The 72,089-nt window shown below is 43.9% G+C and overlaps 1 long non-coding RNA gene and 1 pseudogene across 1 annotated transcript; one reads left to right on the forward strand and one right to left on the reverse strand.

Moving 5' to 3' along the window:
- Positions 1–2,228: 2,228 nt before the first annotated feature.
- Positions 2,229–9,402, reverse strand: LOC100594297 (annotated as a pseudogene).
- Positions 9,403–10,761: 1,359 nt separating this feature from the next.
- Positions 10,762–11,967, forward strand: LOC105737780. Its single transcript, XR_001113461.2, has 2 exons — positions 10,762–11,106; positions 11,621–11,967. It is a non-coding gene; the product is annotated as an uncharacterized LOC105737780 (long non-coding RNA).
- Positions 11,968–72,089: the final 60,122 nt, after the last annotated feature.

Here is a 72,089-nt window from a genome sequence, read left to right on the forward strand (position 1 = left end):
GGTGTCTAGAAAGGATCCAGCACTGCCTAGTGTGAGGTGCCCATGGGGGAAACAAGGTGAAGGCACAGACCCCTCCCAAGAGACCCCTCCTGGCTTGATGCCCAGCCCCAAACCTAGACCCTCTCCTGAAGCTCTCCTGTTTGTCCTGTGGGAGCTTTCCTAAGACGCACTGTCCCATGCTGGGCTATGGATGATGATGTGGTTGTGAAGCACTTTGAGACCTCCATGGCTGAGTTCAGAAAGAAGCACTGTGACCACTGACCCCAAGGTGGTCTCCAGCACCAGGGCCCCTCCTGAGTCACCATCTAAGACAGTAAATAGTGTGGAGTGCCCAGGACCCTCCATCCCTGCTCCCCAGGCCTTCCTTCTCCTTCTCTTCCTTCTCTAAAAAGCTTCTAAAAACAGGCCAACTGGGCCCCAGGGCAGGTGCTGGACTCACCTCAGTAACAAGGCAAGGGATGAGGGCAAGACCCCTCCAAGCCCCCCACCACACCCTTCCCCTCCTGCCCTACAAGAACCCTGGAGGCCCCTGGAAGGCTTGGTCCTGTCTGTGCCAGCCCACACCCATAGCTGCAAGTACCAACAGGGCCAGAGTGCAGCAGGGGTCCCCACTCACGAATTCCCATACCCCAGGCAGCAAACACCCCTCACTGTGGGATCAGCAGGGACCCTCACTCACGAGCGCCCATACCCCAGGCAGCAAACACCCCTCACTTTGGGATCAGGAGCCTGTAGGTGTTTCCTCAGTGTCAGACCAGGTGGGTTACTAGAGACCTCAAAACTCCAAGGACCCAGATACCTGGGGCCTAGCCGTACAAGGGTCAGATGGGCTTGAGGGTGAAGTGGACCAAGTTTGCTTTCCATTCAGCTAAACATACAAAGATCCCTAGGAAGGCCCTGGTCCTGGAGAGAGGGTCTCTGGCACCCAGGCCTCTGTGGGCATCCCTCAGCATGGAGGCCCTCCCCAAGGGGGACAGAAGGCCCTCCCTGGCCCACCAGCCCAGCTCCAGAAGCCCAGAAGCTGACCTGAGGCCAAGGCCCAGCAGCATGAGAAGAATTCCACAGAGCCCAGGGCAACAGGCCACTCTCTGGGGGCCCAGCGGCTCAAGATGCGGCAAGCCTGTTCCTATCTCAGGATAGACCATGGGATTTTTGGCGATTTCTGTGTTGGAATTCTCTCCCAAACTCCCCATGGGCCTGGACATCTGGGGCTCATGGTGTCCACAGTGCAGCTTTGAGCAGGGATTCCAAACCCCTGTTCTTTCTACATCTTCCCTGGACACCCCCAGGACCATAGGACAGGCCCTGGCCCTGAACCCCATCAGGGCCCCAACAACCAGGTGTTGCCCAGCCCACTGAAAACCCAGCAGTAGGGCCATAGACACTCCCCTTCCATGGTGGCACCTGGATCTCACCTTTCTCATGGGCCACTGACCAGCACAGCCTTAAAGGAGCCAAGACAGCACCCAGACAACCCTAGGCAGCTCCTGAGCTGGGTGAAATCAGTGTCAATGCGGAAGCTGGACTCAGAGGCTGCTGGAGGGGAGGGGGATTGTGGCATCTGCAGAGCCCCAGCCAGCCAGCAGCCTGTCACATGTCCCCATGCCTGCCCACTTGTGTGACAGAGCCTCCCTCACAGGGCAAACATCCCAGACCTACAGATGCCCAGCCCAGCCTAAGCCCTGGGAGAATAGGGACCCAGGCGAGCCGTGGGTGCCACAGAAATAGCCAAGATAACAAAAGAGGGGACTGAGCTTCCTGGGGCACTGGCCAAAACTAGAATTTGGCCCAGGGAAGGGCAAGCCCCTTAAAGCAGTGTGTGGGTACACAGGGCCCCCACAAGGCAGGGCATGCCTGGCAGGGCCAAGCCAGTGATGTTACCAGGCTCAAAGAGCAACTATCCACATCACCGAGGGTAGGATAGGAGCAAGTGGACCAGCCTCCAACCTCTTCAACTCAAGGAAGCAGCGATGGCTGGACCCCCGCACCCTGAGTGGCCACCATCTGACCATCAGTGGGGCACAGGCCAGAGACCATTGATATATTGGGTTGTCCTGGGGCCCTGCTTCCATCGCACAAGAACGACTTCAAATTGCACGATCAAGAAGAAGCTGCTCAAGAATGGGCCCAGGAGCTCCGATCCCTGGGTCTGCCGTCCTCAGCAGGTGCCAAAGGACAGAAATAGTCAGAAAAGGTATCTACGGTCAGAAAAAGTCAGAAAGGTAGTCTCACTCCTTGGAAGGAGGCTCCAAGGTGGGGACCAGAGCTGCAGCAGGAGGAGGAGCTCCTGGCAGCCCTGAAGTAGGCTCTGGCAGAATCCCAGAGTCTGCCGTTCTGTCCTTCTCTTTCTCCTTTTCCTTGAGGGCTTGGAATCTTCCCCCATTTGACGGTGAGTCTGCAGCCATGGACAATCAATTTACAAAAGGACTTCTCAGTGGCCATTTCCGCAGCCTGCCCTGTGGAAGGCTGATGAGAGCACACTGCTGTCTCTGCATTACAGTGACCATCCGGATCTCACCAACAGGTAGAGATCATTTCTTAAATCTGTCTCAGAAATGGTATCCCCCAGACCATCAACATAGATGGCAGACAGACTTCTCTGCCAGTGGGTCTAGATGAAGCATGGTTGAAGCCTGCTCTAGAAGCTTATCTGCTACGGGGTCATTGTTTCCGCATATCGGTCTTTAATATTCTGATCAGCAAGGGGGTCATCTGGATCTGCAGTCTTCTCATGTCTGTGCGGACACTCCTCTCCTCTCTCACCCTCTCCCTTTACCCATAAAGAGCAAATGTGGGGCTTATTCCTTAGGTAGTAGAGTGTGGTCTGGGCCAGTTTAGGCAGCATGTCACTGGTGCATGCGGCTTTCCCCAGCAGGACAGCTGGTCATGTTCTATTAGGGTTAGAAATCCCTCTCTCCATACCTGCAGTGGTCTTTTAAAGACAATTCTGCATCATGAACCTGGATGGGCAGTCATACTCCACGTGTGAGACACAGGTCTGACGGACATTTTCTGCAGGCTCAGCACCCTTCAGTCTTGGAATGCATGTGTACCACACAGCCCCAGCCAGACACTGAATGACCTGGCACAGATTTTGCATTTTTTCTCATCGTTTTCTTTGGTCATTCAGATACACAGGTTTTCTCTAGGACATGTGTGACACAGAAGAGAGAACCATCCTCCCAGTTTTGTCTGTTTTAGGTGCTGGAGCCCAGAGAGGTCTCCTCTTGAGAGGGTCGGCAGGCAGTAGTAGCTTTTTAGGTGGGAGAGAGGACCCCCACAATCCCAGCAGCCCCAGCTCTTCTTTCTGGCTCGGGGCTGCTGTTCTTGAGACCCTGGACAACTGCCTTTGACCACATGTGATTCATCTTTCTTTACTCAAGGCACACCTTGCTCCCAAGGAATCTCCATTCTTGGAGGAAACTCTTGGCTTCCTGGTCTCTCCAAGACCTGGCCTGGAAGAGACAGAGAAATGTGAATGCACCTTGAAATACAGTGTATACTTGGTGCTTTTCAGAGACCCTCCCTCTACATTCACAGGGCTTAAAGAGACCTTGCGTCTGCTGCTGGGAGATGACAAAACCCTAAGTGAGAAGGTCAAGAACCAGGATCACTAGAAAAAGAAATGTCCAATCTCTAAATGCATAGACATGTTGGGAAACATCTGTGTGTCTGGATATTTATTGTGTCCAGTGATGGATAAAGACTCAAAAACTCGCCGGGCATGGTGGCTAATGCCCTTAATCCCAGCACTTTCGGAGGCCAAGGCAGGCGGATCACCTGAGGTCGGGAGTTCAAGACCAGCCTGGCCAACATGGCAAAACCCCATCTCTATTAAAAATACAAAAATTATCGGGGCATGGTGGTGTGAACCTGTAAACCCAGCTACTTGAGAGGCTGAGGCAAGAGAGTCATTTGAACCATGGAGGCAGAGATTGCAGTGAGCCAAGATCACCCCACTGCACTCCAGCTTAGGCAACAGAGTGAGACCCTGTCTCAGAAAACAACAACAGCAACAACAACAACAACAAAATCAACGAAAAGAAACCTCAAAAGCAAAAAGATTTTGGCTAAGTACTCCTGGCCTGGAAGGGCTCTTCCTTTGTTTTAGGCACAGGTGATCTGTCCTGAAAAGAGGCCTGTGGCCCCCTCCTGGTCACAAAGTCTTCCTCGGTAAGAGCCCCAAGTACACAGAGCCACAGGCCCATCATCCATGGAGCTGCCTCTGCTGACCAGGATGGAAACACAGGGTAAAAGTGACTGAGGCTAGAACAAAAAGATTAGAGAAAAATAAAGAAAACTAATTTGAAAAAAAATTAAAGAAAAATATAGTAACATGAAGTAATTTTTATTAAAGCCTTGTCTGTGAATAAGTTAAATATGGCTAATCACAATACTGTACATAATCATCTAAAATTTTAACTATTGGCCAAGCACAGTGGCTCATGCCTGTAATCCCAGTGCTTTGGGAGGCCAAGGTGGGAGAACTGCATGAACCTAGGAATTGGAAACTAGCCTGGGCCACAGAGTGAGACCATGCCTCTGCCAAACAAAAAAACATTAGCTGCGCATGGTGGCATGGCCTGTGAAACAATAAATACACATGAAATTCTAACTACCACAAACTAAGCTACAATATTTATGTCATCACAAAGTAATAGTCAATTTATTTCAGTCCAAAAGAGATAACCAAGAATTTATTTCAAAATCAATTCAGAGTTTTGCCCTCTCTGTATGGTGGAAGAGCAAGAAACAGACTCCCTATGTCACCAAACACATAGGAAGCCAGACCAACCACATGAACCAGATGTTTCCAAACACTAGAAGCATCTGCAAGGAGCATAGGACTGAGGTCTGGAGGCCGAAACCAAGAGAGGGGACCGTGTTGCTGCCCCAGCTTAGAGCCTGCAGAGCCTCCTGGCAGTGCATGGTGGGAGGATATAGGAAAAGCATGGAAGTCCACACGTTAAGGAGACAGGGTTGAGAATGTGAGGAGAGAAAAACATGGCTGAGTACCAGAAAGTAGGGAGGAGGGGCTGAGGTAGGGGTAAGATTGGCGAGTAGAAGACAGGGGCTCATTGAACCATTGGCATGTATATGGGTAAATACCAATCAAGATAAATAATATTACCCAGTACAAAAGGAAAACAGCACCCTACTTTTTTTTTTTTTTTTTTTTTTTGAGACGGAGTCTTTCTATGTCACCCAGGCTATAGTGCAGTGGCGCAATCTCGGCTCACTGCAACCTCTGCCTCCTGGGTTCAAGTGATTCTCCTGCCTCAGCCTCCTGAGTAGCTGGGATTACAGGCACGCACCACCATCCCCAGCTAATTTTTGTATTTTTGGTAGAGACAGAGTTTCACTATGTCGGTCAGGCTGGTCACGAACTCCTGACCTCGTGATCTGCCTGCCTCGGCCTCCCAAAGTGCTGGAATTACAGGTGTGAGCCACCGTGACTGGCCATCTTACATTTTTTTCGGAGCATTTTCACAAGAAAACTTGTCATTATGAGTTTAATATTGTCCAAAAGTAGAAGAGGGAACATTTCCCAATATATTTCACAAAGCTAGTATTACTCTCCAATAGAATCAGAGAAAGGCAGTACCAAAAAAAAAAAAAAAAACAAAAACCCTGTAAAACAGTATGCCTCATGAAACTCGGTGTGGAAATCCCAACAAAACATTATTCAACAGAGCCACATGCTTCACCCATGGGTGAATTTCTTCCAGGAATCATAAAGATTTGGGGAAATCAAAGGAAATCTTTTATTAAGAATTAAAGTTGTAGACTCCTATCTTGAGTTGATTACTTTGAATTTTTGGTGCCAAAATACATACAGGACCAGGTCTAATTCTATGATCTTTATCACATGCAGCCAGATGCTGAAGAGAAATAGGTACAACAGCAATATGGGAGTTATCCTCTCTAAAGCCCAACTGAAAAAAGCAGGAGTCAGAAGTTTTACAAACAGAAAAACAACGTACTTACTCTGAACCAGGGGAGGAGAGGTAATTCAAACATTTAAATTTAAATTGCTATGAGAATTCTGACTTGTTAGAAACTGAAGGGGTGAGCAATGCTTCTAAACTCCACGCTTTTCCATCAGAATATAGAGAGAGACAACCTTGAATTTATCCAGTCATAACATTAATTTCCCTATGAAACAAATCATAAAATAAATATTAAACTCATGACATATTCTCTGACTAAAAGAGGGCAAGATAAACTGAACAGTTAGTTATCAGTGTAATAAATTATGTACAAGAATCTTATTGCTGCATTTTTTAACAATGATGAAACTAGAAACAATCTAAATTTCTATCAAAAAATAAACAGTGAAACAAATATTGTATACCCATTCCTTGGAATACATTTAAGACATTAAAAATAGAGAGTTAGAATCTCATGCACTTATTTGGAATAATGTAAGTGATATACTGCTTGTGAAATAACAAAATAAAAACAATATAGTATGATATAATTTGTGTTCAAAAACTGTATATGTATATATCTCTCTTTTTTTTTTCTGGAGGCAGGGTCTCACTCTGTCACCCAGACGGGAGTGCAGTGGCGTGATCACAGCTCACTGCAGCCTCAAACTCCTGAGCTCAAGGGATCCCTCCCACTCAGCCTCCCAAAGTGTTGGGATTACAGGCCTGAGCCACCACACCTGGCCAACTTTATATGTATTTATAAATTTATGGAAAACATCCAGAAGAATAAACACCAAGCTATAATAATTCCTTCTAAGACGGGAGTGAGTTTGGAAGGAAGAGGAAGACATGGGAGACTTTCACTACATAAATATCTCTATGATCTGACATTCTTAAAACAGCATGCATTTATTTTATAATTAGAAAAAGAGGAAAAATATAAGCATTGTTACCATCTGGTAGGAGAGCAATAGTTTTGTTTTCATCAGTATTTGCATTGCATGTTAGTACACAGCACAAACCTGGAAGAGAAGGCCCAGAGGAATAATTAGAACAAAAAAAAAACACACCTCAAAAAGAGAGTGGGTGTTATCTTTACATATCAACAAGCATTCCAGGTGAGTGCTGGTCGGGATCTACCGCTGCTCCAGCTCCCTCAAATCACCTCAAATCAAATCTACGCCCTGACAAGGGGAAGGCGGAAGACAGGGAAGGCCAAGTGCCAGCAAGTGCTCTCCCCAGCCAAAGGCCTGTTTCTGCAAGTTTCCTGTCATTAAGAAGAAAATGGAGTCCTAATGAGATGTGGACCCCTTCAGGATGCTGGCAGAAAACCACAAACTGGAATATGCCATAATCACACCTTAGAGGAAGACTTCTAGGTTGAGACTTGAAATTCATGAAAAGCTTGTGTGAAGTAAATAAAGCTACTCTACCTCTCTGAGTGTCAGTTTCCTCACTTATGAAATGGGGATCGCATGCCAACATCATGAAGTTGTTGCCAGAGTTAAATTCACAAAGATATCTAAAAGTGACTGTTAATGCAAGAATCCACTTTATTTAAAAACAAACAGGCCGGGTGCGGTGGCTCACGCCTGTAATCCCAGCACTTTGGGAGGCTGAGATGGACGGATCATGAGGTCAGGAGATCGAGACCATACTGGCTAACACGGTGAAACCCCGTCTCTACTAAAAAGACAAAAAATTAGCTGGGTGTGGTGGTGGGTGCCTGTAGTCCCAGCTACTCAGGAGGCTGAGGCAGGAGGATGGCATGAACCCGGGAGGCAGAGCTTGCAGTGAGCCGAGATTGCACCACTGCACTCCAGCCTGGGCAACAGAGGGAGACTCTGTCTCAAACAAACAAACAAACAAACAAGAAACAAAAAAAAACCAGCATCAGATTTCAAAATACACAAAAGAAATAATGTTCATGTGTCCAAAGAGGAGATGATCAGCTTTCTAAGCAGCCTGAGCACGTGAGAATGAGATCTATCCCTAAATAGAACTCTTCACAGCTCCACTGAAGAGGACATTATACGGGGCCCCAAGAAGCTAAGTGCATGGCCAGTGTAGAGTGACTGGTGTAGTGAGGGTGGAATCCCCAAAGATCCTCTGAAATGCAGTTACACAACAGGCTCCCAGGAAACACTGGAACAAACCAGACAACTGAGCAGATACTACCAGGAATGGAGTGAGCAGAGGAGGGTCGGAGACACAAATCTCAGCAGAACACACCAAACTGCAAGGAGCTCCTGGCTCTGTGAACAGCAGCTGTGGCTGCATCAGGACCAATCTTGTGAGGCAGCTGCTGGGGACAGCTGAGATCACCTGTTGTTGCAGTCACAGGAACAACAGCAGTGCCTCTTGAACACAAATCACAAAATCCTCTCCCTTCACCTTTAAGGTGATGGATGATGGATGCCCTCACGTTGCAACATCCCCACCAACACTTGCAGACAAGTGTATTTAGAAACTCCCACCTAACGAGGGAATACTCAGGAGTAGAATGAGAATATTGAGGAATGGGGGAGGAATACAGGTACTTGACCCCACAGACTCTACTGAAAACAAGGGAAGAGCTGATGTGCTGTGGTCTCCCTATACTTCATCTTGCCACGTCCATAGATGCCGCATGGTTCTTGTTCCTTTATTTACAAAGGTGCTGATGAGCCCATCTGTAACTGATCCTGAAGGAGTAAATTATTCACAAAGTACAATAACAGTGTCAATATCCATGACCGGGTTTTTAGGGGTTTTTATTTATAGTAACCCTCACTCAGGAATCACAAATGAAGCATGTTGGAATGTGCGATATGAACAAGGTCTTATTTTCATGTAGATTAACACCTTGGTTTTTACGGATTAGACATAAAAACATAAAAGCTGGCGCCATTCCAGAATCAAAGCAACTGTCCCTGAGGACATATGGAATTTAGCGACATCAATTATTAGGAAGCTACACGAAACTAGAAGTGCTTCCAGAAGTTTCCATTGTCTAGACAGAAAAATTCAACAGATCAGCCTGAGAGAGTAAAGGTACCAGCGTGAGTGCCGGGGGTGATCAGCTTTCTATTCAAAGCAAAGATGTGAAGACTAAGGAGTTTCAAAGACTCCCCAAGTGGTCCACACCTTGAAAGTCGCTCCCACAAAGCTGGAGCACTACCTGTTCTTGAGGATCAGGTTGCCATCTGTGTCTTTGAGACAGTGCCCAGTCAGGCCTCAGTTGAGATGAGGCCAATGATGTGCCAATGAAAATGCCTAAACCATCTTTATCTTTAGGTAGCTATTTGGGGGACTTTCCACCAAATGGGTTGGTGAAAAATGGCGCACCAGAGACACACGCCTGGGAAGTGAAATTTTCTCCTCGGATTTTAGCATCTCCTGTGTAAACCAGTAATGACCCTCTCTGCCGCCTCAACATCTGTGAAAAAGGTGCTGGTGAGGGTGACGTTTTCACGAAGCCACAGGCCATGTCACCCCCTGCAAAGTTTTGAACTTGTGCACTGGCAGGTCAGGCGGCGGATTTCTCCCCATAGTGGCTGCACTGCGCTCTGGCTGGAGAGAAAAGAGGGCAGCGGCACAATGGACAGCGCCTGGACCTCAGGCCAGTTCCCACAGCAGCTTAGGAAAGCAGGCGGCTCCCTGGGCTGGAGGAGGCGCGATGCCCAGGAAAGACCCCGGGTGCAGGTGGGAGAGGGAATTCAGCCGAGCAGCGGGAAGTGGGGTGAGGACCACACCCGTCCGAGTTGGACAAGGGCGAGGTGCACTTTGGGGCGTCATGCCCTCCTCACTGCCCAGCCTGGACCTGCGCCTTCTGTCCCCCTCCGGACTCACTTCCCATGGCAAGGAGGTGCCTGAGATCAGTAGCCAGCATCGCTGTGGAAGCGGCGAGGTCCACACTGCCCTGCCCAACCCTCCTGGGCTGCCCGCCTCCTCCATGTCGCCAGCTGGGATTCCAGTCCAGCCGCCTTGCCACCAACGGGCGGGGAACCGTTAAGAGCTACCCTTTCCAGCGTGCCTGGCCAGACGCGCGCCGCTTCGCTCCTCCCGCCGAGAACTTCGCCCAGCTCCCGAGCCTGGGGCATGCTAGGATTGTAGTCCCGAAGCTCTTGAAAGGACGGGAGCGGTGAAGAGACTACATACAGCTCCCAGCATGCACAGCAAGGCCGGCACAGCCGGACTTCGCCTTCAGGACTGCGCGCCGCCTCCTGTTCATGCTGGCTGGGATTGTAATCCAGTCGCCCTGTGATGAAAAAACTGGAAGCTATACCTAATGCTAAATGATGAGTTAATGGGTGCAGCAAAACAACATGGCACATGGATACATATTTAACAAACCTGCACATTGTGCACATGTACCCTAAAACCTAAAGTATAATAATAAAAAAAGAAAAAAAAAAAGAAAAAACTGGAAGCTAATCAAAGGCGACAACTCCCAGTATGCCAGGCGTAGCTCCCGCCCACCAATCCACACCTCCCTGTGTCCAGAGCAGTTCTGCCATGCCAAGGGGAGCCTGGTTGTTCCCAAACCTCTCCTGTCTGCCAGGCGACAGCGGGACCAGGGCGGCTGATCGTATCTTGTAATTATGTCACTACCTACCCCTAAGATGCTGGCTTCATGCTTCGTCAGTGCCAGAAGTTTGATTCCTCACGGAGCAGCAGGGGACGGGGAGCTGCTCACAAACCTGTCAAGGTTCCCATAGTAACGCTCCTCCTCCTGGAGCTGGACTCGCCCCGCCTCTTCCCTCGGTTCCGCCCCTTCTCCTCGCCCCGCCCCTTCCCTCGGCACCGTCTCTCCATGGGAACGGCACCTCCTCCTCGCCCCACCCCTGACACGCCCCTTCGGACATGCGCAGTGTAGCCCCTGCGTAGGACTGTGGCTAACGGCCAGATGTCTGACAGTTCTCCGACTTCTTGGCATTCCACGTGGGACGCTTTCTCATGAGTGTCTGAAACCGTCAGTTCACTGCCAGAAATGGAGATACATGGTTCCTGATAACCTGGCACTTGCCTTTTCAAAGCCACCATTTCCTCTATCCTCTGGGCTATCACAAATCCTCCTCTGCACCCCAGGAATGCCCCTTGGAGCCGCATTCACCACTTCTCTGCCCCTGACCCAGGCTGGTTCCCAAGCCTCGGGGTCCTAGTGTGGACCTCCTGGAGGTAATTAATGCAGGTGCAGGACCAGAGAGCCCCTTAGTCCCTCCCAACACATGACGGAAGTTTGTGTAGTGAGGTCACGAACAGTGTCTGTGTTTCTGCTGTAAATAGGACTTTCTTGGAAACAATTTCCCTTTTTAAATATTCCTTTGGAACCACGTTTAGTAATTTCCTGTTGGAACTTAACAGTGATAATTCTTTGAATCCATTTTTCTTTTTCGTTTTTTGAGATGGAGTCTCCCTCTGTAGCCCAGGTTGTAGTGTGGTGACTGAATCCAGGGTCACTGCAACCTCCGCCTCCCGTGTTCAAGCGATTCTCCTGCCTCAGCCTTCCCAGTAGCTGAAATTACAGGCACCTGCCACCACACCCGGCTAATTTTTGTATTTTTAGTACAGATGGGGTTTTGCCATTTTTGCCAGTCTGGTCTCGAACTCCTGACCTCAAGTGATCTGCCCACCTCGGGCTCCTAAAGTGCTGGGATTACAGGCGTGAGCTACCGCACCTGGCCTGAATCCATTTTAACATTTAGTTTTCTAGATTAACTCGAAGTAACCCACGACTAAACGCTAATGAAACTAGAGGAGGCACAGCCTCAGCTCTGTGCAGGATGGATGCACAAGAGCAGAATCTCCCTGGGACGCCTTTCTGGAGCATCAATATTACTGCAGGATTTGGAAGAAACAAATTCAAATAATTTCCAGAGTAAGACACTGGAAATTTAAGAGAAAGCTGGAAAGTCATCTGCCTTTAATACTTTTTTTCTCCAAGAAAAAAAGAAACTCTAAGGAGAACCTATTTTTCATTCTTCTAAGTAGTTAAAATTAGAAATCACAGCAAGTCAACAGAAAGCTCTGCCTTGCCAGTCTCCTAAATCACCATATGGCCTTGGTATGGTTTTATTTATATATTTTGGAGGGGTTTGTTGACATGTTGGGTATAAAAACTGGGGGGTTTGACCAATTTCTGGAAGTTTTTAGCTATTAGTTGGTGATTTACTTTGTACCTCATTTAATTTTTCTGTCCCCTCTCCAAATTGGACTCAATCACTCTACAGATCTCTAAGACTCTTCATTTTCTTTAAGCTTTTTCTCTCTTTTATTCAGAATGGGCAATTTCTATTCCTCTGTCTTCTGTTTCTAATCTTTGAATAAGCTCAAAAGTATTTTTTAAATTTCCTTATCTTCCTATTGTTTCATAATTTCCATTTCTTTGCTGAGGTTCTCTTAAAATATTTTCCTTTACCCCCATGAACAGATTTATAATAGCTGCCTTTAAACATCCTGAATTATAACACCTTGAATATCTTAGGATCACATCTACTGCCTGCTTTTTAAATTGTGTATGGATTATATTTTTGTGTTTCCTCACATGTCTAAATGAATTTTAAAGTTGTGAACAAAACTGTAAAGAATCATTATAGAGACTCTCAATTCTGTTGTGTAGCTTTGAAAAGCGAACTTACTGTTTACAAACGGTTTTAATTGGGCTGAATTTAAACTTCAATACCTATCTCCCCCACAGTGGGCACAGCTGAAATCCTCATTTAGTTCTTACACATAGGTCATATTTGTATTATACAGATGTGTTTCTATAACAATGTACAATATAGGCTGGGTGCAGTGGCTCACGCCTGTAATCCCAGCACTTTGGGAGGCCGAGGTGGGCGGATCATGAGGTCAGGAGTTCAAGACCAGACTGGCCTACATGGTGAAACCCCATCTCTACTAAAAATACAAAAATTAGCCGGGCATGGTGGCATGCGCCCGTAGTCCCAGCTACTTGGGAGGCTGAGGCAGGAGAATCGCTTGAACCCAGGAGGCGGAGGTTGCAGTGAGCTGAGATCACACCACTGCACTCCTGTCTTTGTGACAGTGAGACTCCATTAAAAAATATATATATAATATATTATTAAGGTGTCTTCATTATAATCTGCGTTAATTCAACAAGCTACTCCAGTATTACTGAAAACCAGGACCTCATTTTTTTCTGCTTACTGGATTTTGTATAAATAAAATTATATAGTATGTATACTGTTACATCTACTTACTTTTATACATTATATTTGTGATATTCATTCATGTCATGGCAGATAGCTATAGTTTGGTTTTTTTGTTGTTGCTGGGATTTTTGTTTCTTTTTTTGAGACAGAGTCTTGCTCTGTTTCTCAGGCTGGAGTGCAGTGGTGCAATGTTGGTTCACTGCAACCTTCACCTCCTGGGTTCAAGCAATTCTTCTGCCTTAGCCTCCCGAGTAGCTGGGATTAGAGGCATGCACCACCACACCTGGCTAATTTTTGTATCCTTACTAGAGACGGGGCTTCACCATGTTGGCCAAGCTGGTCTTGAACTCCTGACCTCAGGTGATCCACCCACCTCTGCCTCCCTAAGTGCTGGGATTACAGGCATGAGCCACTGCACCTGGTCAACAATTTTTTTTTTCATTTTAACAATTTTTGAGAGTGCAGGTCAAAGGAATTAAGCACATTCACACGGTTTTACGAGCATCCTCCACATTTATAGGGGGTGTTTTTCATCTTGCAAAACTAAAACTCTGTACCCGTTAAACATCTCACCTACCTTCCTGTAGCCCCAGGAACCACTCTTCTACTTTGTGTTTCTGTAAACTTAACTATTCTAAGTACCTTGTATGAGTGGAGTCATACACTATAGTGAAGAAATCATGAGGAAGTACAATACACACTATTTAACATATGTTTATTCATTTGAACACAATCACTAACAGAGATCAGTAGTACATGGTGATTATAGAGGAAGAGAGATAAAAAGTGAAAAGGATTGGACAGACACATTAAATTTATGACAATAATGGTCAAGTACCACAGGAGTGAGTGCCCTGCCCCAGTCACAGGGCTGGTCACGGTGGAGCTGGGAACCCTGTGCAGCTGTCTGGCTCCCAGAGCACACGCTCAGCCCAAACTTCACTGAACCCTGAGGCACTCTGCCCCTGCCACCAGGCACTCAGTGGGCCTGAGATTCTTCATGGCCTGGTCTTCTTGGCCTTGAGGTCATGGCTGCCCTACGGGGATGGGGCTCAGCAGCAGGACAGGTTGTAGCTCTAGGACAGGGCAGCAGCTGTGAGGCTCCAGGAGCCACACCTCAGGCCTCCCTCCCAGTGCCTGCCCAGGGCTCCCATTCGGCAGGGCCTGCTGCTGACCAGGGACCCGTGGCCACAGGCTGTCTGAAGGTGACCACAAGACAGAGTCTCCGCCCACCCTCTGTCAATCCGCTAGATCAATCTGCTAGGCTCTCACCTCTTAAAAGAACTGTGGAGCTCCATGGACTTGAAACAAACCCCATATTTATCTTGAGTCTGAAGATCGTAATTCCCTCTTGTCAGGGAAGTGTGATGGGAACCACACCTTCCTCACAGGGCCTCCTGAGGACTCGGTTTCATGTGGCTCTCAGCATTGCTGTCACCATCACCCTTCATGGGAAGAGCCAGGCACAAGCACCCTCAAATTCCCGTCCTCCCCGAACCCCATCATGACCCTGTGGGGGCTGCACAACCGGCTCATCATTTGTACATTTGCCAGATGAGGAAACAGAGGCCCAAAGAGGGCAGAGACTTGCCCACGGCCTCACAGGAGAGGCTGGCTCCTCCCACACCTGGAGGCCCTGTCCCAGCTGCCTTTACCCCACACCCCAGGACCACCACTGACCAGGGTCTGACCAGGGTCCCATCCTCTGGAATCTATGGGGTGTCCACATTCCCATCCAGGCTCAGCTATGGTGGGAGGGGGACACGGTGTATTTGGAGGCCTGGTTGAGCAGCACCTGCTTGTCCCAGCCCCACTGGAATCTGTGCTCCACACACCAGGCTTTATGTCAGACCAAAGCCATCACTTACCCATGATCCACCAAGGAAACTCCCTGCACAGGACCCTCTCTTCCTCCACTCAGGGAGTGGTCACCCAAGATGCCATCTCTGACTGACAGGGCAGGGTCTTCCTAAGGTATTGGGTGGTGACAGGCCACTTCCTCATTTCCAGGGAAGATTCTAAGATCTGGTCAGGAAGGATCCACAGGCAATGCAAGAGTCTCCAGATACTTATAAACCATCTGGAGCTATTGGTAGTGCTCACTGGGCACTGGTGAGAATCCTGTGACTGACTGATTAGCAGTGTCTGCCAATGACAGAGTGGGGAGCCACAGCAAACACATATATGTTCACCCCCCGTTTACCCATTGAGACCCACCTGGCCTGTGAGATTCCTCTGCTGTCCCCATCCTTGGTGCAGACAGGATGACTCTCCCTGTAGAGGTGCAGAAAGAAGCGGTAGCAGAGGCCTGGCTTCCTGGGGAATTGCTGGGCTAGTTTGGGGAAGGAAGGAAGCCCCACCTACCACACCCACCCCACAGCCTGGAGGTGGCTCCATGCCAGCAGGATGGACGAGCATGGGAACCAGAGCCCTGCTCCTTCTGCAGCTCATCCCGCCTGCCAAACAGCCCAGCTGCCACCACTACGTCCCATTCCGGGGTCTCCTGCCCCCAAGCCCCTCACCTGCCCATGGGCAAACACACATCTTTCCGTTAATACAGGCTAGACAGGGCTGGAGTTTTTCAAGTAAACCTTCAGTGAGAATGTTACACACACCACACACACACACACAAACACACACACACACACGCAGGTCTGAACACCCCTACACCTGGCCCAGTACACCTTCCAGCCTAATCTTTTTCTCTACCCCCCAAAACACTTGACTCCCATCTCCCGTCTCTACTTTTCCTTGTGCAAATCCTGCTCAGTGTACTGTCTTTTCTGAAAAGATTTTTAAATTTTCTGGAACTTTTTCTGTGGAGAGGGAAAAGAAGGAAAGATTTGAGAAATAATAAGGTGAAAGAGGAAATTATTTGAGAATAATAAGCAGATGTGTACATTCAATTCCCTTTTGAGAACCAAAAGGAAGAAACTGCCTGGATGAGAATTTCTACGCTGGTCCTCTAAACCCTAAGGGCTCCATGGGTCTGGGGAAGGAGCTCTGTGGAGGCTAAAGCAGCTCCATCTTGGATGTGAATCCACCATGTTGACTTTGAATTAACCCCAGTTCTGGGAATGCCTTTAAGATTTCTACTTGATCTACTGTTTCTTGCGTAAGAGTACATACTTACTGAAAATCTTCTTAGGTCAAAGCAACCTATATGTCATCACACAAACTACAGGCTACGATGAGCACCTCATTCTCTTTCTGGAAGGCTGACCTTAAATGTCCTGCCCTTTCCTACGGTGCATATTTACCATTTTCCTATACTAAGTAAGCCCTAAATCTTGGCAGTAACAGCCTGGGGAACTACCTGTCTTGCTACCACTCAAGACCATGCTTCTGACCACAAACTGCCCCCAATAAATTACCCTTTACTGACAAACCGGATTTGTCTGTCTCATTCTTTGGTTTCCTGACTCCTTCTGTGTTGGGGATCCCTTTGCAGATACAGCCCTTTCATAAAACAAGGTATATTAGTCTATGCTCACACTGCTGGCCTTAGGGAGCTTAAAATCATGGTGGAAGGGGAAAAGGAAGCAGGCAGGCACATCTTACATGACTGGAACAGGAACAAGAGAGAGAGGGGAGAGGTGCTACATACTTTTTTTTGAAACAGAGTCTCACTCTGTCGCCCAGGCTGGAGTGCAGTGGTGCGATCTCGGCTCACTGCAACCTTCACCTCCTGGGTTCAAGTGATTCTCCTGACTCTCACCAGTGCCTAGTCTCCCAAGTAGTTGGGACTACAGGCATGTGCCACGACGCCCGGCTAATTTTTGTATTTTTAGTAGAGATGAGGTTTCACCATGTTAGCCAAGATTGTCTCGATCTCCTGACCTCATTATCTGCCTGCCTCGGCCTCCCAAAGTGCTGAGACTACATGCGTGAGCCACTGCACCTGGCCAACACACTTTTAAACAACTAGATCTTGTGAGAGCTTTCAGTATCACAAGAACAGCACAGAGGGGATGGTGCTAAGCCATTCATGAGGGACCACCTCCATGATCCAACCACCTCCCACCAGGCCTCACCTCTGCAGATTATAATTAGATTTGAGATTCAGGCAGGGACACAGATCCAAACTATACAGATGCCTGTGGGTATGTCTGGATTTTGACAGTCACAGCTGTTGGCAAAACCTGGGTCTTACTTAACCTGACCATGCCCAGTAATGTTATGGTGCCCCCTGGTCCCTGGACTTTCTGGGCATGACTGGCCCATCCTCTGGATTGTAAATACCCTAGGAGTTTCTGGGGAGGTTTCTGCAAAAGACTTCAATCTGTAGAGGTTAGAATAACATTATCCATATGGTTTTCCCAGAGAATGTCGGGCACATCACTCCAAAATGTCTCACATCACTCTAAACCATGTCAGATAGTTGGGCTGTGTAAATTTCTCTGGGAGCAACCAAAAAGCACATTGTTGGTCCTCTCAGTTGAAGGCAAAATGGTCCTGGGACTTTGGATCTAAGGGTATGCTGCAGAAAGCATGTGCCAAATTCAAGACAGTATGCCATGGACCTGAGCAAGTATTTAGTTTTTCCAGGATTTGAGCCATTTGGGGGACAGCAGCATGCATGGCCAGAGTCACCTTATTCAGTTCCCAATAATCAGTGATCAACTGTCATAATATCCCAGGAATCAACTGTCATACTCCAGGTGCCATCAGGCTTTGGCACCAACCACACAAAGCTGTTTTATGGGCTCTGTGCAGACATGCAGTCCTCATCCTCTCCAAGTCCTGAAGAGAAGCCATGATCTCAGGTCAGGCACGGTGGCTTATGCCTGTAATCCCAGTGCTTTGGGAAGCTGAGGTGGGCGGATCACTTGAGGTCAGGAGGTCTAGACCAGCCTGGTCAATATGGTGAAAGCCCATCTCTACTAAAAATACAAAAATTAGCCAACGTCATGGCGCTTGACTGTAATCCCAGTTACTCAGGAGTCTGAGGCAAGAGAATCTCTTGAACCTGAGAAGCAGAGGTTGCAGTGAGCCAAGATTGTGCCACTACACTACAGTCTGGGTGACAGAGCGAGACTCTGTTAAAAAAAAAAAAAAGTTATGATGTCCTGTTCCCTCCTGGGAGGCGACATTGTTTGATATACACCAGTCCTCTTGTGTGGGATAATGTCACTGGCTTCCATTTGGCTTCCCCGCAAAGCATGGCTTTTGAGACCTAGAGACAGGACTTGTCTAAGGTTATCTCAAGGACAGTTCCCAGGAGAGTGTTTGTCCCAGCATGTGCTGGAGAATTGGGAAGATGTAGGCCCCTCAGAGCCAAAACTTGTTGCTTGCTCTGAAGGGACCATTCTAGCCACATGGGGCCTCTGGTGCCCTTCAGTGGCCAAACATTGAAAGAAATATTGGCCTTCCTGTCATGGTAGGGGCTGTGGTGCTAGCTCCACTCTTGGGAGAGGGAAGAGGTGGCGGGACCAGCCTGCTCCTCACACTGGCACCCACACTCCATCCCCAGCCCCAAAAATTCCACTCCTGGCCTGTACAGGTACAAGTATCGGCCAGGCCTGATGTCTACACGAAAACAGCCACTGCTGCAGCACCCCTCAGCCCTGTCCCTCAAGACCTAGCACGGTCTAGCTACCGCCACAGATCACCTAGAGCCCCAATGAGCTTGAGGTGAGTGTGCGGCAGGTGGGGCAGCTTCTCTTTCCTCTTTCTCTGCCTGCCAAAGAAAATGGGACCCAGAGCACCTGCTGCCACTACCATCCAAAGCCACCCTCAGAAGCAGGCCTGAGGCTGCAGGCTCCCCTGGCACCTCTCCACAGAGCCTTTCTTCCATTTAACCTCCACAGGGGCAACTGACAGAGTGGGCAGCAGCAGGCCTTCCTCTAGGTGCATTCCTCCTCCTCTAACTTGGGGACCTTGCTCTTGGTCCCCAGCAGAGCCTTTGTTCCCTGGTGGACTGCCGTGGCAGAGGCCAGCCTAACACCTCTCTGCCCGATGAGCTCCGGGCTCCTTGGAAATTTCAAACCCCGCGTCAGCCTCCTCTAGCCTGCTGGAGCTTTCACGCATTGTGGCACTCACAGGGCAGCCTGCAGGCATCAGGCAGTGGGTGACAGAGCCTCACATAGGCGCTTGCAGTCATCCCGGGATCTCCCCAGTAGGGTCCTGTTTTCCGCCATTCTCTCTCTCTCTCTCTTTTTTTTTTCTTGAGACAGAGTCTTGCTCTGTCGCCCAGGCTGAAGTGCAGTGATGCGATCTGGGCTCACTGCAACCTCCACCTCCAAGGTTCAAGTGATTCTCCTGTCACAGCCTCCCAAGTAGCTGAGATTACAGGCACCCGCCACGATGTCCGGCTAATTTTTGTATTTTTAGTAGAGACCAGGTTTCACCAGGTTGGCCAGGCTGCTCTTGAACTCCTGACCTTGTGATCCACCCACCTTGGCCTCCCAAAGGGCTGGGATTACAGGTGTAAGCCCCTGCGCCCGGCCTCCCAGCACATTCTTTAGAGTAATTCCAACTACACCAGTTCTTTCCTCAGGCTGAATCAGTGGCTGGAGTTGCCCCAAAAGTGACAGCAGGGGAGTTCCCACAAGGGACTGCCCCAAACCATCCTGAAATGGGGCAGATGGAATTCCAAAGAAAGAAGCCTCGAAGCCCAGAGTGGTCTGTTCAAAGCATGCATTAAAGGAACAGACACACAGAGGGGACGGCAGTGTATCCTTGCAAGGGACAAAACACAGATGTTCTACCCCGGTATGTCTGCAATGAGTGGATCTGGTTGTGAAGCTTATATAAAGGTTAAGAAATTTGGCTTAGGGCCAGGGCTAGTTTCTATCAATGCTGTGGGCAACATCCTAAACATTTTTATCAGTGCCTGGGAATGTTTGAGACCCTGGCTTGGGTTTAAGCCTGCAGGGAAAAACCTGCAGCTGGCCATATCACAGAGTGGTCAAATTACCCTGTAGTTCTAAGTCTGGACAGAGAAAATAATGGGGAGGAAGTGGGGTAATAGATATTATTCTTTGCTGTAAGAATTTTTTTTAGATGGAGTCCCAGTCTGTCACCCAGGCTAGAGTGCATTGGTGTGATCTCAGCTCACTGCAACCTCCACTTCCCGGGTTCAAGCAATTCTCCTGCCTCAGCCTCCCAAGTAGCAGGGATTACAGGTGCCTGCCACCATGCCTGGCTAATTTTGTTTTTTTGTTTTTTTCAGTAGAGACAGGGTTTCACCATGTTGGCCAGTTTGGTCTTGAACCTGACCTTAAGTGATGCACCCCCCTCAGCCTCCCAAAGTGCTGGAATTACAGGTGTGAGCCACTGCACCCAGCCTGCAGTAAGAATTTGTATTGGAAAGTGGAAGTCAGTTGTTCTTCAAGATTGTTTCATGCTTTTGGTCTCCTGTGCATATCTATATCGGTTTTGGTATGGGGAGAGTTGTCGATTTCTACAAAAAAAAAATAGCTGTGAATTTGAAGGGATTGTCTTGAATTTCTCAGTCCATTTGTGGGATATTGTTATCTTGGAAATATTAAGCATTTTTATTCTTGAAAATTAGACACCTTTAAATTATTTCAGATCTTGATTTCTTTCAGCATTAAAAAAAAAATTAAGCGTAGGCCAGGCATGGTGGCTCCCACCTACAATCCTAACACTTTAGTAGGCAGAAGCAGGCAGATTGCTTGAGCCCAGTTGGAGACCAGCCTAGGCAACATGGAGAAACCCAGCCTCTACAAGAAATACAAAAATTAGTCAGGCATGGTAGCACACACCTGTAGTCCCAGCTACTGAGGATGCTGAGGCAGGTTGATCAATTGAGACCAGGAGGTCGAGGCTGCAGTGAGCTGTGATCACACCACTGCACTCCAGCCTGGGTGACAGAGCAAGACCTTGCCTCAAAAAAAAATAATAATAAGTGTAAAATTTTTGCACTTCTATTACTTTTTCTAAATATTTTTGAAGCATTATAAATCAAATTTATACATTTTATTTTTATTGTTGGTTGCTTTAAGTAAAATTTTGTATGTGTATCTTGTATCTTGTGACACTGATCAACTTATTAATTCTAGTGGTATTTTAGTGAAAGTCTTACACATTTTTATATAAAGGATTATGTCATGTGCAATTAAGGCAGTTCTAGAAGTTGACACGGGGCAGGAGGGTGAGCAGTCAGGACCCCAGCAGGGCCTGTGGACAGCTTGCATTGAAAGAAGGGGCCCAGGTGATGGAACCTTCAAGTAACCTCACTTTCTTGGTGTCAGACCCTCCAGAACTTAAAACTCTGGTAACCAGAAACACTTATTCTAGACACAGCCCTGTATCAAGCTAATTTCATGGAGATGCTCAAGAGCAAGATGCTCTACTGCTATATCTTGACTTCCTGAGGCTCTCATCTGTGGAAGGCTTGAAGTGAGGGCATCTTCCAATGATGCAGACGTTGGCTCAGCTCTCATCCACAGATCCTCAGGTCACTTGGCAGGGGACACACATAGGTAACACAGGGCAGCTCAGGGCAGACCTATACAGGCCAGGCCTCACCTGTGATCCCATCTGGGCAACCCCACATCCCTGCCCAGCACCATGTGCTGGGGGAACAAGAGTTGAGGGTGCCTTCCCTGGACAGGAGCAGGTGGTAAGGTGTTTGGAGCCTGATGGGTCTGCCAGGATCATATCCCAAGTCATGGCTGGCAGGATAAGAAGTTGAGTGTTGGAGAACAAATTTGTCTACTCAGATGTTAACCCCAAGACTTCACACTGTAATCTGCTTTTCTCTCCGGCTGGGAGTCTATGCAGAAGCTCACGTGTACCTGATCTGGGGAACAGAACTTCTAATTGGGCTTTCCCCCCTGCAGAGATAGCCAGGCAGGTCACTGATGCCTCTTGGCCCAGCTTCTGGGCACTCTCCTGCAGAGCTTCAGGCAGATCAGTAGAAATGAGTAATAGGTTCAACCATCCCATCTCCTTGGACAAAGGGCAGGAGCACCACGCCACCAACCACGGCCAGCGGCTGGTTTGGGGTGACAGTAGGAACAGAGGAGCCACCTCAGACAGAAATCCAAGAAGATCAGGGCAGGCCCAGGACCCAGACTCAAATATGGAGACTCCATTGCCCCTGTGGAAGGGCTTTCACACCTAAGTGACCCACAGTCCCCTCCCAAAAGAATTGGACCTCCATTCATCACCAACAGAAACTTGGTTTGGTGCTAAGTTCTTGCTCACATAGTTGCAGAAAGAGGAGAAAAATAGTTTTGTATTGTTTACACTAGGCCATGAGTATCTTTGCATGTTGCTACTATTTATATTGGCTTTTTTTTTTTTTTGAGACAGAGTGTTGGTCTGTCACCCAGGCTGGAGTGCAGCGGCCTGATCTTGGCTCAGTGCAACCTATGCCTCCCGGGTTCCAGTGATTCTACTGCCTCAGCCTCCCAGGTAGCTGAGATTTCAGGCACATGCCACCACGCCTGGCTAATTTTTGCATTTTTAGTAGAGACAGGGTTTCACCATGTTAGCCAGGCTGGTCTTGAACTCCTGACCTCAGGTGATCCACCTGCCTCAGCCTCCCAAAGTGCTAGGATTACAGGCATGAGCCACAGTGCCCAGCCTATTTATATTGTTTTAAACACCTACCCAAGTTATTTCCTATAGCAGGCAACTCCACTGCCCTGCCAGATCTTTAAGATTTAAAAGCCCACACTTTTACTAGGGAGGTTTTTACACAAAAAGGAGTGCTAAAAAGGGGAGGGTGGATGTTTAGGCTACTCTATGTATGGGCTATCCCACAGAATTCATTCCTGTAGCCCCATCAGGGCTGGAGCTGCAACCTCACATGTAATATTATTCCATAAAGGAGGCCATTTTCCTCAGCAGTTCAGCCTTGCAATGCAGGTGGAGCCTGAACATGATCATCTTCTATTTCCATTTCAGCCACTTCTCAGGAAACATCCTGTGTGTGCCCTAAAAGTCTATAACCATCTGCTAGAGCGTCCATACACACCACTGCAGACTGAAGGACTTTAACAGCAGAAACTTAATTTCCCACAATTCTGGAGGCTAGAAATCCAATAACAAGTGGTTAGCTCAGATGGTTTCTCTGAGAACTCTCTCCTTGGCTTGTAGATGGCTGAACTTCTATCTCTGCATCCTTAATGCCTCTTCTAATAAGGACTCCAGTCATATTGGATTTGGATCCACTCTAACGAACTCAAAACCTATAACCTCTTTGGAGACCATGTGTCCAAATACAGTCACATTCTGAGGCACTGAGTGTTAGAACATGAACTTTGGGGAGGGGACACCACTCAGCCCATTGGATATATTATTATTCCCTTGTAGATGACAAACTCCCAGGAGATTACTTGGTGGAAGGATATACATATGTAAAATTTTAATAGCTACAGACCGATCACTTTCCAAAAGGGCTTTGGAAGGTACATTGCCACCAGCAATTTCTGAATGTAGCTGCTTCCCTGAATCCAGATTCTCCTGGATGTTAACTTTCTTTTAATGTTTTGCCAATCTGGTATCCATGCCAATAAAATCATGTTGATTCATGTTGATTTCCAGTTTTCTGACTGAAATTTTCAAGTCATCGTTCAATTGCTTAATACACATGTGTTTTCCCTGAGTCACCTGCTCAGATTCTTGGCCCTTTAAGTGGGCTTTCTTCCATCCTGGACTCTCCCAGCATTTGCCCCCTTGTCATGTCTGTAATTGTATCTGTTTGGCAAGGTTCTTTTTAATGTTAAAAAATTGTGTTGCTTAAAGTCAAAAAAGTATTCCTAGGCTGTCTTGCCCTGTGCACTGTCTCTAAAATAGAAAATGAGTCTTCTTGAGGCCCTTTCCATCCATGTAAGGAGGAGATAGAGCCTCCAGCAGCTTGAAGGAAATTTCTTGCTGCCTTTGCTGTTTATGGTTCTCAGTTCTGATCCATGTGCTGTTGAGCAGACATTTGACATTACAAAGCCTGTGTTTTCCCAACTTTACAAGAAGGACATTTTTTGAGGACTCACTGAGATAATTCTCTTCATACAGGCTATTAATATAGATGGGTGCTGTTGCTCTACAGATGACAAAGTATCATGAAGATGCCTTGAAGGTGTTAATGGCTTAATTATTCTCCACCTCCACATAAAACTTTCTTGTCGTTGTTTGTTTGTTTGTTTGTTTTTCAGACGGGGTTTCACTCTTGTCACCTAGGCTGGAGTGCAATGGTGCGATCTTGGTTCACTGCAACCTCCACCTCCTGGGTTCAATCAGTTATCCTACCTCAGCCTCCTGAGTAGCTGGGATTACAGGCACCTGCCGCCACACCTGGCTAATTTTTTGTATTAATAGTAGAGACAAGGTTTCACCATGTTGGCTAGGCTGATCTTGATCTCCTGACCTCAGGTGATCCAGCCACCTCAGACTCCCAAAGTGCTGGGATTACAGGCATAAGCCACTGCACCTGGCCCACATAGAACTTTGGAAGCCTTGAACCTTCACCATGGACACCTGTGTACTCCACATGCACAAGTCTCTGAAGAATGGGAGCTTCCTAGTATAAGCCCCAGCCCCCAACCTGCCAGTGGTTCACAGTGCTGTCATTGACCATATGTCTCTTCTTGTTCCCCTCCATAAAAAAATAAGTCTACTCTGGCTGGGTGCAGTGGCTCACGCCTGTAAACCCAGCACTTTGGGAGGCTGAGGCGGGTGGATCATGAGGTCAGGAGATTGAGACCATCCTGGCTAACATAGTGAAATCCCGTCTCTACTAAAAATACAAAAATATTAGCCGGGCGTGGTGGTGGGCACCTGTAGTACCAGCTACTCAGGAGGCTGAGGCAGGAGAATGGTGTGAACCTGGGAGGCAGAGCTTGCAGTGAGCTGAGAGCACACCACTGCACTCCAGCCTGGGCGACAGAGTGAGACTCCATCTCAAAATAAATAAATAAATAAAAACTCTACCTTAAACCTTGAGATGGGAATTATGCAGATACTCCCAACCATGTACAAGGGAGAAGTTGCATGAACCTCTTGTACCAAACTTCCAAGTTGAGCTATCTTCTCCTTTACCACCTTCCTGGGCTCCTACCAGGACTTCACCACCAATCCACGGTTCCTGGGCCAGCTATTTAGTAGGTGTCTGTCTCCTCCAAGACACAGTGGTGACTCTGCAGGCTACTAGGTGGGCACTAAGGATATCACTGCAGCTCTCTGAGCCTGTCTATGCCTCTGAAAACAGTCTTAACACATAAAAAACAATTTTATTCCATTAAAATAAATTAAGTTCAAACATTGTCTCAAAAAGTATTTTAAACTCCACGTATTTCATTATTTTAACGTGTAACTGGTAAAACAAATTACTTCTAAGATTCAAAATGCTTCTTTTCTACTACAATGCAAAATAATATTACCCTGAACACCTGCCTCATGAATCACTTACAACACTGTTATAAAGGGCCTCTCCTCTTAGATTTTCTTCATGCGTCTTACATTTAAATGTCCTTAGTGTTCCATGGAAAAGCGTATTAATGGTGCCTACCTAATAGTGAAACATGTCTTAGAGGTCTGATGCAGAAACCACGTGCTTTCACATAAGCACTAGAAATGAAGATATAACATCAAGAAATTTGTGTTTAATTTACATAAATATTTGCTTTTCAAAATAACTAAAATTATTTCAATTCTTCACTTGTGTAGGGTTTCCTTTCAGTCTGAATTCTCTTATGTCCAATAAGGTGTGAGCTCTGGTTAAAGGTTTTTCCACATTCTTCACATTTGTAGCATTTCTCTCCAGTATGAATTCTCTTATTTTTAGTAAGGATTCAGCTATGCGTAAAAGCTTTTCCACATTTTTCACAATTGTAGGATTTCCTTCCAGTATGAATTCTCTTGTGTCCAATAAGATGTAAGTTCTGGTTAAAGGTTTTGCCACATTCTTCACATTTGTAGCATTTCTCTCCAGTATGAATTCTCTTATTTTTAGTAAGGATTGAGCCATGCATAAAAGCTTTTCCACATTTTTTACAATTGTAGCATTTCTCTCCAGTATGAATTCTCTCATGTTGAGAAAATTATGAGAACCAGTTAAAAGTTTTGCCACATTCTTCACATGTGTAGGGTTTCCTTCCAGTATGAGTTCTCTTGTGTCCAGTGAGATGTGAGCCCTGGTTGAAGGCTTTGCCACATTCTTCACATTTGTAAGATTTCTCTCCGGTATGAATTCTCTCATGTCCAATAAGGTGTGAGCACTGGTTCAAGGCTTTGCCACATTCTTGACATTTGTAGGGTTTCTCTACACTATGAATTCTCTTATTTTGAATAAGGTTTGAGAACCAGTTAACGGCTTTGCCACATTCCTTATATTTGTATATTTTTTATATTTCTTTCCTGCATGAATTATCTTATGTTAAGTAAGGATTAAGCACCAGTCAAAAGCTTTGCCACATTCATCACATTGAAAGATTTTGCTAAGGGTAGTTGATAAACATTGGTTAAGTCCATTATAACTTTTTTGTGTGTGTTCCTTACACTCACCCACACTTTTCCAGTCTTAAGTTTAAATTTTCAGTGTCATAGCTTTCAAATCTTCTCAGTATCACTTTTGGGAATAAATGTTTTATGCTTTGCTCAGGCAAAAGATCTGGAGTAAAATGAGAGGACACAGCTAAAAAAATAAAAATAAATTATACCACTTATTAGACTCAGGTGAGTATACCTTATGAATACAAAATATAAAATTATACCAAGCACAATAAGATAGCATAATACCACAAGCCCAAATTCCTTAATAGACATGTAAACTTAACAAAAATATATTGACCACAATGCCTTCGTAAGAGTTCTGAAAAGCAGTTAAGAGATTGCAGTGCCACAGATGAAAACGATGCCAACAGTCACATAGAAGAAAAAGGAGCATTTGTTACATTTACCCACCACAGCCATACTTCCTCCTAATACAAAATAATGCCTTTAAGTGTAAACTCTCAACTCCTGGCTTCTCTCTCAAAAGTGAAAAAAAATAGTGGCACATGTGTCCATAACTCTGGCTTTGAGGGATCTTTCCAAAGACTGGTTTCTGTCTACCGTGACAAAGAGTGCTGAAAGAAATGGTGCTACTCTTTGAATGACAGGTTAGCATCTGCGAGACAAAAGGTAAATGATTGCTATAGCAGCAGAGAGACTGTAGGACAACAGAGAAACAGTAGGTTTACCAACTAATTACAAGCTGTTAAGCAGAAACTTGGGCAAAACCACATAACTCAATAAAGAGAACACAAAAATCTAGGGAACAGACATCTTAAGAACAGGTTTGAGAAATCCTCAATATCTAGCCTGGTAAATTGGTGTCAGACACTGCAGGGAAGAAAGCCACTTTATACAGACTGTGACAGGTTGTTTTTTTTAAATGCCCATATCTCAACCAAATGTTACAAAATATACAAATATCAGACTAACATGCCCCAATCAAAGAAACAAGTATGCAGAAATCAACCCTAAAGAAATGATGATGTATAAATTGCCTTAAAAATCAAAATAACCACCTTAATTATTCTCAATGTGTAACATAGAAACACAGAAAACTAAGTTTAATCAGGAAAATAAGAATATCAACACAGTGACAAAAAGAAACAAATTGTAGAGCAGAAGCATAAAAAAATGACTGAGAAATTATCCAGTGTAAGAAAAAAACATACTAAAAACTGAAGCTCAACAAACTTCAACTCAGCTAAAGAGACTCACAACAAGACACAATATAAGCAAAGTTTTGAAAGTCACAGAAAAGAAGATAATCTTGAATGCAAAAAGACAAAAGAGATGTATCATCTATACGCACGTTCCTGCAAGATTACCAGTGAATTTTTGAACAAAAACCCCGACAACAAGAGGGGGCTTTAGTTATATAGTCCAAGTTCTAAAGGAAACAAAACTTTTAACAAAACTGTCCTACAAAATTTGAAAAATAAACATTTTCCAAGATAACTAAATGCTGAGAATGTACATCACTAGTATAACTGTCCTACAAGAAATGCAAAAAGAAGTCTTTCCCATTGAAAATTTAAAATGATAGAAAACAAACCAAATCATACAAAAATACACAATTCGTCAGGGCGTGGTGGCTCATGCCTGTAATCCCAACACTTTGGGAGGCCGAGGCAGGTGGATCACGACGTCAGGAGATTGAGACCATCCTGGCTAGCTGGATGTGGTGGCGGGTGCTTGTAGTCCCAGCTACTTGGGAGGCTGAGGCAGGAAAATGGTGTGAACCTAGGAGGCGGAGCTTGCAGTGAGTTCAGATCACACCACTGCAATCCAGCCTGGGTGAGAGAGCGAGACTCCATCTCAAAAAAAAAATACACAACTCTCTGGGAAAGATATGCACATACACAAAAATAAAACTTTGTAGTATTATAATAATTAGGCAGAAAACAATTGTGCTTTAAAATTTGAAAGACATCATGAAAATTAAAACACCCATTAATATATGATATACTCAGTGACATTATAATTTGAGGGCAGATGTAATGAGCAAGGATTTTTGTATGCAACTGAGTGCAAGTTGTTACCAGTTTAAAATATACAGTTGTAACTTTAAGAGATTTTATGTAATGTAAATGGTAACCATAAAGAAAATGCAGATACGCAATAGAAAATAAAAAAGCAAAGCATGAGTCATTACAAATATCAACAAGACATAAAGGAATACAAAGTAAATAGGGACAAAATAGCTATAAGACTCAACTAAAACAATAAAATGGTAATTGCAAGTCATTTTCTTTAAGAAAAGTATTAAAATATTCATGGACTAAACTTCCCAATCAAAAGAAATACATTAAATAAAGGAATTGTTTTTAATTTAGAAAATAAAATCTACCTATGTCATGTCTCCAAGAGACTCACCTAAGATCTAATGGTGAAAATAGACTGAAAGTGGCAGGATGGAAAAAGACATTCTGTGCAAATGTTAACCAAATGAGAGGTGCAGAACTAATTATATTAAGTCAAAAGCTGTCATATTTTATAAAACATAGTTTAAGTCAAAACTCACAAGAGAGAAACAAGGACATTATATTAAAATAAAATGGTTCATTCACTGGGAACCTATTTATATCTCCTATCAGGGTTCCCAAATATATAAAGCAAGCATTAACAGAAATGAAGCAATATAACAGTGGGAGAGTACTTCAATACTTTCAGTAATGAATAATAAAGCATGACAGAACATTAATAAGGGAACAAAGGACTTGAAAGCAATGTAAAACAATTAAACCTAAAAGACATATACAGAACACACCACACAACAGCAGAATCCACAATCTTTTCAATAGCTCATAAGAAAATTCTCCTGGATACACCTCTTATCTCACAAAACAAGTCTTAATCCATTTTTTAAACCTGAATATTATACACTATTATTTTTCGCCAAATTGAATGAAACTACAAATCACTAACAGAAGGAAAACAACAAAAAAACCCCACAAAATATGAAAATTAAACAATACACACTTAAGCATGCTCTTGTTCAAAGGTTGGAAGACTGAATACTGTGAAGATGGCCATACTGACCAAAGTGATTTGTCTATACATTCAATACAATCCCTTTCAAATTTGAAATTTCTCTTTTCCAAAAATAGGAAAACAACCCCCAAATCATATGGAATATCAAGAAACCACAAAGAGCCTATTTAAAAAAAGAAAACAATATTGGAGGCATCGTGCTTAATGATTTCAAAATACAAAACAAAGGTAGGGTAATCAAAGCACTTTGGTACTGGTGTAAAAGAAAACCCTACACCAACAAAACACAATACAGCACAGATAAAAACTCTCATATGTATGGCCAAATGAGTTATTAACACCATTTATTGTGGCATTATTCACAAAATCCAACAGGTAAAAGCAACCCAAACTTCCCTCACCAAATGAATGGATAAATATAATTTGGAATATAAAAATAATGGAATACAACTCAGCTTTAAAAGCAAACAAGAAGTCTTCTAACATCTACCATAAACATAAATCTTGATGACATTATGTTAAATTTAATAAGCCAGCTGAAAAAAGACAAATACTATATGAATCCACTTATATGGGATATCTAAAGTAGATACACTATTAAAAAGAGAAAATAGAATAATGTTTGGAAAGGGCCAGGCAATGGGAAATAGGATTCACATGGATTGTGTATTAGTTTCACAAGATACTAACATTCTAGGCTGGGCATGGTGGCTCACGCCTGTAATCTCAGCATTTTGGGAGGCCAAGGCAGGCAGACCACATGAGTTTGGGAGTTCAAGACCAGCCTAACCAACATGGTAAAATCCCATCTCTACTAAAACTACAAAAATTAGCCAGGCATGGTGGCACATACCTGTAATCCCAGCTACTCAGGAGGCTGAGCCAGGAGAATTGCTTGAACCTGGGAGACTGCAGTGAGCCACGATTCCACCACTGCACTCCAGCCTGGGCAACAGAGTGAGACTCTGTCTCAGTGAAATAACATAGAAATAGAAAACATTCTACATATATGTTGCTAACAGTGTCAATATAAGTAATATAAACTGAACTACATAATTTTAAGTTTTAAGATTGTACATTTTGTTGTGTATTTTTCACAAATAAAAATAAATAAACATACAATCAATAGAGTTAGGAAGCTTTTCAAAACATACCTCCAAATCACAAAATGTTTCTCTCACACCAAGATAATACATATTCAACAATAAACAGGTGTAGAAATTAAGACAATTTCCATGATTACCCACCGACACATGAGAAAATAACCATCTATCACCAACCAAAATAACAGTTATATACAAATTATTTTTAAAATGTGGGTAATATTCATACAGGTAAACAAACACGAAGATAATTATAGTGGCAATAGATGTATGGCTGATTCATATTTGACTTTTGCTGTACACTGGCTTAAAATGTATGACATTGAATATTGCCATGCAGAACTATAAATATATAAATCAAAACAAAACACAATTAACTAAAATGAGGTAGCCTATCCTGGCCGGGCGTGGTGGCTCACGCCTGTAATCCCAGCACTTTGGGAGGCCAAGGCGGGCAGATCACGAGGTCAGGAGATCAAGACCATCCTGGCTGACATGGTGAAACCCCATCTCTACTGAAAATATAAAAAAATTAGCCGGGCGTGGTGGCGGGCACCTGTAGTCCCAGCTACTTGGGAGGCTGAGGAAGGAGAATGGCATGAACCCAGGAGACAGAGCTTGCAGTGAACCGAAGTCATGTCACTGCACTCCAGCCTGGGCGACAGAGCGAGACTCTGTCTCAAAAAAAAAAAAACAAAAAAACAACAACAACTAAAATGAGGTAGCCTATTCTAAACCATGAGATATCGACATATAAAATTACAAAATAAAACTTTAAATACACATTAACCTAAAAAGTCTTGAATAAACATAGTTCACTATGGAATCCTTCTAGATACCTACAATGTTCAACTATGACTGGGCATCCATAAAGAGGAAATATTTGATTTTATTAAAACTTCAACTTGTAGGTTCAAGGGTTACATGTGCAGGTTTGTTACATGGGTGTGTTGCATGATGCTGAGGTTTAGGGTAGGATTGATCCCATCAGCCAAGCAGTGAGCACAGTACCCAACAGGTAGGTTTTCAACCCTTGGCCCACTCCCTCCCCCAACCCAGTGATCTCCAGTGTCTGCTGTTCCCATCTTTATGTGGCACCATCACAGCTTACTGCAGTCTTGACCTCCTGGGTTTAAGCGATCTTCCTGCCTCAGCCTCCCGAGTAGCTGGGACTACAGGCATGCACTACCACATATAGTTAATTTTTGTATTTTTAGTAGAGACAGGGTTTTGATACATTGTCCAAGTTTGCCACGAACTCCTGGGCTCAAGCAATCCACTTGCCTCTGCCTCCCAAAGTTCTGGGATTACAGGCATGAGCCACTGCACCTGGCAGAAATTTTTTAATCTAAGGAATGTAAACTAAGTTATTAGGCCCACACAGGCACAGGAACTAGGCAGCAGTTATGTCTCACTTCCCCCCTTGAGCTTTGTAACCATTTCTTGAAGCTGCTTGCTCTGTGGAATCTGGACTGACGGATGTAAAAAGTGGCTAGAAATTAACCTCCGCCTCCCAGGTTCAAGCGATTCTCCTGCCTCAGCCTCCTGAGTAGCTGGGATTACAGGTGCCTGCCACCACACCTGGCTAATTTTTTGTATCTTTAGTAGAGATGGAGTTTCACCATGTTGGCCAGGCCAGTTCAAACTCCTGACCTCGTGATCCACCTGCCTCGGCCTCCCAAAGTGCTGGGATTGCAGGTGTGAGGCACCGTGCCTGGCTAGATTTTCAACCAGGAAAATAAAACTCTTATACTTAAATTAAGAAATAAAATTCTTAAATACTTGGGCAAACTGGAATTACATTGCAGCAAGATTTTTATAAATAAAACAAAGCCGGACGTGTTACTCATGCCTGTAATCCCAACACTTTGGAAGGCCAAGGCAGGTGGATCACCTCTGGTCAGGAGTTTGAAACTAGCCTGGCCAACATGATGAAACCCCATCTCTACTAAAAATACAAAAATCAGCCCAGTGTGGTCGCTGGTGCCTGTAATCCCAGCTACTCGGGAGGCTGAGGCAGGAGAATTGCCTGAACCCGGGAGGCAGAGGTTGCAGTGAGCCGAGATCACCCCACTGCACTCCAGCCTGGGCAAGAATTTGAGACTCTGTCTAAAAAAAAAAAAAAAAAGAAAAAGAAAAAGAAAACAAAACAAAAAGGGAAACAGCCTGTTTCATCTACAGTTCATAAGGAACCCCATACTCTAGATTAAACACAGGCCCAAGCTTAGTAACCGCTCTGACCTTGGAGATGGAGCCCAGGATGTTTCATTTCTAAGTGGTGAGAGAAACCTGATTCTCACCAGCGGCCAAACTCACCTGGAATCAGTTTAAGGTTCTTGCCTGTGATGTCTTTTTTCTTTTCTTTCTTTCCTTTTTTTTTTTTTGAAACAAGGTCTCCCTCTGTCACCCAGGCTGGAGTGCAGTGGTGCAATCTGGACTCATTGCAACCTCTGCTTCCCAGACTCAAGCAATCCTCCCACCTCAGCCTCCAGAGTAGCTGGGACCACAGCCATTCTATTTTTAATAAAAATGGGGTTTCCCGTGTTGCCAGGCTGGTCTAAGACTCCTGAGCTCAAGCCATCCACTTGCTTTTGCCTCCCAAAGTGCAGGGATTACAAGTGTGAGGCACCACACCCAGCCTGTGATGTCTTTTATCTGACAACACTTCTGACAGCAAATGTGTGTAGCTTGCTGAATACAAACCAATTCTCCAACACAAACTAGTTCTCCAACAATTCAATTCTGTCACCACCCAGAGTTAGCACAGATCTCATAAGTTCAGGGCTCGGTCCCACCAACTGCCCCCACTGCAGATGCTAGTCACAAGCTCTGGGGCCCATCTATACCGAGCAACTGTCTGTAAATCAGGGGCTCCCATAAGCCCTCATGTCCAATAATTTGATAGAACTTCTCAGAGTACTCAGGGAAACATTTTACTTAAGTTTACCTGTTTATTATAAAGCATACAACTCAGAGGCTGGGTGCAATGGCTCATGCCTATAATCCCAGTGCTTTGGGCGGCCAAGCCGGGCAGATCACCTGAAGTCAGGAGTTCAAGACCAGCCTGGACAACATGGTGAAACCCTATATCTACTAAAGCTATAAAAATTAGCCTAGTGTGGTGGTGAGTGCCTGTAATCCCAGCTACTCGGGAGTCTGAGGCAGGAGAATCACTTGAACCCGGGAGGCTGAGGCTGCAGTGAGCCAAGATCACGCCACTGCACTCCAGCATGGGGGACACAGCGAGACTCCATCTCAAAATATACAAGTAGATAAATGAGTCTAACTCTACTACAAATGTATAGCCACCCTTAAAAGGGTGGAGATAAAGAGTCTTGACCTAAGTAACTTTGGAAAGCAGTGTTTTGATTGAATGCTGTTAAGACTCAAGTTTGTATACAAACACTGGAATCTAGTTGGTAAATTTGTTTCCTGCAAGAATATGGGTTAGTAATTCTGAAACTACTTTATATGTTAGAATATATTTTGTAGATAATTAGTGCCCATTTCTCAGTATAGTCATAAAACAATTACACATAAACAAAGGAATCATGTTAGAATAAACTAGTGGTTCTGGACTGGAGTTGGAAATGTCGGAATGAAGCCATGTCCATACATTCAGGATGGATGAATGGATGGGTGAATGGATGGATGGATGGATGGATAGATAGATCTATTGATAGATAGATAGATAGATGTGGGCATATTTGAGTTTATATTTATATACACAGTTTCAAAGTCTGTCTGCTGAGAGGCCCAGAAGCAGTTATATCCCAGTATCTATGAGCACACCTAGCTCTCTAGATCTTGATTTCTAATATCATTCTTTAATAAAAGGAAACAAAGCTTGTAAAAATGGATAATTCTAGGGCTGAAAATGGAAAATAAAAGTTGAGTAGAGTTTCTTGTAGAGCCGGAAAGCTGAAAAGTGCTTTTCAAAAAAGAGAGATGTCAAAACGAGACAACTTGGCAGACCTCCCAGTGGCCTAAGCTGGAACAATGTGAATGATGAAATCATGATAGCATGGAACTCCAACTCACAGAATAAAATAAATATCCATGAGTCCATATTGATATAAAAAGATTCGGTAAATAAAGAAGGAAAGAATAAAGGATGGAAGGAAGGAAGGAAGTTTAAAATTTTCCTTGCAGAATTCCAAAATACTAATCAATATAGGTAGATAATTCAGATATAAAATTACCACTAGAACACCACAGTAGTAATTATCATAGGCAAGATTCACTGAACAATTCAAAAATGGTGACTAAAAAGTTATAGGAACTGTGTGCATTTGTACAGTTCCAAAGTATCTGCCTCCAAATATCTGGCAGATATTTAATTTTTCTTTTAATTTTGTGAAAAGACTTATGACTTTTTTTGTTGTTGTTTTTCTGGACACAGAGTCTCACTCGGTCACCCAGGCTAAAGTGCAGTGGCATGATCTCAGCTCACTGCAACCTCTGCTTCCCGGGTTCAAGCGATTCTCTCACCTCAGTTTCCCGAGTAGCTGGGATTACAGGCATGCGCCATGATACTCAGCTATTTTTTTGTATTTTTGGTAGAGACAGGGTTTCACCATATTGGCCAGGCTGGTCTCAAACTCCCAACCTTAGCTGAGCTGCCCACCTTGGCCTCCCAAAGTGCTGGGATTACAGGCATGAGCCACCTTGCTCAGCCAACTTGTGACTATTTAAAGCAAAAATTATAACATTGTAACGTGGAATTCAAATCATGAAGATGTTAAATTTATAATGGTAGCACAATAAATAGAAAGAGTTCAATAAAATTGTTGCATAGCAAGGTTTTTATAATGTATATTGATTAAAATTGCACAGTATTAACTCTACATAGATTGTGGTATGTTAAAAGTGCATATTGCGGCCAGGCGTAGTGGCTCACACATGTAATCCCAGCACTTTGGGGGGCCGAGGTGGGCAGCGGATCACGAGGTCAGGAGATCGAGGCCATCCTGGCTAACACAGTGAAACCCTTTCTCTACTAAAAATACAAAAAATCAGTCAGGCATGGTGGCGGGTGCCTGTAGTCCCAGATACTTGGGAGGGTGAGGCAGGAGAACAGCGTGAACCCGGGAGGTGGAGCTTGCAATGCGCCGAGATTGTGCCACTGCACTCCAGCCTGGGTGACAGAGCGAGACTCCTTCAAAAGAAAAAAAAAGTGCATATTGCAATCCCTGGAACAACCGCTAAAAAATGCAAAGAGGTGTCACTTAAATGCTAATAAAGAAATTAAATATTATAAATTATATAAGGTTGTTCACAAACCTTTTAGTCATAATAGCCCAAAGTAGAAAACCACATGGATGAACGAATTGCAGGGCATTTATACAACAGGATACTATTCAGCAGTACAAAGGAACAAACTACTGAAGCATGGACCTGGGATGACTCTCTTAAACCTGCAAAATGAGACAGGCTGGACATAAAATAATGCAGCTGTAGGATTCCAGGCAAAAGTAACATATGTTGAAAAAAAAATCAGAGCAGAGATAGCCTCTTGAGAGAAAAAAAATTGCCTAGGAAAAAACAAAAGGGAATTTCTGAGGATGATGAAAACATTAACATTCTATTCTTTTTAATTTATTTATTTATTTATTTTGGAGATGGAGTCTCGCTCTGTCACCCAGGCTGAAGTGCAATGGTGTGATCTCAGCTCACTGCAACCTCTGCCTCCCGAGTTCAAGCGATTCTCCTGGCTCAGCCTCCCAAGCAGCTGGGATTTCAGGCAATTGCCACCACACCTAGCTAATTTTTGTATTTTTAGCAGACATGGCATTTCGCCATGTTGGCCAGACTGGTCTGGAACTCCTGACCTCAGGTGATTTACCCACCTCGGCCTCCCAAAGTGCTGGAATTATAGGCGTGAGCCACCGCACCAGGCCGAAACATTCTATTCTTAAAATAGGGGAAGATTACATGGGGGGTGTATTTATTTCTCAAAACTGTAAAGTTGAGCAGGATGTGGTTGCTCATGCCTGTAATCCCAGCACATTGGGAGGCCGAGGCGGGCAGATTGCTTGAGGTCAGGAGTTCGAGACCAGTCTGGCCAACATGGTGAAACCCCATCTCTACTAAAAATACAAATATTAGCCGAGCATGGTGGCGGGCACCTATAGTCCCAACTACTCAGGAGGCTGAGGCAGGGGAATCGCTGGAACCCAGGGGGCAGAGGTTGCAGTGAGCCGAGATAGTGCCACTGCACTCCAGCCTGGGTGACAGAGCGAGACTCATTCTCAAAAATAAATAAATAAATAAAATGTTCCATAGTAAAACAATTGTTTAAAAAGACAAAATCCATCTACAATACTAATGTTTAAGATATTGGTGACCTTTGTTGCAGAAGGGAAGGAGAAAGAAAATGATTGTTGGGGGCATACATGAGGGTGGTTCTATTTCTTGGTTATTCACTTTGTAATAATTCACTGAGCTTTACATGAATGCTTTGTGCACACATTTCTGTATGCATGCTATACATCAATAAATATTTTTTTGAGACAGAATCTCACTCTGTTGCCCAGGCTGGAGTGCAGTGGCAAGATTTCAGCTCTCTGCAGCCTTCACCTCCTGGGCTCACTGGATCCTCCCACCTCAGCTTCCTGAGTGGCTGGGACTACAGGCACAAGTGCCACGACATCCCACTTTTTTGTATTTTTTGTAGAGAGAGGGTTTCGCCATGTTGCTCAGGCTGGTTTTGCACTCCTGGGCTCCAGAAATCCACCCACTTGAGTCTCCCAATGTGCTGAGATTACATGCATCAGCCACCACATCTACCCCACCAATAAAATTTTTAAATATTACATATTCGCACAAAAACCCTAACTCGGTACTTCAGAATAATGGCAGCATTTTGTTTATTCATTTGTTTTGTTTTAAAGTGGAACACATTTGCTCAGGTAACCACGAGATGGATTTTAATATTTTCAAGTATCTACTAATGTTCTAACATTCAAGTGACCTCCTGGGTCTTTCCATTTTTGCCTGCATTTGGTAAGGGGTATGGTGTTGATTTTGGGGGATGCATTTCTCCCCAGCAAAGTCCTCTCCCAATAATGATGCTCACCAAGGTTAGGGAATCTAGTACAGTGCCCTGTGCATACAGTAGAGTGCTTGTGGAACTTGGCTGAATCCAAAACAAAACAAGTAGTAGAAGTCAATTCCCACCAAGGTACTAAGTAGGTAATGCAGGTATGGCCGGAAGACCAAAATCCAGCAGTCAACATTTTGCATTAATTTGAGAAAACATTTACAACTAGTTCACCAGAAGATGTTGGTGTAAGACAGTGTTCTGGGGACTTGGTTGCATGCTGTAATCATCTGGAGAACTTTAAAAACACTGCTGCCTGGTGGTGGCAGGCACCTGTAATCCCAGCTACTGAGGAGGCCGAGGCGGGAGAATTGCTTGAACCCAGGATGCAGAGGTTGCAATGAGCCTTGATCACACCATTGCACTCCAGCCTGGGACACACACACACACACACACACACACACAAAGAAAAGAAAAAGAAAAAAGAAAAAAAAATTGTTGCCTGGGACTCACTCAGAGATTCTGATTTACTGGTCTCTTGCAATTTGGCCTTGGGAGATTTTTGGCCCATCTATCACCCTCTGGCGATTCTGATGTTAAACCAAGGGTAATGTTCATTGGTTCGGTGTGAAGGATGAATTAAACATACGTGTTTTCCATGTGGACTGCTGGTATTTGCCCCCATGGATGCTCCTGAGTTTTGACTTTTGGAAAACAGTTCTGCCCTGTTAAAATCAAAAGATGGGCCAGGCACTGTGGCTCATGCCTGTAATCCCTGCACTTTGGGATCACCTGCGGTCAGGAGTTCGAGACCAGCCTGGCCAACATGGTGAAACCCTGTCTTTACTAAAACTACAAAAATTAGTTTGGTGTTGTGGCACGTACCTGTAATCCCAGCTACTCTGGAGGCTGAGGCAGGAGAATCACTTGAACCTGGGAGGCAGAGGTTGCAGTGAGCCAAAATTGTACCACTGTGCTCCAGCCTGGGTAACAGAGTGAGACTCCATCTCAAAAAAAAAAAATAGATGACTTGAAGATTTACTCAGCAGTTGTCTGGGCTAAATTGCAGCAAGGGAAAATGTCCCCTTGGCAGCTCTATTTTTATGTCACTTGTTTTCAGAGTAACAGATTGTTTCAGGCACAGTATTTTGATTTAGTCTGTGTTGAAAGTCGTAAATAGCCTACAGATACCACAAAGGGATGACAAGAATTTGCAGATACATAGAGTGCATTATACATGCTTTTAAATTTCTCCTATGGTGGTGATAGAGGAAGTCAAATTGTCCCTGTTTGCAGATGACATGATTGTATATTTAGAAAACCCCATCATCTCAGCCCAAAATTTCCTTAAACTGATAAGCAACTTTGGCAAAGTCTTAGGATACAAAATCAATGTTCAAAAATCACAAGCATTCCTATACACCAATAACAGATGAACAGAGAGCTAAATCATGAGTGAAGTCCCATTCACAATTGCTACCAAGGGAATAAAATACCTAGGAATCCAACATACAAGGGATGTGAAGGACCTCTTCAAGGAGAACTACAAACCACTGCCCAGTGAAATAAAAGAGGACACAAACAAATGGAAGAACATTCCATGCTCATGGATAGGAAGAATCAATATTGTGAAAATGGCCATACTGTCCAAGGTAATTTATAGATTCAATGCCATCCCCATCAAGCTACCAATGACTTTCTTCACAGAATTGGAAAAAACTACTTTAAAGTTCATATGGAACCAAAAAAGAGCTCACATTACCAAGATGATCATAAGCCAAAAGAATAAAGCTGGAGGCATCATGCTACGTGACTCCAAACTATACTACAATGCTACAGAAATGGGGAAATGATTCCCTATTTAATAAATGGTGCTGGAAAAACTGGCTAGCCATATGCAGAAAGCTGAAATTGGATCCCTTCCTTACCCCTTATACAAAAATTAATTCAAGATGGATTAAAGACTTAAATGTTAGACCTAAAACCATAAAAACCTAGAAGAAAACCTAGGTAGTACCATTCAGGACATAGGCATGTGCAAGGACTTCATGACTAAAACACCAAAAGCAATGGCAACAAAAGCCAAAATAGACAAATGGGATCTAATTAAACTAAAAAACTTCTGCATGGCAAAAGAAACTACCATCAGAGTGAACAGGCAACTTACAGAATGGGAGAAAATTTTTGCAATCTACCCAACTGACAAAGGGCTAATATCCAGAATCTACAAAGAGTTTAAACAAATTTACAAGAAAAAAACAACCTTAAGAACTTAAAAAGTGGGCAAAGGATATGAACAGACATTTCTCAAAAGAAGATATTTATGCAGCCAACAGACACATGAACAAATGGTCATCATCACTGGTCATCAGAGAAATGCAAATCAAAACCACAATGAGATACCATCTCACGCCAGTTAGAATGGCGATCATTAAAAAGTCAGGAAACAACAGGTGCTGGAGAGGATGTGGAGAAATAAGAATGCTTTTACACTGTTAGTGAGAGTGTAAATTAGTGCAACCATTGTGGAAGACAGTGTGGTGATTCCTCAAGGATCTAGAACTAGATATACCATTTGACCCAGCGATCCCATTACTGGGTATATACCCAAAGGATTATAAATCATGCTACTATAAAGACACATGAACACATATGTTTATTGTGGTACTATTCACAGTAGCAAAGACTTGGAACCAACCCAAATGTCCATCAATGATAGACTGGATTAAGAAAATGTGGCACACATACACCATGGAATACTATGCAGCCATAAAAAGGGATGCATTCATGTCCTTTGCAGGGACATGGATGAAGCTGGATACCATCATTCTCAGCAAACTATCACAAGGACAGAAAACCAAACACCGCATGTTCTCACTCATAGGTGGGAATTGAACAACGAGAACACTTGGACACAGAGCACGGAACATCACACACCAGGGCCTGCCAGGGGGTGGGGGGGCTGGGGTAAGGATGGCATTAGGAGAAATACCTAATGTAAATGACAAGTTGATGGGTGCTGCAAACCAACATGGCACATGTATACCTATGTAACAAACCTGCACGTTGTGAGTACGTACCCTAGAACTTAAAGTATAAGAATAAATAAATAAAATAAATAAATAAATAAATTTCTCCTATGGTGAGAAATGAAAAATATAATATTGAGCCTTGATTTCCTAAACTCAGCCATTTCCCCAAATTATTTCAAGTCCTTTCAAGGGTCTTCAGAAGTATTTTCTGGAGGGGATTATTCCCAGGAGTGAAGGGTACTAGATGCATGAGAATCTCAATGGAATACCACTTCTTCTGCAGAAGACTCACTATCTAGAACCTTGAAAGCCCAGGGATGCTGCATAAGTAGCATGGCCTATGGAGGTGCATGAACTTTGAAATTAGGTGAGGGTGATCCTAAGTCCCAGCCCAGCAGTTTAGTAGTTGTGCAGTTTTGGACAATTCTCTTGACTTGGAACATGTATATAAACCTTGTCTACAAGAAAAGGCAGAGTGATACTGATTGCAAAAATGACAGCTATTCTTCATCCTTCACTATATCTATGCCCTTTGGAATGTGCCTTTTCAGCTACTCCCATCAATAGGCAGAGTGTGTTTCTCAAAATTTAAATCTGTCCATCCTCATTTGTTCTGGCCAATAGAAAGCTGTGAATATGACAATGTACCACCTTTGGGCCTAGGCTGAAAAGATTTTAAATACTTCTGCCTTTTCTTTTGGAACCCTGCCATTACCATGAGAAGAGGCCCACAATGGAGGATGAGATAACATGGGGAGGGGTAGAATCAAGGTGTCCCCGCTGACAGCCAGCTCACTCTCAGAAACAGAGCTGCCTCCTCAACCAGCAGCTGACCACATATGCCTGGGATCCTTCAGGATCCCAGATGAAACCAGAAGAATGGCCCAGCTGAATTCAGCCTAAATGGCTTAGCAGCTCAAATATAAACTAAAAGAAATTTGGTTGTTTTTTTTGAGATGGAGTCTTGCTCTGTTGCCCCGGCTGGAGTGCAGTGGCATGATCTCGGCTCGCTGCAATCTCCACCTCCCGGGTTCAAGCAATTCTCCTGCCTCAGCCTCCTGATTATCTGGGGCTACAGGTGCGTGCCACCATGCCTGACTAATTTTTTGTATTTTTAGTAGACACGGGGTTTCACCGTGTTAGCCAGGATGGTCTCGATCTCCTGATCTTGTGATCCGCTTCGGCCTCCCAAAGTGCTGGGGTTACAGGCATGAGCCACCGCACCCAGGCTTGGGTTTTGTTTTTTTAATTTAGTTTTTTTTGAGACAGAGTTTCATTCTTGTTGCCCAGGCTTGAGTGCAATGGCGTGGTCTCCGCTCACTGAAACCTCCACCTCCTGGGTTCAAGAGATTATCCTGCCTCAGCTTCCCAAGTAGCCGGGATTACAGGCACCTGCCACCACGCCCAGCTAATTTTGTTTTTTTTGTATTTTTAGTAGAGACAAGGTTTTACCATGTTGGCCAGGCTGGTCTTGAACTCCTGACCTCAGGTGATCCGCCAGCCTTAGCCTCCCAAAGTGCTGGGATTACAGGTGTGAACACCACGTGCAGCCTTGGGGTGTTTTTTGTTTTTTGGTTTTTTTTTAAATGTAGGGATAGCTAACTAATACATACCCTCATTACAGATGAGATGCCAGGATTCAAGAACAGGTTGATTACAAGTTCCCTGACAAACAGCACATTACATGTACTGATTTTCTATATCACTTATTTATGCAGTGGTGTGCGCCTGTGGTCCCAGCTACTTGAGAGGCTGAGGTGGGAGGATCGTTTGAACCTGGAAGGTTGAGGCTGCAGTGAGCCATGATTGTGCCAGGGCACTCCAGCCTGGGTGACAGAGTGAGACCTGCCTCCAAAAAACAAGGGGAAGGGAAGGGAAGGGGAGGGGAGGGAGAAGAAAGAAAGAAAGAAATTTGTCTTTAATCTATTCCCTCCACATCTAAACCCTGGAGGTCAGGGCTGTGGACACATCTGAAGACATGGGGATTCATCCTCCTGAGGCCTCATCATTCTTTTTTTACTCTCTGCTTTCTAGAAGGAGGATGCCCCACCCCACCCTCAAGCAGCAGGTGGGTAACAGTTGTCTACCTGTGGACACTTTCTGCTTGTGAGCCCCCTGCTCTCTTTCAGGGCACCACCTCTCCCACCTATCAGCCTGAGGGGAGATGCTGGTAGGAAGGGGGTGTTCCTTTGCCTGTGACAGAAAAGGAGAGAGTTCAGGCCTTCACTTCCCCTGAAGTCAGGGGAGCCAATGCTCTCAGAGCTCCACTTCAATGTGGCAGCCGCTGACCATGTAGGGCACCTGGAATGTGGCTGGTCTTAAGTGAGATGTGCTGGAAGCTTAAAATATAGAGTGAGTTTCTAAGATTTCCTACCAAAGGCCCCCTTCGGTGGCTCACGCCTGTAATCCCAGCACTTTGGGAGGTCAAGGTGGGAGCTTCCCTTGAAGCAGGAGTTGGACACCAGCCTGGGCAAGACGGTGACACATCTCTACAAAAATAAAAATATTAGCTGGGCATGGTGGTGCCCACCTGTAGTCCCAGCTACTCGAGAGGCTGGAGAGGGAGGATCACTTGAGCCCAGGAGTCCCAGGTTGCAGTGAGCTGTGCTCATCTCACTGCACTACAGCCTGGGCAACAGAGAGAGACTCTGTCTCTATTTTTAAAATGAATAATAATAATAATAATTTTATGTAGATCACAAATCAAAATAATAATATTCTGGATATATTGAGTAAAATCAATTATTGCAGTCAATTTCACCTTTTTGGGTTTTTTTTTTTTTTTTTTTTTAGATGGATTCTTGCTTTGTTGCCCAGGCTGGAGTGCAATGGTGGGATGTTGGCTCACTGCAACCTCCACCTCCCGGGTTCAAGCAATTCTCCTGCCTCAGCCTCCCGAGTAGCTGGGATTACAGGCACCTGCCACCACGCCGGGCTACTTTTTGTATTTTTAGTAGAGATGGGGTTTCGCCATGTTGGTCACGCTGGTCTGGAACTCCTGACCTCAGGTGATCCACCTGCCTTGGCCTCCCAAATGCTGGGATTACAGGCGTGAGCCACCATGTCCAGCCTGTTTCCTTTTCCTTTAAGCGCTACTAGAAAAATTTAAATGACACATATGGCTCACATTTTTTTTCTTTCTATTGGAAATGGCTGCCTTAAAGGACTGCCTCTCTTGTGAAAGCTCAGGCTGCCGCCTCAAAAATCCAAAGGTCAGAAAGAACTCAGGAAGTGCAGGAGGCCAACAGTGGAACATTGGAAAGGCACAACCAAGCTCTGCTTAAATGCAGATGTTCCCCTGCGGGGGCCACGTGCCAGCACCGCAAGGAAGCCCTGCAGCAAAGGACTGAGCCAGCCAAACACCTGTCCTTCAGGCCGCCTGTCCCAGGCAGGAACACGGCTTCTGTCAATCAGGGCCCTGCAGGGCGGGGTCAGGATCCCTATCCAATCAGAGGCGCTTCTGTGGAACTGTCCAATCAGGTGGCAGCCTCGGAGGAAGGGGCGGCCTTCCACGACCTGGCTGGGTGTTTGTTTCCGGACCCGCGAAGCTCAGCGTTCTGTGTCCGTTGCGTGTTCGGTGTCTGTTCCTCTGCCCGGTTTTCTCCGCGAGGCTCCAAGTGACTCCGCCATTGCCTCCATGGCCCTGGGACCTGCAGGTACTGGAAGGTCCACTGGGAAGATGTCGGGACACCACAGAAGACAAGAACCGGTGAGTGTGCGGAAAGACTGTCCTGAGGGGTAGGCCTATGGTCGGAACCAGCTCTGGGGGATACCCGGGTCTTCTCGCGGTCCGCTGCAGGGACCGGGATTTGAGTCTCCGCCGGCGCAGCTCGGCTGTCAGTCTCCTCCGACGCAGGGTGGGGCTGGGCTGGGCGGCAGCCGGGAGCCCGGGCGTCCCATCTCTCCCCGTCCCTGCTCGGTGACTTCGGCTTGGCTCAAGCCCTCCTGGGGCAGCTCCACGTCCGCAGCCACGCATTTCCCTAGGTTGTGCGGGGACCTCCTGGGGATCTTCAGTGGAGAATCCCGCCTCGGTGTGCCGCTTTCCTGGGTGGGAGGAGCTGTGGTCCGTGGGGTCCTTAGTCCCTCCTTTTTCCTGTGGAAAAAATAAACTGGGACGGGCGCGGTGGCTCACGCCTGTAAACTCAACATTTTGGGAGGCCGAGGCGGGCGGATCACTTGAGGTCGGGAGTTCGAGACCAGCCTGACCAACAAGGAGAAACCCCGTCTCTACTAAAAATACAAAATTAGCCGGGCGTGGTGGCGCGCGTCTGTAATCCCAGCTGCTCGGGAGGCTGAGGCAGGAGAATCACTTGAACCTGGGAGGCGGAGGTTTCAGTGAGCCGAGATCACGCCATTGCACTCCAGCCTGGGCAACCAGAGCGAAACTCTGTCTCAAAAAAAAAAAAAAAAAAAGATTGTGAATTCTACTTTTGTTGTGTGTAATGCTTTCTATGTGTCTATTAGGTGTAATTGTTTTATAGTGTTTTCAAGTCCTTTGTTCCCTTGTTTATATTTGGTTTTGCTTTGTTATTCATTACTGAAAGTAGAGTATTGGAGTATCCTGCTATTATTATATTACTGTCTATTTCTTAAATTCTGTCAGTGTTTGCTTTATATATGAGGGAACCCTGATTTTTGTTTACTTATGTACGTCTTTATGTTTCATAGGTTCCCAGTGAATGAAACCTTTTATTATTATTTAATGTTCTTTGTCTCTTCTGATAGTTTTGACGTAAGGTATATTTTACTACAAATAGTAATTTTTTACTTAAAAGGTATTTTGCCTAATATAATTGTGACCTCTCCTGCTCTCGTTTGGTTCATATTTGCATGTCATATCTTTTCCATCCTGCAACTGTGGACAGTTATGGCTAATCCTAGTAGATTGCCTTCCCTTCTTTTAACATCTTGGATGAATTTGGGTCACACTAATTGTTATGTGAAGATGGATGTTGAATTGTGTAGAATTTGACAGCAGTATCAACCTGAGGAGGAGAAGATGGAAAGTAGTCTAGCAACTTAAAAATCTCACAGCATTCTCTGTGAGGTGACCTTTTTTCGTGTTGGTGGCTCAGTTTCCTTAGGCCATAAAGAAGATACTGAGGCCTGTGACAGCCTGTGACAGTATCAAGTTGTATCTGAACTTACTGAACTGTTTCCCCCCTTCCTTATTCGTTAATCATAGTTTGCTTTTCATGTGCATAAGTTGACTCATTTGTTTCCTGTTAGCATTTGAAACACCACATGGCCACCATAAGTCCTGACAAAATGACTTCTAATGAGGAGGGGGAAGGTCCATGTCCCACCTTCCTATGAAATTTTGGCCTATTCACAAATCTACCCCCGTATAAGAGAAGTAATTATGTTCTGTAAAGAAGAGGTTGCTAAAAACCTTTAGTATGGTGTTTTGTGACTTAGAAGTTTTAAGTAGTCATTCTTATATCTAAGCATTTATTAATTTGGTAAGAACATTACTATATATTTCTGATGTCACTTTTACTGTTAAGAGGTGCCAGGCATCTGGCAGCCTGCCACTTCAGGATTTGAGTGAATCAGACCATCTAAATATAATATAAATTAGAGACTTGTATTTCCTGATTAAAAACAAACTAACCTCTGTTTCACTATTGAAGTAAGAATCCTGAGAATTTTTATAGTTACATAGTAGGTGTGTATATATATATATATACATATATATATTTTTATGGAGTATATGACTTATTTTGATACAGGCATAGTTTGTGTAATAATCACATCAGGGTAAATGTGGTATCTATGACCACAAAGATTTATCCTTTGTGTTACAAACAATCCACTTACACTCTTTATTTTTAAATGTACAATTAAATAATTATTGATTATACTCACCCTGTTACACTATCAAATACTAGATCTTATTTTTTCTATTTTTTGTATCCATTACCCATCCCCACTCCCCTGACACTCACTCACAGTACCCTTCCCAGTCTCTAGTAACTATCATTTTACTCTCTATGTTCATAAGTTCAATTGTTTTAATTTTTAGCTCCCACAAATAAGTGAGAACATATGATGTTTGTCATTCTGTACCTGCCTTATTTCACTGAACATGATGACCTCCAGTTCCATCTATGCTGCTGGAAATTACAGGATCTCATTCTTTCTTATAACTAAATAGTACCCCGTTGTGTATGCTTGCCACATCCTGTTTATCCATTAGTTTCTTGGTGGACACATAGATTGCTTCCAAATCTTTGCTATTATGAATAGTGCTGTAATAAACATGAGAGTGCAGATATCTCTTTGATATAATAATTTCCTTTTTTGGGGGGTGGTATATATCTGGCAGTGTGATTGCTGGATCATATGGTAGCTCTATTTTTAGTTTTTTGAAGAAGCTGCAAACTGTTCTCCATAGTGGTTGTGCTAATTTACATTCCCACTAATAGTGTACAGGGGTTCCCTCTTCTTCACTTGCATGTCAGCATTTGTTATTGCCTGTCATTTGGATAAAAGCTATTAACTGGGGTGAGATGATATCTCATTGTAGTTTTGATTTGCATTTCTCTTACGACCAATGATATTGATTGAGCACCTTTTTATATACGTGTTTGCTATTTGTATGTCTTCTTTGGAGAAATAGCCATTTAGATGTTTGGCCCATTTTTTAATTGGATTATTAGATTTCCCTATAGAGTTGTTTGAGCTCCTTATATATTCTGGTTATTTATTCCTTATCAGATGGATAGTTTGCAAAGACTTTCCCCATTCTGTGGATTGTCTTTTCACTTTTTTGCTGTGCAGAAGCTTTTTAACTTGATATGATCTCATTTGTCCATTTTTACTTTGGTTGCCCCTGCTTATTGGGTATTGCTGAAGAAATCTTTACCCAGTCCAGTGTCCTAGAGAGTTTCTGCAAGTTTTTCATGTAGTAGGTTTATAGTTTGAAGACTTAGATTTAAGTCTTTAATCCATTTTTATTTGATTGTTGAATACGGCAAGAAACAGGGATCTAGTTTCATTCTTCTGCATGTGGATGTCCGTTTTCTTAGCACCACTTATTGAAGAGGCTGTCCTTTCTCCAGTGTATATTGTTGACACCTTTGTTGAAAATGAGTTTACTGTAGGTGCATGGATTTGTTTCTGGGTTCTCTATTCTGCTCCACTCGTCTGTATGTCTGTTTTTATGCCAGTACCATGCTGTTTTGGTTACCATAGCTCTGTAGTATAATTTGAGGTCAGGTAATGTGATTCCTCTAGTTATTTTGCTTAGGAAATCTTTAAGCTATTCTGAGTTTTTTGTGGTTCCATATACATTTTAGGATTATATTTTCTGTTTCTTTTCTTTTTTTTTTTTTTTTTTTTTTTGAGATGTAGTTTCACTCTTGTTGCCCAGGCTGGAGTGCAATGGCACTATCTCGGCTCAGTGCAACCTCTGCCTCCTGGGTTCAAGCGATTCTCCTGCCTCAGCCTCCCAAATAGCTGGGATTACAGGCATGCGCCACCACACCGGGCCAATTTTGTATTTTTAGTAGAGACTGGGTTTCTCCATGTTGGTCAGGCTGGTCTCGAGCTCCCAACCTCAGGTGATCCGCCCACCTCAGCCTCCCAAAGTGCTGAGATTACAGGCATTAGCCACCATGCCCAGCCTATATTTTCTGTTTCTATGAAGAATATCATTGGTATTTTGATAAGGACTGCATTGAATCCATAGTTTTGGGTGTAATATATACATTTTAACGATACTGATTCTTCCAGTATGTAAACATGAAAATCTCCATTTTTTTGTGTGCCCTCTTCAATTGCTTGTATCAAAGTTTTTTTTTCTTCTACTTCTTTTTTTTTTTTTTTTTTTTTTTTTGAGATGGAGTCTCTATCACCAGGCTGGAGTGCAGTGGCATAATCTCGGTTCACTGCAATCTCTGCCTGCTGGGTTCAAGGGATTCTCCTGCCTCAGCCTGCCGAGTAGCTGGGATTACAGGCGCATGCCACCACACCCAGCTAATTTTTTTGTATTTTTAGTAGAGACAGGATTTCACCATGTTGGCCAGGATGGTCTTGATCTCCTGACCTTGTGATCCGCACACCTTGGCCTCCCAAGATGCTGGGATTACAGGCATGAGCCACCACGCCCTATCTGCTTGTATCAGTGTTTTATATTTTCATTGTAGAGGTCTTTCACTTGGTTAATTTCTGGGTATTTTATTTTATTTGAAACCGTTGTAACTGGGATTACTTTCTTGATTTTTCAGATTGTGTGCTGTTGGCCTAAAGAAATGCTACAGATATTTGTAGGTTGACTTCGTATCCTGCAATTTTACTGAATTTGTTCGTCAGTCCTAATAGATTTTTGGTGGAGTCATTAGGATTTTTCCAAATATAAGATTATATCATCAGCAAACAAGGATAATTTGACTTCTTTTCCAATTTGGATGACCTTTATTTCTTTCTCTTGTCTGATTGCTCTAGCTAAAACTTCCAGTACTATCCTGAATAACAGTAGTGAGAGTGGGCATCCTTGTCGTGTTCCAGATCTTAGAGGAAAGGCTTTCAGTGTTTCCTCTTTCAGTATGATACTAGCTGTGGGTTTGTCACATACAGCTCTTATTGTGCTGAGGTATATTCTTTCTATCCCCAGTTTTTTGAGGGTTTGTATCACGAAGTAATGTTAAATTCCATCGAATGTTTTTTCAGCATCAATTTAAATGATCATATGGTTCTTGTCCTTCATTCAGCTGATAATGATTACACATTGATTTGCATGTATTGAACCATCCTTGAGTCCCAGGGATAAGTCCCACTTGGTCACGATGAGTGATCTTTTAAATCTAATTGTGCATTTGGTTTGTTAGTATTTTGTGGAGGAGTTTAGCATCAGTGTTCATCAGAGATATTGGCTTGTAATTGTCTTTTTGTTGTGCTTTTGTCTACTTTTGGTATTAGGGTAAGATGGGCCTTGTGGAATGAGTTTGGAAGTATTCCTTCCTCCTCTGTTTTTCAGAATAGTTTGAGAAGGATTGGTACAAATTCTTCTTTAAATGGCTGGTAAAATTCAGCAGTGAAGCTGTGGGTTCCTAGACTTTCCTTTGCTGGGAGACTTTTTATTACAACTTCCATCTCATCATTTTTTTTTTTTTTTTTGAGACAGAGTCTCGCTCTGTCACCCAGGCTGGAGTGCAGTGGCGCGATCTCGGCTCACTGCAAGCTCTGTCTCCCAGGTTCACGCCATTCTCCTGCCTCAGCCTCTCCGAGTAGCTGGGACTACAGGCGCCCGCCGCCACACTCGGCTAATTTTTTTGTATTTTTTTTTTTTTAGTAGAGACGGTGTTTCACCGTGGTCTCGATCTCCTGACCTCGTGATCCACCCACTTTGGCCTCCCAAAGTGCTGGGATTACAAGCGTGAGCCACCGTGCCTGGCCCATCTCATCATTTGTTATTGGTCTATTCAGGTTTTGGATTTCTTCATGGTTCAATCTTGGTAGGTTATATGTATCTAGGAATTTGTTCATTTCTTCTAGATTTCCCAGCTTTATTGGACTGTAGTTGCTTATAGTAACCTAATGATTCCTTGAATTTCTGTGGTATCAGTTATAATGCCTCCTTTTTCATCTTTCATTTTATTCATTTGGATTTTCTCTTTTTCTTATTTACTCTGACTAAACATTTTTCGATTTTCTTTATATTATCCAGAAACCAACTTTTGTTTTATTGACTTTTTGTATTTTCTTTATTTCAATTTAATTTATTGCTGCTCTGACTGTTATTTCTTTTCTTCTACTAACTCTGTGTCTGGTTTGCTCTTGCTTTTCAGTTTTTTTTTTTTTTTTTTTTTTTTTTTAGACGGAGTCTTGCTCTGTCACCCAGGCAATGGCGCAGTCTTGGCTCACTGCAACCTCCACCTCAAGCAATTCTCCTGCCTCAGCCTCCTGAACAGCTGGGATTAGAGGCACACACCACTACACACAGCTAATTTTTACATTTTTTGTAGAGACAGGGTTTCACCATGTTGCCCAGCTGGTCTTGAACTCCTGACCTCAGGTGATCCATCCGCCTCGGCCTCCCAAAGTGCTGGGATTACAGGCATGAGCCACCGTGCCCAACCACTTTTTAGTTCTTCAAGGTATGGCATTATGTTATTTATTTGAAGTTTTTCTATTTTTTTGATGTAGGAGCTCAAGGGTATAAACTTCCCTCTTAGTACTGCTCTCACTGTATCTCATTTGTTTGATATGTTGTGTTTTCATTATCATTTGTTCCAAGAAAGTTTAAATTTTCCTTCTTAATTTCTTCATTGACCCACTGTTGAAGTTAGTTTCTTTTTTTTTTTTTTTGAGACAGAGTCTCACTCTGGAGTGCAGTGGCACAGTCTCAGCTCACTGCAACATTGCCTCCTGGGTTCAAGTGATTCTCCTTTTGCAGCCTCCCGAGTAGCTTGGGACTACAGGCATCTGCCACCACGCCCAGCCAACTTTTGTATTTTTAGTACAGAGGAAGTTTCACCATGTTAGCCAGGCTGGTCTTGAACTCCTGACCTCAAGTGATTTGCCCACCTTAGCCTCCCAAAGTGCTAGGATTACACGTGTGAGCACCTGCACCCAGCCAATTCTGTCTTGAAATCTATTTTGTCTGATATAAGTATAGTTACTGCAGCCCATTTTTGGTTTCCATTTGCACAGAATGCCTTTTTCCATCCCTTAATTTTCAAATTGTGTGTGTCTTTACAGGTGAAGTGTGTTATTTGTAGGCAACAATTGGGCCTTTTTTTTCTTTTTCAGTTCAGTTACTCTATGTCTTTGATTGGAGAATTTAGTCCATTTACAGTCAAAGTTATTGATAAGTAAGGACTTGTTCCTGCATTTTATTTGTTTTCTGGTTTGCGGTCTTTCTTCCTTAATTCCCTCCTTCCTGTCTTCCTTTTAGTGAAGGTGATTTCTCCAGTGGTATGTTTTAATTTCTTGCTTTTTATTTTTTGCCTATCTGTTGTATGTTTTCACATATAAGGTTACCATTAGGCTTGCAAACAATATAACCCATTATTTTAAACTGTTGACAACACTGATTGCATAAACAAGCAAAAAGAGAAGTAATGAAGTCTCTACATTTTAACTTTATTCCTCTGCTTTTTAACTTTTTGTTTCTATTATATCTGATTGTACTATGTCTTGAAAAGTTATCATTATTATTTTTGATCAGTTCATCCTATCATCTTTTCTCTTTTCTCCTCTTTCTCAATGGAGTCACTCTGTCGCTGGGCAGGAGTGCAGTGGCACAATCTCAGCTCACTGCAGCCTCTGCCTCCCAGGTTCAAGCAATTCTCCTGCCTCAGCCTCCCGAGTAGCTGGGACTACAGGCACACACCACCACACCCAGCTAAGTTTTGTATTTTTAGTAGAGACAGAGTTTCACCATGTTGGCTAGGATGGTCTCCCTCTCTTGACCTCGTGATCCGTCCACCTCAGCCTCCCAAAGTGATGGGATTACAGGCGTGAGTCACCATGCCCAGCCCCCTTCAGCACTTTGAATATGCTGTGCCACTCTCTTGTGGCCTGTAGGGTTTCCACTGAAAAGTCTGCTGCCAGACATATTAGAGCTCCATTGTATGTTGTTTCTTTTCTCTTGCTGCTTTTAGGATCTTTAACCTTTGCGTGTGTGATTATTAAATGCCTTGAGGTTGGATACTGATACATTTTTCTAGGTTTGGGGCATTATCTGGTATTATCCCTTTGTATCAACTTTTTTTTTTTTGAAAGGAGTCTCGCTCCTTCGCCGAGGCCGGACTGCAGTGGTGCTATCTCAGCTCACTGCAAGCTCCACCTCGCGGATTCACGCCATTCTCCTACCTCAGCCTCCTGAGTAGCTGGGACTACAGGTGCCCGCCACTGCGCCCAGCTAACTTTTTGTATTTTTAGTAGAGGCGGGGTTTCACCGTGTTGGCCAGAATGGTCTCGATCTCCTGACCTCGTGATCCGCCCACCTCGGCTCCCAAAGTGCTGGAATTACAGGCGTGAGCCACTGCGCCCAGCCTGAATAAACTTTCTACCCCATCCTTGTCTCTGCCTCTTCTTTAAGGTTAATAACTCTTAGATTTGCCCTTTTGAGGCTGCTTTCTAGATCTTGTAGATATGCTTAATTTCCTTTTTGTTTTCTTGTCTTCTCTGACTGTATTTTCAAATGGCCTGTCTTCAAGCTTACTAATTCTTTCTTCTGCTTTATCAATTCTCCTATTAAGAGACTGAGGTATTCTTCTGTATGTCAATTGCATTTTTCAAATCCAGATTTTCTCCCTGATTCTTATTATTTCAATTTCTTTCTGAAATTTATCTGATAGAATTCTGAATTCTTTCTGTGTGTGTTATCTTGAATTTCTATGAGTTTCCTCAAAACAGCTATTTTGAATTATCTGAAAGGTCACATAGCTCTGTTTATCTGGGATTGATCTCTCATGCTTTATTTAGTTGATTTGGTGAAGTCATGTTTTTGTGGACAGTCTTGTGGATGTTCATTTGTGTCTGGACGTTGAAAAGAATGCGTATTTATTGTAGTCTTCTCAGTTTATGCTTGCTTGTACCCATCTTCCTTAGGAAGATTTTCCAAGTATTTGAAAGGACTGGGGTGTTGTGATCTGCTTTTGGTCACTGCAGGTATATCTGCATGGTTGGGCACTCCAAGCCTAGTAACACTGTATTTTTGGCAGACTCATAGAGGCATGGTAGTCTTGAATAAGATCTGGAAGGATGCTCTGGATCATCAAGCAGAGACTCTTGTTGTCTTCCATTATTTTTTGCAAACAAATGGAGTCTCTCTCTCTCTCTGTGCTGAGCTTCCTGGAGCTATTGGATGGGTAACACAAGGACCCCTGGGACCCCCACCACTGGGACTATGCTGGGTCAGACTTAAAGCCAGCACAGCACTGGGTCTCACCCAAGGACTGCTGTAACCACTACCTGGCTACTGCCTATGTTTATTCAAGGCCCTAGGTTCATACAGTCCACAGGTGGTGAAGCCAGCCAAGCTTGTGTCCTTCACTTCAGAGCAGCAAGTTCCCCTAGGTCCTGATTTAGTCCAGAGATGCCTTCTGGGAACCAAGGCCTAGAGTTGGAAACATTAGAAATCTACTTGGTGCTGTATTCTACTGTGGCTGAGCTGGCATCCAAACCACAACACAATGTACTTACTATTCTTCCCTCCCCTTTCCACAGGCAGAAGAGTCTCATGTTCAGCACTCTCACAGGCCCACGGGAATACTGCCAGGCTACCACTAATGTTCACGTAAAGCCCAAGGGCTTCTCAGTCAGCTTGTGGTGAATGCTGCTGGGCTGGGAACTCACCCTTCAGAGTGGTGGGCTCCTCTTTACCTAGGGCAGGTTCAGAAATGCCACTGATGGGACCCCAAGAGCCTGCTAGGTGCTTTACCCCACTGTGGTTGAACTGGTACCTAAGCTGCGAGACCAAGTCCTTTTAACCCTTCCTCTCCCTTTCTGAAGCAGGAATCTCTGCTGGTAGCCACCCTAGCCGGGAATGTGCTGGGTCACACTTGAGCCAGCTCATCTCAGCATCTCTCCCAAGCCCCATGGCATGTACTGATGGTTACTGCTACTAATTATTCAGGGCCTAAGAGCTCTTTAGTCACCAGGTGGTGAATCCTGCCAGGACTGGGTCTTTCCATTCAATGGAGTGGGATTTCTTCTGGCCCTGGTTGTGTCTAGAAATGTCATACAGGATCCAGGACCTGGAATGGGGACCTCACGACTCTGCCCAGTGCCCTATCCTACCGTGGCTGAGCTTGTATCCATGTTGCAAGACAAAGTTCTCTTTTCTCTCTATTCCCAAGTGGAAGGAAGTAGTCTCTTTTAGAGTGGTAGGCTGCACTGTCTGGGGTTAGGGGAGGGGTAGCACAAGTACTCCCTTAGCTGGTGTCTCATAGGTCGCATGATCCCATGTTTACTGGCTCTAAGCCCAGCACAGCGCCAGGACTTGCCTAGTAGTTGCCGTCCTTATGGCCTAGACTTACTCTCAGGTTTATTTAGGACCCCAGAGCACTTTATCCCTCGGTGGCAAGACTTGCTGAAACTCCAGTTTCTTTTCTTTCTTTTTTTTTTTTGAGACGGACTTTTGCTCTTGTCGCCCAGGCTGGAGTGCAATGGCATGATCTCAGCTCACTGCAACCTCTGCTTCCCTGGTTCCAGGGATTGTCCTGCCTCAGCCTCCTGAGTAGCTAGGATTACAGGCGCCTGCCACCACGTCCGGCTACTTTTTGTATTTTTAGTAGAGACAGGGTTTCACCTCGTTCACCAGCCTGGTCTCGAACTCCTGACCTTGTGACCTGCCCACCTTGGCCTCCCAAAGTTCTGGGATTACAGGCGTGAGCCACCATGCCCAGCCTTGAAACTCCAGTTTCAACCAGAGGGATGGGTACTTTAACTCTGGCTAGGGCTCTTCTAAATGCTTCCTCTGTGGGCATCGGCTCAGTTCTTCCTGGTATTGGCAGTGCTGATTTCCAATGCAGAGTTCCGCAATGACTGCACTCTCCTTATCCTAGGTACACAGATTTGTGCCATGTGGCCACTGCCAGTGGGTGGGGGTAGGATAATGTCAGCAATTCAATCTGTCTTTCCTACCCTCTTCAGTGTTTCTTTCTGTCATATTACATTAAAACCAGGTGCTATGATTGCTCAGCTGATTTTTGGTTTGTTTTTGTTTTTTTTTTGAGATGGAGTCTCGTTCTGTTGCCCAGGCCAGAGTGCAGCAGCATGATCTCAGTTCACTGACACCTCCGCCTCTCAGGTTCAAGTGATTCTCCTACCTCAGCCTCCTGAGTAGCTGGGACTGCAGGTGCACATCACCACACCCAGCTAATTTTTTGTATTTTTAATAGAGACGAGATTTCACCATATTGGTCAGGCTAGTCTCGAACTCCTGACCTCGTGATCTGCCTGCCTCAGCATCCCAAAGTGCTGGGATTACAGGTGTGAGTCACTGCACCTGGCTTGATTTTTGGTTCTTATGAAGGTACTCTGTTGGGTAGATTATTAAATTTGGTGTAACTGTAGGGAAGTCAGTCAGTGGAGGCATCGAATCAGCCATCTTGCTCTGCTTGCTTCCCTGACACCAGTTTTCTGGGCTAGATATTTTTGGGTCATCTCAAACCTGTTCTCAGGATGCATGTTGTCTGGAATTCTGTGTGTGTGTATATGTGTGTGTGTGTGTTTTCCAATTAAAGACACTAGCCCAAGTTTATTCTTTAGAATCTGCAGTCAGTTGCTACACCTCTTGTCTGTCTGTGGTATTGCAGTCTCTCTGGTGCTATAACAATCATATATCTTTGTTGACCCAACCTGTCATTCAAATTGTACCATCAGGCCCAGCAGGGTGGCTTATGTCTGTAATCCCAGCAATTTGGGAGGCCGAGGCAGGTGGATCACCTTGAGGTCAGGAGTTTGAGACCAGCCTTGCCAACATGGTGAAACCCCATATCTACTAAAAATACAAAATTAGCTGGGCTTGGTGGCAGGTGCATGTAATCCCAGCTACTCAGGAGGCTGAGGCAGGACAATCATTTGAATCCAGGAGGCAGAGGTTCAGTGAGCCAAGATTGCCCTACTGCACTGCAGCCTGGGCAACAGAGCAAGACTCTGTCTCAAAAAATAATAAAATTAAATTAAAAAGTGTACCATCATTCTCTTCAACACTTTGTCCTGGGAGACAGAAACCAGTCTATGGACAACCCTCCAAAAGCCAAAAGTGTGAACCCATTCCACTATTCTTGTTTTCTTCTCAAGGAGAAGCCAGGAGTTGGGAGTTTGCTCTTAAAGGCACCATGTTGTTTTAGGGAGGAGGAAGGTCTGTGGTGGGTAAATGTAACAAACTTTACTTCCTCTTCTATGTAGCTCTTTTTAAGCCGTTGTCCACACCTGCAGTGCTGCAAACTGTTTACTGGTTTTTAGAGTTCTCACATAAGCAATTTTGTCAGAATAGTTTTGTTCAGTTTATCTGTGAAGGAATTAGGGCCCATTGTATCTTATTCTGCTCACTTGCTGGTGTGCTTGGTATCATTTTGTGTATTAGATTTGTAAATATATTTGCCTGAGTAGCAAGTGGTATACTTTGTTTTGTTTTTCATTTCTTTAAGCTGTGTCTTTTCATGACACTCAAGACCTTTCGCCAGAGCAGTGCATAAAAGATTCGTCCCAAGAAGTGTTACAGGGAAGAAATGAAAGCTCCGGCCTTGAGAATTCACGTTAAGGAAAGACAGTGAAAGTGTGAGTGCATGTGAAGGACAGAAAGAATGTAATAACGAACTTAGCCAATGTTCATCAGCTACCCACAAGAAAGACTTGAGATGCAATAAGCATGTAACAGTCTTTAGTAAATCATCAAACCTGAATGGACATAAGACAAAACATATTGGAGAGAAACCCAACAAATATGGGGAATGTGGCAAAGCCTTTACCCAGTGCGCTAACCTTTATAAACATAAGAGAATTCATACCAGTGAGAAACCCTACAAATGTGAAAAATGTGGCAAGTCTTTAACCAGTGCTCAAATTTTACTGAGCATAAGAAAATTCACACTGGAGAGAAACCCTACAAGTGTAAAGTATGTGGCAAAGCCATTACCCGGGGTTCAAACCTTACTGTACAGGAGAGAATTCATACTGGGGAGAAACCCTACAAATGTAGCAAAGCCTTTACTTGGTGCTCTTACCGTACTGTGCATGAGAGAACTTATACTGGAGAGAAACCCTACTGTTAGGGACAAGCTGCCCCAGGAAGCTTCTTGATGCAGCTGACCCTTCGCCCAAATACTTTACAGCTGCATTCTTAAACCCTTATCTAGGTGTAAGGGATAATTGGAAGGACAGCTGAGAAAGGAATGAGGCCAGTAGACCTAAGTTTAGGCAAGCTGATTTATTGTCAGTCCTGTCGGGCTACCTCCTGACAAAAGCAAAGGAGGCAGCCCCGCTTACAGACTACAGCAGGGCTTTATAGGGCGAGGAACTGGGTCAGGGTAAGGGAGCTGAGTTGGGTGTGCAGGAGGCTGAGTCGGGGTGGGAAAGCTGAGCTGGGTGTGCAGGAGGGCTGAGCTGGGTGTGCAGGAGGGCTGAGTTGGGGGTGCAGGCATCTTGACCACATCCTGGAGATGTTTTTGCCAGCTTTGTTATGCGAGGTGAGCAGATGTGTTAACCGCATCGTGTGACTGCCTGGACAGTTACTGGAGAGGTCAGTGAAGGGGGCTTTGTATTTAACCCCGGGGGAACTGTGCGGAGGTCACAAAGGACTGCATTGTAAGACCCATGGGAAGAAGGGAGGGGAACAGCCTGGTCGGGGTGACCCTAACAGTGAATAACCAACTGAAAACTTGGGTTAATAACCAGTTAACACAGTGTGTTATTCTTTATGGCTTTTCTTTGTTGGTTTTCTTTGCTAATAATAGTAATATAGAATTAAGAAAATTCCTTTTTTCCTCTTTTATTTTTAGAAATTATAGATGTTTTTATATTTTGAATAAACTACAATTGGCTTTGTTGTTTTTGCTAATAATTTTTCTTCGTGTATAGGCTCATTCTCTCAAATATTATGTTTTGCTTATGAATTCATTGACTAATCCATCTCACAATAATTTTTTTTAAAGTAGTTACGACTAAGGCACAACCAGCAGAGAAAGCACAAAATATTAGGAAGATCCTTTTAATAATGTTTATGTCTTAACTTAGATAACTGCAGTTGTACATAACAGGGCAAGTTCAGCCTCAGGGTGTATTTATATAGCATACAACTGAGCCCTCAACATAACACTTTCGAGAGTGAAATCTGAAATAAGTCTTTGTAGGCCAGGTGCGGTGGCTCACGCCTATAATCCCAGCACTTTGGAAGGCTGAGGTGGGCAGATCATCTGAGGTCAGGAGTTCGAGACCAGCCTGATCAACATGGAGAAACCCCGTCTCTACTAAACATAAAAAAATTAGCTGGGCATGGTGGCGCATGCCTGTAATCCCAGCTTCTCGGCAGGCTGGGGCAGGAAAATCGCTTGAACCCAGGAGGCAGAGGTTGTGGTGAGCCAAGATTGCACCACTGCACTCCAGTCCAGGCAACAAGAGCGAAACTCCATCTCAAAAAAAAAAAAAAAAAGTATTTGTTCAAAGAGTTTGTGGCCAGAAATCCTAAAATAGCCTCATAAGAAAACTGATTTATCCAAAACCCAGTTCAGAGGCAAGAAAAGCATTATGTAAACATCATATACAAAGAATTAGGAGTCCAAGTAACATCAGTCTTCCCAATATCAGCAGCTGAAGGAAGAACAGTACCTTTACAATCCTGGGAGAAACTTTTTTTTCATTCCAGAATTCTATACCCAGCTAAACTATCCGTGAAGACCGAGAGCAGAGGCCTGGCATGGTGGCTCACGCCTGTAATCCCAGCACTTTGGGAGACCAAGGTGGGCAGATCATGAGGTCAGGAATTCAAGACTAGCCTGGCCAATATGGTGAAACCCCATCTCTACTAAAAATACAAAAATTAGCTAGGTGTGGTGGTGCACACCTGTAGCCCCAGCTACTCGGGAGGCTGAGGCAGAAGAATCTCTTGAACCCGGGAGGTAGACGTTGCAGTGAGCCAAGATCATGTCACTGCACTTCAGCCTGGGTGACAGAATAAGATTCTGTCTTAAAAAAAAAAAAAAAAAAAAGACTGAGAGCAGAGTAAAACATTTTCATGTATTTTAGTTCACAGCAGTGTACCTCATTTGCACCCTTTCTCAGGAATCCACTGAGAAATATTTTCTAGTTATGAGAAAGTAGATCAAAAAGGAGTAGATGGGCAGGGAGTGGTGGCTCACACCTGTAATCCCAGCACTTTAGGAGGCAGAGGCAGGCAGATCACTTGACCTCAGGAGTTCAAGATCAGCCTGGCCAACATGGCGAAACCCTGTCTCTACTAAAAATAGAAAAATTAGCTGGGTGTGGTGGCAGGTGCCTCTAATTCCAGCTACTTGGGAGGCTGAGGCACGAGAATAGCTTGAACTTGGGAGGCAGAAGTTGCAGTGAGTTGAGATTGCACCACTGCACTCCACCCTGGGTGATGGAGTGAGACTCTCTCTCTCAAAAAAAAAAAAAAAAAAATAGTAGATATGTATCTGTGTTGTGGAAGATGCACCCCAAGGTAATATCAAAAGAACCATGGGATGTGCCTATAATCCCAGCCACTGGGGAGGCTGAGGCCAGAGGATCATTTGAGCTCAGGAATTCAAGACCAGTCTGGGCGATATAGTAAGACTCTGTCTTAAAACAAAATGAAAAACAAAACAAAAAAGATAATAGCATAGAGAATTATCAGGACTATGACAAAAGAAAGCCACAAGAGTGATGTCCAGCATATCTGATGGAGAGCAATCACTGCAGACTGGATTAAATAGAGCATTCATCTGACAAGGAATTAATTACAATATATAAGGAATGCAACCAATTCTATAGGAAAAATAGCTAATAATCCAATTTAAAATGGTCAAAAGATCTCAATAGACATTTCTCAGGACATACAAATGGCAAACAGGTATATGAAAAGGTGCTCAACATCACTGATCATCAGAGAAATGCAAATCAAAACTACAGTGAGATATCATCTCACCCCAGTTAAAATGGCTTTTATCTAAAAGATAGGCAATAACAATTGCTGGCAAAGAGGATTTGGAGAAGAGGGAATCCTCGTACACTGTTGGTGGAAATGTAAATTAGCACAGCCACTATGGAGAACAGTTTGGAGGTTCTTCAAAAAACAAAAAATAGAGCTATCATATGACCCAGCAATTTCACTGCCAGATATATACCGAAAAGAAGGGAAATCAGTATATCAAAGAGATACCTGCACCCCTATGTTTATCACAGCACAATAACCAAAATTTGGAAGCAACCTAAGTGTATGTCAACAGATGAATGGATAAAGAAAATATGGTACTTACACACAGTGGAATACTATTTAGCCATAAAAAAGAAAGATCCTGTCATTTGCAACAACTTGGATGGAACTGGAGGTCATTATGTTAAATGAAATAAACCAGGCATAGAAAAACAAACTTGGCATGTTCTCACTCGTTTGTGGGTGCTAAAAATTAAAACAATTGAACTCATGGAGATAGAGGGTAGAATGGCAATTACCAGACACTGGGAAGGAGAGTAGGGGTTGGGGGGGCAGAGTAGATAGTTAATGAGTATAAAAAAACAGAAAGAATAAATAAGATCTAGTATTTGATAGCACAACAGGCTAACTTCTGCTATCAGTAACTCAATAATAATTTAATTGCACACTTAAAAATAGCTAAAAGAGGACAGGCATGGTGGCTTACACCTGTAATCCCAGCACTTTGGGAGGCTGAGACAGGCAAATCACTTGAGGTGAGGAGTTCGAGACCAGCCTGGCCACCATGGAGAAACGCCGTCTCTACTAAAAATACAAAAATTAGCCTGGCTTGGTGGCACTCACCTTTAATCCCAGCTACTCAGGAGGCTGAGGGAGGAGAATCGCTTGAACCCAGGAGGCAGAGGCTGTAGTAAGCCGAGATCATGCCACTGCACTCCAGCCTGGGGGACAGAGCAAGACTCTGTCACAAAAAGAAAAAAAAAAAACTAAAAGAGTATAATTGGATTGTTTGTAACACAAGGAATAAATGCCTGAGATGATTGATACCCCATTTACCCTGATGTGATTATTATGCATTGCATGCCTGTATCAAAATATCTCATGTAACCCATAAATATATACACCTACTGTGTACTCAGAAAGATTTTGAAAAACAAGAAGTAGGCTGGGCACAATGGCTCACGCCTGTAATCCCAGCACTTTGGGAAGCCAAGGTGGGTGGATCATGAGGTCAGGTGACCAAGACCATCCTGGCTAACACGGTGAAACCCCGTCTCTCCTAAAAATACAAAAAATTAGTTGGGCGTGGTGGCATGTGTCTGTAATCCCAGCTACTCGGGAGGCTGAGGCTGGAGAATCACTTGGACCCAGGAGGCGGAGGTTGCAGTGAGCCTTGATCACACCACTGCACTCCACCCTGGGCATCAGGGCGAGACTCAGTCCCCCCAAAAAATAAAAAATAAAACCAAGAAGTAGAGCACTATTGGGAGGTCATTCCCAGGCAAATGGGAGAAAGAAACAGAAACAGATTGTCTCATATGTGTGATCATAGCGAGAGGAATTATAGTTCTGTCAGAAAACTTATAGATGAACTAGTGATATGTGCATAAAAAACTAATAGCCCGCCCAGGCGCAGTGGCTCACGCCTGTAATCCCAGCACTTTGGGAGGCCGAGGCGGGTGGATCACGAGGTCAGGAGATCGAGATCATCCTGGCTAACAAGGTGAAACCCATCTCTACTAAAAATACAGAAAATTAGCCAGGCGTGGTAGCGGGCACCTGTAGTCCCAGCTACTTGGGAGGCTGAGGCAGGAGAATGGTGTGAACCTGGGAGGCGGAGCTTGCAGTGAGCGGAGATCACGCCACTGCACTCCAGCCTGGGTGACAGACTGAGACTCTGTCTCAAAAACAAACAAACAAACAAAAAACAAACAAACAAAAAAAACTAATAGCCCAAAAAAGGGCAATGCTTAATGCTAAGAGTTAAAAGAAATGTGTCCAATTGTTAATATCTGATTGTTACTGATTGTTGGTTTAATCAAAGATTGCTATGTGACTCTATTGAGAAGATCAGGGGAGAAGTGTATGGGACAGAGGTATGTTGAGGCGTGTTGGAGAACTAAATCCTCACTTTCCTTAGTAGGAAGTGACTAGATAATGTCTAACAGTGAAAGATGAAGAAACATCAGTATAAGCATGTTTGATTTTATAAACTAAATACATGTCTGTCTGTCTTTCTTTCTTTCTTTTTTCTTTCTTTTTTTTTTTTTTTTTTTTTTTTTGAAACAGAGTTTCACTCTTGTTGCCCAGGCTGGAGTGCAGTGGCATAATCTCGGTTCACTGCAACCTTCGTTTCCCGGGTTCAAGCAATTCTCCCGCCTCAGCCTCCCGAGTAGCTGGGATTACAGGCATGCGCCACCATGCCTGGCTAATTTTGAATTTTTAGTAGAGATGGAATTTCTCCATGTTGGTCAGGCTGGTCTTGAACTCCCAACCTCAGGTGATCTGGCCACCTTGGTCTCCCAAAGTGCTGGGATTACAAGCGTGAGCCACTGTGCCTGGCCAGTACATGTACTTCTTAGAAGCAAAGAATTTTTTTTAAAAGTCCAGAGTTAAGAGAAATAAATTATAGAATATTTTAAAAGTACGTGTACCTATTATTTTGAAATTCCTCTGGTTATTTATTTAACAGTCTTACTGCCTTTCTTCCCAGGACATAATTTTTGTTTTTGGGATATTCAAAAAGTGTGGTTAGCAAACCACAATTCTTCCATTTTAGAATGGCATTATGAAACCTTTTTTAGAGGACTTAAGACATTAATTTAAAAACTAATTTTGTTCAAAAGAACATAATTTCATTGACTGCATAGCAAATTGTTCCAAATATATTTTAATAACTTTCTGACCAAACAAAATCAGAAGATGATTCTTAAGTTCAGTTTGAGCCCATTAAAAATAGAATAGTCAGCTGGGTGCAGTGGCTCATGCCTGTAATCCCAACAGGAGGCCAAGACAGGAGGATGGCCTGAGGCCAGGAGTTCAAGACCAGTCTGGGCAGCATAGCAAGACCCCCATCTCTACAAAATAAAATAATTAGCCAGGCATGGTGAGGCAGGCCTGTATTTCCAGCTACTTGGGAGGCTGAGGCAGGAGGCTCACTTAAGTCTGGGAGGTTGAAGCTGCAGGGAGCTATGATCATGCCACTGTACTCCAGTATGAGCAACAGAGTGACATCCTGTCTCATAAACAAACAAAAGAATAGCCAATGCAAAGCCTGTTTTACTAATGCAAAAATATTTTCCAGATAGAATATTTAAAGTATTATTTTTCTGTGTGTGTAACAGTAATAACACTTTAAAACAACAACAACAAAAAACTATTTTAGCAATTTTTAAATAAGGTTTATGAATAACAGTAAGTCAGGGGCCTTTTGCCATAACTCAGATAATTAAAATAATTATCTGCTGAATACATATTATATGAATTATAATGAAAAAGAAGGACTCCAAGATTCAGAGTCAAAGACTTGCACTCAAATTCTGGCTTCATCATCAACTGGATGATTTGGAGTAAGTCATTTTTTTTGTTTGAGCCTCCATTTTGTCATCCATCAAGCACCTAGACTGTATCAGGCACTATTTTAGGCACAGGGACACAGTAGTCATTGTGTGGTCTGTGCCGTCATGGAGCTTACCTTCTAAAGGGAAGAATTATCCCAACACTTTGGGAGGTCGAGGCAGGAGGATCTCTTGAGACCAGGAGTTTGAGATCAGCCTGGTCAACATAGCAAGACCCCATCTCTGTAAAATAAAATAAAATAAAGGAGGGAAAGAGGAGTACCAGAGGACAATGTATATTGAAGTTTGAAAGCTGCAGTGAAGAGTTTTTGGTTGTATTTGAGATAAGCCACAGGATTGTTTAAGGAGAGGAGTAACTGATCTGATTTACTCTGGTGGCTGTTTTGAGAAGGAATTACGAGGGCATAAGAGAAGAAAGAGAAAGTAGAGAAACCTGTTTTAAGGCTATTGTAGTAGTGAAGTATGACGGTAGCTTGGATTACAATGACTACAAAGGAACTAGAGATAGACACAGTGGACTGACTTTGGCTAGAATGCAGAGGTAGGGTAAAGCGAATTTGTCATGCATTAGTCAGGAAAAGAGGAAAGAGAAATCGAGTTTTGTCTGGCTTTTCTTTTTATAACATAAGCAAATAGGTAAATGATTTTGTGAAATGGAGAAATCTGTGGGAAGAGCAGGTTCAGTGGTGGATATCAAGGACTTAGTTTTGGACTTGTCGAGTATGTAATGACTACTAACTTCTAGGAAAACATCAAGATGGCAGCTGGAGCTATGAGTCTGAAGTTTTGGGGAGAATTTGAGCAGAAGGTATCCTTTGATTAGCATTAGTATATAGGAGATACATAAAGCCATGGGACTGGATGAGATCATCTAGGTAAGATGTGCACATAGGGAAATCTGTGGGATTCAGAACGAAGCCCTGGGCCAGAGAAGGAAGAACCAGATGCTAGAAATCAAGAACCAAGGAAGGAGACTGAGAAGAAAGAGGCTTCACAGTTAAAAGAAAACCAGGAGAATGTGGTAACACAGAAGCGAAAAGAAGAGTTTCAAGGAGGGTATGAACCCGCTGGTCAGCTGGGTCAGAGGCTGCTGAAAAATTCCAGAAGGTGTGGCCCAAAAAGTGGGCCATGAATGTGGCAACAAGGAGGTCACTAGTGACCTCAACGAGGGCAGTTTGGGTGCAGTGATGGCAACAGAATCTCTACTGGAGTGGGCTAAGGAAAAGATGGGAGGTGAACGAGAATGTAGTGACCATAGGCAGTGCTTTCAATTCTGCAGTGAAAAGGAACAGACAAATCGAAAGGTAGCCAGAAAGAAATGTGGGGTCAAGAGAAGTTGTTTTGTTTTTAAAAAATGAAAAAATGTGGCTGGGCACGGTGGCTCATGCCTGTAATCCTAGCACTTTGGGAAGCTGAGGCGGGCGGATCACGAGGTCAGGAGATGAAGACCACCTGGCTAAGATGGTCTTGAGTAGACCATCTTTCTTTAGTAGAAACCCTGTCTTTACTAAAAATACAAAAAAATTATCCGGGCGTGGTGGTGGGCACCTGTAGTCCCAGCTACTCGGGAGGCTGAGGCAGGAGAATGGCATGAACCTGGGAGGCGGAGCTTGCAGTGAGCGGAGATCGCTCCACTGCACTCCAGCCTGGGCTACAGAGCGAGACTCTGTCTCAAAAAAAAAAAAAAAAAGAAAATGTTAGCGTAGGTTTTCTTTCAGATAGGAATGATCCATAAAGGAAGAGAAATCAGTGATATAAGAGAGAGGCAGTAATAGTTATAAATCATGTTTTAAAAATCCTGACAGGTGAATAATTAAATACGAGTCTCTTACATTATATGAAAAACTTTCAGCATGAAGTCTCCTTAATTGTGAATGGTTCTATGAAAATTTCTGGTATTTTGTTAGCATCTCATTCCTTATATCCAAATATTTAACCTTGAGTTTAGGTGTATCCATTTTATTGCTTCCTAAGAGTTTACATTTCTCCGTAATTCCTTTTTGTCACATATAGTAAGTTTGTGTCCACATGAGATATTATTGTGTTGTGATTTTGAGGTCAAGTCTTGGATTCAGATTGACTCGGATTAAATCTCAGCTCAGCTGAGTGGTAACTCTGTGGCCTTGGGAAAAGTTAACTAAAATCTCTGAGCTGCAGTGTCCTTTTCTATCAAAAGTTAACAGTAATACTTATTTCATTAGGTTGTTGTGAGGATTGAAAAAGAAAATATATACAAAGTTTCTGACCTGTAGTAAGCATTCCATAAATAACAGCTGTTACTATCATTATCATTATTCTATAGGCAAATAAAAAAGCAAAGTGAAAAAATCTTCATATAGTTAAGAAATTTACAATTTAAGAGTTAAATTAACTTCTGTCAATAAATGACAGAAATTTTCTTATGAACCAACCAAGTAATCTTTAACTTTGCTTTCATGCAGATTTCATTTAACTATGCTTTAAATGCTTTGAAACTAGATAGAGGTGTGAACATACAAAACACCACTGAATTGAACACTTGAACACTTTATTTTATTTTTAATTTTTTTTAGAGACAAGGTCTCACTCTGTCATCCAGGCTGGGGTATAGTGGCCTGATCATAGCTCACTGCAGCCTTGAACTCCTGGGCTCAAGTGATACCCCAAACTCAGGGGTACTACAAGCTGGTACTACAAGCATGTGTCACCATGCCTGCTTAATTTTTTTTTATTTTATGTGGAGACAAGGTCTCATTTTGTTGACCAGGCTAGTCTTGAACTCCTGGGCTCAAACAATCCTCCTGCCTTGGCCTCCCAAAGTGCTGGGATTACAGATGTGAGCCACTGTGCCTGGCCCACTTAAAAACACTTTAAAATGGTTAATTTTATGTTATGTGAAATTTCACCTCAATTAAAAAAATACAGTGAACACCTATTATGTGCCTTATTTTGTTTAAAAGTTATGGCCACAGTGAACTTTCTTTTCCTTTCCTGGTCAAAAATATCAAATTAAAGTAGATATTAACAGGTGACAGATGATAGACGGACAGATAAAGTAAGGGTTAAATCTGTCCCCAAGGATAAGAGCTTTAAAACCTCAATACTCTTTCCCAAGCAGGACCAAGGACTCCAGGTATAGGTCAGCAATAAATACAAGGTATAGCCAGGCAGCAACGGCAAAGTAGGGCACAGTTACAAGTAAGGATCGAGACTGACATTTTACACAAAAGAGCAGAAATTCAGGAGAGGCTCCCGTGAGGAAAGCAGACTTGGGGGAAGTCTTAAGCAGCACCAGGGAGAGCTCCCAGCCCAAAGTATATCTGCTCCTGCTATACGCTAAGAAGCTGCCCATTTTCCTCCAGAAACTAAGGTCTTCTCCAGGTTGTCCTGCCTTTGAAGCAGGGCCATTATGGACTTAAGAATCTTTCTGACCTCCAGTGACGGGGTCCACATCTGCTCCCACACAAGAGTCTTTGGTCAAGCTCTCAGGGATCTGCCTTTCCACTGAGCTCCAATTCTACCTAGAACATTACTCCCCGAAGTGTGATCTTTGCAGAAGAACACAAGCCCCTCTACTATGTTAGGAATGCAGAGTTCAAGGGTCCCAACCCAGGTCTATAAAATCAGAATCTGCATTTTAACAAGACTTCCTGCTGATTTGTATGCACATTTAAGTCTGAGAAGTACTGGCCTAGAGAATGTGATCCCACCAGAACTTGGCAGAGCATGTTTCTTAAGAGCCTTCCTTGGCTTTTTCACTGGATGAGTGATCCTGGGGGTAGGAACCCTGTCATTAAAATCATTGGGATTATACAATAAATCATATAAAGCACTGGGAAGAAATGTGACAAAAATGAAACAAAAGGAAAAATTATCTCTAGGCTGATATTTGGTATGCAACAATATGCAACTGGTATTTGGTATGAAATGTGTTGTTTTTCCACTAGACTCAGCTGTCCTAATTTGAAAGAGCCTCCAAAAATATCAGTTGCTATTTAGCTTTCCTTAGTTAAGAGTTGTTTAATTTTGTTAGACAAGGAAGTTAATTCTCATCACTGCAACAGGAAGAATAATGTCATGAACCCACAAAAGGTGTCCCCACCTACATATGGTCACAGTGGCATAAGCTGGGGACACCATGACTTAAGGCATGTCCTAGTCATTTAAACTTAGCAGGGTGTAATGGCGACCGCCAGAATCAGTGCTAGAAGCTCCATGTAAGAGATGTGTTTCCTGCTTGTGTTTGCTTCTTGGATTTTAATTTCCCAGCCGGAACATTTTTGCCCTGCTTCTTAGATAGCAGTCCCTAAAGAGTTATTCTCTATTTTTATCCTGCAGTGGATTTTCTAGGCCATCATTTCAGGTAAATTCTCTGTGAATCAATCCAGTATGCATGAGGCACTGGCTCTGAGTCCAGCTCTGGGCTAGGGAGTGTGAAGGGGAAAGGAGCTGGGTGGCAAGACCCAAAATACATTCCAGCTGCACAATCTCTACCCTCTAGAGGGGCAGAGCTGTTGTTTTTTGGTTTCTTTGCTTGTTTGTGCTTTGTTTTTTAGATGGAGTCTCACTCTGTCGCCCAGGCTGGAGTGCAGTGGCGTGATCCCGGCTCACTGCAAACTCCAGCTCCCAGGAGCAATTCTCAAGTGATTCTCCTCCCTCAGCCTCCCAAGTAGCTGGGATTACAGGTGCCTGCCACCATGCCCAGCTAATTTTTGTATTTTTAGTAGAGATGGGGTTTCACCATGTTGGCCGGGCTGGTCTCGAACTCCTGACCTCAAGTGATCTGCCTGCCTTGGCCTCCCAAAGTGCTGGGATTACAAGCGTGAGCCACTGCGCCTGGCCTGTTGTTTTTTTTAATAGACTTCAAAAACAGGAAACCATTGGGAAGAAATGAAAGAGAGGGTAATGAAGTACTAAATGATGTGGTTCACACTTCAAGTACTATAGAAGGTTAGCAAAGCATGAGTTCTTTCCTATGAAGAGAGGAAAACTTAAAAATGGTCCCTGGTGAATGTGTTGCAATTTGATACATAGAAGAGACATTAGGGGAAGTTTCTAGGGAGGAAACAGAGTGCAAAGGCACAAAGGTGAGAGTTATTTAATATCTCTTATTTTACCTTCCACTTCCCTAAATGAGAAGAAGAATAACAGGATTTGTTTTAGTTAAATCATAGGTTTTTATGAGAGGGTTAAATGAGATGGTTTTTGTAATTGCTGTATAGATTAAAGAGTTATTCCAATTATTCCTTACTACTGTTGTTATTATCATTGTTATGAGCATACCTACTGTGTTAGGACATTACCTTAGGCCTATGGTAATGAAATGATTTCAGTAACCAACTACAGTGACTTAAAACCGGAATAGCAATTTCTGATTTCTACAACTTACGATAAAACCAGCCAAGATATTTGAATCAGTCTTGTGCGTGAGACTTTTTTTCTATAGTCAGTCTGTTCAGAAGTCAAATTACAGATCAGCAGGATAATGATAAGAATGTTAACACTGGCCATCATTAATTGTATAGCAATGGACTGGGCTCTCTGCACACATGCCCTTGCTAATTCCTCACAGCAGCCCTGTGAGGAGGAGACATCACCCCCATTCTGCAGGAAAGGAAGCTGGGGCTCAGAGAATTTAAATAACCTATCCATCTTCACAACTAGTAAATGACGAGCCTGGATTTAAACACATGTTTGTCTGGCTTCAAAGCCTGAGCTGTTTCCCCATGTTACCAGATATGAACAGGAAAGCACAGCAAGAAAAGTCGCTCTTTAGGGTTTCTCCTACCATGCCCGGGTAACATGAACAACAAACTGGAAGGAAAAAATAGCTGAATACGTGAACTAAACTGAACATTGCACCAAGCTTGGGAAACACCTTTGTAACCTGGATCAAGCTATTGATTAGACCGGATTCTAACACCCTTTCTAACCTTTTCTTACTCTACTCTTGGGGAGAATGGATTCAAGAGAACCAACCAGCTTACCCCTGTAAATTACAGAATGTTGTCTTTTAAACAGGACATGGTGGGGTTATAGCTGATGAACTTGATTGGTTGTAAAACTCAGTTAGATAAATTACATCCCAAGCCCCTCTTCTCCACAGGGTAGCTTTTCTGTTGTCACTGTTTGTTGCCTCTGCCCCCATAGCTCATTTCTCATCACAGCCTCACAACTACCTCACAGCTCACATCCTGCCCTCAATGTGCTTGCACTGTGAAGCGAATGCTACCGTATTTGTTCTCTAGAAGAGAAAAAAGTGTCAGCTGTCTTCCTGATAAAGTTAGATTTAAAAACTCTTTTTATTTTTATTTATTTATGTATTGATTTTGGAGATGGAGTCTCACTTTGTTGCCCAGGTTAGAGTGCAATGGCACAATCTCAGCTTACTGAAACCTTTGCCTCCCAGGTTCATGCAATTCTCCTGCCTCTTTTGTATTTTTAGCAGAGATGGGGTTTCACCATGTTGGCCAGGCTGGTCTCGAACTCCTGACCTCAAGTGATCTGTCCACCGCAGCCTCCCAAAGTGCTGGGATGTGCTGGGATTACAAGCATGAGCCACTGCACCCAGCCAGAAAACCTTTTCTGTGGTTTGAAACTTTCCAAAGTAAACATAGAAACAGATTTGTTTAAATGTTTTAGAAGAGCAGCCCTACAGTATGTTCAGGGATTGTACCTGGCCATGTGTTCCAGAACCTAGTCTGTGACCCTCCCAGAGATTCTGTAAACTACTGAGTATCCCTTAATCAGCTCATTTCTGCTTAAAAACAAATTGATATTGAATGGTTTTAGTAGCAAGAGGTATAGGAGAGTGATTCTGAATGGGGAATCCTTCCATCACTCAAGAGCAGCTAACTTCTCTCAGCCTCTTCACTATTCTTTTAGCTGCCATTAAAAAAAAAAATCATGGGCTGGGCACGGTGGCTCACGCCTGTAATCCCAGCACTTGGGAAGCCCAGGGTGGGCGGATCACGAGGTCAGGAGATCGAGACCATCCTGGCTAACACGGTGAAACCCCCATCTCTACTAAAAAAAAATACAAAAAATTAGCTAGGTGTGGTGGTGGGCACCTGTAGTCCCAGCTACTCGGGAGGCTGAGGCAGGAGAATGGTGTGAACCCGGGAGGTGGAGCTTGCAGTGAGCCGAGATCGTGCCACTGCACTGCAGCCTGGGCAACAGAGCGAGACTCCGTCTCAAAAAAAAAAAAAAAAAAAAAATGAACGTGGTGGCTTAAAACAGCACAGACTTATTATCTTACAGTTCTGCTGGTCACAGGTCTAACATGGGCCTCACTGGGCTAAAATCAAAATGTGTACAGAGCTGCATTCTTTTTAGAGGCTCTAGAAAAAGCTTAGTTTCCTTGCCTCTCCTGGCTTCTAGAGGCTGCCTGCATTCTTTGGCACATGGCCCCTTTTGCCGTCTTCAAGCCAGCAACAGCAGATCAACTGCTTTCAATGTAGCATCTCTCCAATCCTCTCTTCTGCCTCACTGTTCCACTTTTAAGCATTCATGATTAGATTGGCCCCATCTCAAGATCAGCTGATTAGCAACCTTAATTTCCTTTTGCCAGGTGCAGTGGCTCACGCCTGTAATCCCAGCACTTTAGGAGGCCAAGGCAAGTGGATCACAAGGTCACGAGTTCAAGACCAGCCTGGCCAACATGGTGAAACCCCCATCTCTACTAAAAATACAAAAGTTAGCCAGGCGTGGTGGCACATGCCTGTAATCCCAGCTACTTGGGAGGCTGAGGCAGGAGAACTGCTTGAACCCAGGAGGCGGAGGTTGCAGTGAGCCAAGATCGTGCCACTGCACTCCAGCCTGGACGACAGAGCAAGATTCTGTCTTGAAAAAAAAAAAAATTTCTTTTTCCTTTTACCGTGTCAGGTAATGAAGGAGTTCAGGAAATGCCATCCCCAAATATGCCAATGTGTTATATTGATTACTTAGAGCTGGAGGTATTTGAAAAACAGCAAAGGCAAGGGGAGGCTTTTTCTTAACTCCCCATCTGTCTAAATACAGATCCTCAGAAAAGAACTCAGTTGTCACCAGTCCTCTCCCCAGGAGTTTCATCAGCCAGGCAAGATTAATTAACTCATCACAGGAGAGAAAACAACAAGCCAACACCACACACAGCCAAGGGCCCATTCATTTTTATTCCAAAATCACTTACTCTCTCCTAAATTGCCTACATATCT

This window comes from Nomascus leucogenys, chromosome 17, assembly GCF_006542625.1.
Source record: "Nomascus leucogenys isolate Asia chromosome 17, Asia_NLE_v1, whole genome shotgun sequence".
In the NCBI taxonomy this organism is placed as follows: domain Eukaryota; kingdom Metazoa; phylum Chordata; class Mammalia; order Primates; family Hylobatidae; genus Nomascus; species Nomascus leucogenys.